Here is a 64836-nt window from a genome sequence, read left to right on the forward strand (position 1 = left end):
GTACCCCATTATTATGGGTATTTATAAGAGACCTGGATAAATATGTGCCCCCCTCACTACTGTATCCCATATAAGACGGACTGTGGGGGATATTATGGGTATTTACCAGTGATCCGGATAAATATGTGCCCCCCTCACTACTGTATCCCATATAGGACGGACTGTGGTGGATATTATGGGTATTTACCAGTGATCCGGATAAATATGTGCCCCCTCACTACTGTATCCCATATAGGACGGACTGTGGGGGATATTATGGGTATTTACCAGTGATCCGGATAAATATGTGCCCCCCTCACTACTGTATCCCATATAGGACGGACTGTGGTGGATATTATGGGTATTTACCAGTGATCCGGATAAATATGTGCCCCCTCACTACTGTATCCCATATAGGACGGACTATGGTGGATATTATGGGTATTTACCAGTGATCTGGATAAATATGTGCCCCCTCACTACTGTATCCCATATAGGACGGGCTGCGGTGGATATTATGGGTATTTATTAGTGATCCGGATAAATATGTGCCCCCCTCACTACTGTATCCCATATAGGATGGACTGTGGGGGATATTATGGGTATTTATTAGTGATCCGGATAAATATGTGCCCCCTCAATACTGTATCCCATATAGGACGGACTGTGGTGGATATTATGGGTATTTATTATTGCTCCGGATAAATATGTGCCCCCTCACTACTGTATCCCATATAGGACGGACTGCGGAGGATATTATGGGTATTTATTAGTGCTCCATATAAATATGTGCCCCCCTCACTACTGTATCCCATATAGGACGGGCTGCGGTGGATATTATGGGTATTAGTGATCCGGATAAATATGTGCCCCCTCACTACTGTATCCCATATAGGACGGACTGCGGAGGATATTATGGGTATTTATTAGTGCTCCATATAAATATGTGCCCCCCTCACTACTGTATCCCGTATAGGACGGGCTGCGGTGGATATTATGGGTATTTATTAGTGATCCGGATAAATATGTGCCCCCCTCACTACTGTATCCCATATAGGACGGACTGCGGAGGATATTATGGGTATTTACCAGTGATCCGCATAAATATGTGCCCCCCTCACTACTGTAACCCATATAGGTCAGACTGTGGGGGATATTATGGGTATTTACCAGTGATCCGGATAAATATGTGCCCCCCTCACTACTGTATCCCATATAGGACGGACTGCGGTGGATATTATGGGTATTTACCAGTGATCCGGATAAATATGTGCCCCCCTCACTATTGTAACCCATATAGGACGAACTGTGGTGGATATTATGGGTATTTATTAGTGATCAGGATAAATATGTGCCCCCCTCACTACTGTATCCCATATAGGACGGACTGTGGGGGATATTATGGGTATTTATAAGAGACCTGGATAAATATGTGCCCCCCTCACTACTGTAACCCATATAGGACGGACTGTGGTGGATATTATGGGTATTTATTAGTGATCCGGATAAATATGTGCCCCCTCACTACTGTATCCCATATAGGACGGACTGCGGAGGATATTATGGGTATTTACCAGTGATCCGGATAAATATGTGCCCCCCTCACTACTGTAACCCATATAGGTCAGACTGTGGGGGATATTATGGGTATTTATTAGTGATCCGAATAAATATGTGTCCCCCTCACTACTGTAACCAATATAGGTCAGACTGTGGGGGATATTATGGGTATTTATTAGTGATCCGGATAAATATGTGCCCCCCTCACTACTGTATCCCATATAGGACGGACTGTGGGGGATATTATGGGTATTTATTAGTGATCCGGATAAATATGTGCCCCCCTCACTACTGTAACCAATATAGGTCAGACTGTGGCGGATATTATGGGTATTTATTAGTGATCCGGATAAATATGTGCCCCCTCACTACTGTATCCCATATAGGACGGACTGTGGTGGATATTATGGGTATTTACCAGTGATCCGGATAAATATGTGCCCCCCTCACTACTGTAACCCATATAGGTCAGACTGTGGGGGATATTATGGGTATTTATTAGTGATCCGGATAAATATGTGCCCCCCTCACTACTGTATCCCATATAGGACGGACTGTGGTGGATATTATGGGTATTTACCAGTGATCCGGATAAATATGTGCCTACCTCACTACTGTATCCCATATAGGACGGACTGCGGTGGATATTATGGGTATTTACCAGTGATCCGGATAAATATGTGCCCCCCTCACTACTGTAACCCATATAGGACGGACTGTGGTGGATATTATGGGTATTTATTAGTGATCCGGATAAATATGTGCCCCCCTCACTACTGTATCCCATATAGGACGGACTGTGGGGGATATTATGGGTATTTATAAGAGACCTGGATAAATATGTGCCCCCTCACTACTGTATCCCATATAGGTCAGACTGTGGGGGATATTATGGGTATTTATTAGTGATCCGGATAAATATGTGCCCCCTCACTACTGTATCCCATATAGGACGGACTGTGGTGGATATTATGGGTATTTATTAGTGATCCGGATAAATATGTGCCCCCCCCCACTACTGTATCCCATATAGGACGGACTGTGGTGGATATTATGGATATTTATAAGAGACCTGGATAAATATGTGCCCCCCTCACTACTGTATCCCATATAGGTCAGACTGTGGGCGATATTATGGGTATTTATTAGTGATCTGGATAAACATGTGCCCCCCTCACTACTGTAACCCATATAGGTCAGACTGTGGGGGATATTATGCGTATTTATTAGTGATCCGGATAAATATGTGCCCCTTCACTACTGTAACCCATATAGGACGGACTGCGGAGGATATTATGGGTATTTATTAGTGATCCGAATAAATATGTGCCCCCTCACTACTGTATCCCATATAGGACGGGCTGTGATGGATATTATGGGTATTTATTAGTGATCCGAATAAATATGTGCCCCCTCACTACTGTATCCCATATAGGACGGGCTGTGAGGGATATTATGGGTATTTATTAGTGATCCGGATAAATATGTGCCCCCCTCACTACTGTATCCCATATAGGACGGACTGTGGTGGATATTATGGGTATTTACCAGTGATCCGGATAAATATGTGCCCTCCTCACTACTGTATCCCATATAGGACGGACTGTGGGGGATATTATGGGTATTTATATGAGACCTGGATAAATATGTGCCCCCTCACTACTGTAACCCATATAGGTCAGACTGTGGGGGATATTATGGGTATTTATTAGTGATCCGAATAAATATGTGCCCCCTCACTACTGTATCCCATATAGGACGGGCTGTGGGGGATATTATGGGTATTTATTAGTGATCCGGATAAATATGTGCCCCCCTCACTACTGTATCCCATATAGGACGGACTGTGGGGGATATTATGGGTATTTACCAGTGATCCGGATAAATATGTGCCCCCCTCACTACTGTATCCCATATAGGACGGACTGCGGAGGATATTATGGGTATTTATTAGTGATCCGGATAAATATGTGCCCCCTCACTACTGTATCCCATATAGGACGGACTACGGAGGATATTATGGGTATTTATATGAGACCTGGATAAATATGTGCCCCCTCACTACTGTATCCCATATAGGACGGACTGTGGGGGATATTATGGGTATTTACCAGTGATCCGGATAAATATGTGCCCCCCTCACTACTGTATCCCATATAGGACGGACTGCGGAGGATATTATGGGTATTTATTAGTGATCCGGATAAATATGTGCCCCCTCACTACTGTATCCCATATAGGACGGACTACGGAGGATATTATGGGTATTTATATGAGACCTGGATAAATATGTGCCCCCTCACTACTGTATCCCATATAGGACGGACTGTGGGGGATATTATGGGTATTTATTAGTGATCTGGATAAATATGTGCCCCCTCACTACTGTATCCCATATAGGACGGACTGTGGGGGATATTATGGGTATTTATATGAGACCTGGATAAATATGTGCCCCCTCACTACTGTATCCCATATAGGACGGACTGTGGGGGATATTATGGGTATTTACCAGTGATCCGGATAAATATGTGCCCCCCTCACTACTGTATCCCATATAGGACGGACTGTGGGGGATATTTGGGGCATTTACCAGTGATCCGGATAAATATGTGCCCCCTCACTACTGTAATCCATACAGGACGGACTGTGGGGGATATTATGGGTATTTATTAGTGATCTGGATAAATATGTGCCCCCCTCACTACGGTACCCCATATAGGACAGACTGTGGGGGATATTATGGGTATTTATTAGTGATCTGGATAAATATGTGCCCCCCTCACTACTGTAACCCATATAGGACGGACTGTGGGGGATATTATGGGTATTTATTAGTGATCTGGATAAATATGTGCCCCCCTCACTACTGTACCCCATATAGGACAGACTGTGGGGGATATTATGGGTATTTATTAGTGATCTGGATAAATATGTGCCCCCCTCACTACTGTACCCCATATAGGACAGACTGTGGGGGATATTATGGGTATTTATTAGTGATCTGGATAAATATGTGCCCCCCTCACTACTGTATCCCATATAGGACGGACTGGGGGGGATATTATGGGTATTTATAAGAGACCTGGATAAATATGTGCCCCCCTCACTACTGTATCCCATATAGGACGGACTGGGGGGGATATTATGGGTATTTATAAGAGACCTGGATAAATATGTGCCCCCTCACTACTGTATCCCATATAGGATGGACTGTGGTGGATATTATGGGTATTTATTAGTGATCTGGATAAATATGTGCCCCCCTCACTACTGTACCCCATATAGGTCAGACTGTGGGGGATATTATGGGTATTTATTAGTGATCTGGATAAATATGTGCCCCCCTCACTACTGTATCCCATATAGGACGGACTGTGGGGGATATTATGGGTATTTATTAGTGATCCGGATAAATATGTGCCCCCTCACTACTGTATCCCATATAGGACGGACTGTGGGGGATATTATGGGTATTTATTAGTGACCTGTATAAATATGTGCCCCCACACTACTATATCCCATATAGGATGGACTGTGGGGGATATTATGGGTATTTATTAGTGATCTGGATAAATATGTGCCCCCCTCACTACTGTATCCCATATAGGACGGACTGTGGTGGATATTATGGGTATTTATTAGTGATCCGGATAAATATGTGCCCCCTCACTACTGTATCCCATATAGGACGGACTGTGGGGGATATTATGGGTATTTATTAGTGATCCGGATAAATATGTGCCCCCCTCACTACTGTATCCCATATAGGATGGACTGTGGGGGATATTATGGGTATTTATATGAGACCTGGATAAATATGTGCCCCCTCACTACTGTACCCCATATAGGACGGACTGTGGGGGATATTATGGGTATTTATATGAGACCTGGATAAATATGTGCCCCCTCACTACTGTATCCCATATAGGACGGACTGTGGTGGATATTATGGGTATTTATTAGTGATCCGGATAAATATGTGCCCCCTCACTACTGTATCCCATATAGGACGGACTGTGGTGGATATTATGGGTATTTATTAGTGATCCGGATAAATATGTGCCCCCTCACTACTGTATCCCATATAGGACAGACTGTGGGGGATATTATGGGTATTTATATGAGACCTGGATAAATATGTGCCCCCCTCACTACTGTATCCCATATAGGACGGACTGTGGGGGATATTATGGGTATTTATATGAGACCTTGATAAATATGTGCCCCCTCACTACTGTATCCCATATAGGATGGACTGTGGTGGATATTATGGGTATTTATTAGTGATCCGGATAAATATGTGCCCCCTCACTACTGTATCCCATATAGGACGGATTGTGGGGGATATTATGGGTATTTATATGAGACCTGGATAAATATGTGCCCCCTCCCCACTGTTCCCCATACAGGTGACTGGGGTATATTCTGGGCATTTCCAGTGGACCCCACTGTAGCTCCCGGCGGGGGGCTGCTCCCCGCATTGTGCCGGTGTCTGTTCTCCGCACATTGTGGTGTTTGGGGTGGGGGAGGATATTACATCTGGTCGCCCTCCTCCTCCTCCTCCTCGCTGCAGGCTGCTGTGTGTGATCTCGCTATGTCGGATGACGATTCCAGGGCCAGCACCAGCTCCTCTTCCTCCAGCGCCTCCAGCCAGCACATAGACCGGGAGCCGGCCAGCCAGCACCACAGCGCCAGGAAGAAGGACAGCAAAGTCAGCATGAGCAAGAACTCCAAACTGCTGTCCACCAGCGCCAAGAGGTAAGGCTGCGGCCAGCCTCCATGCTCAGGATGGCAGCGGGTGATGGTGCCAGGCCGCGCTGGCGAACCTCCTGCTAACAAAGGCACAGCGCTCCTCGGCCACACGGCGCCGGGCACACAGGGACAATGGCCCCGGATCTGCTCCTCGTTACTATCCCCGGAGGGAAAAGTGCGGCCCCTTTAAGTCTCGCTTTCTCGTCAACAATCCTCGTTAACCCTTTCTCCCCCCTCACCCGGCAAGGAAAGGGTGGCGCGGCTCATTTGCATTCCAGGGTGCCACCCACGACGCCTCATTTACATGTTAGCTTTTTGGGGTGACTGTGTTTCTCTGAGCCGTTTTTTATAGGGGGTCTCAGCACAGGGGGGCCCCAAAAGCTCTGCAGCTTTGGTGGGGTCGTAAAAGAGCGAGTTATCGGGGAGGGGAGGACGAGGGCTGCGGCGGCCATGATGTGCCCCCCGGGGTGTGTGAGGGGGACATGGGCTGTACTGTGCCCCCCATGTGCAGGGGCTGACAGGTAGGGGGGATTTATTACCCAGGCAGACCATGCATCTGCCGACCACACTGGCAGCAATAATCGTCTGTGGGATGGTGGGGACCACCAGGGAATACTGAGGGGAGAGTGATAGAAGAGTGGGGAGATAATGGGGTGATACCGTGTAATAGTGGGAGATTATGATATAATGGGGTGATAATTGTGTAATAGTTGGGGGACAATGGTATATTGGGGTGATTATCGTATAATAGTGGGGGACAATGATATAATGGGGTGATAATGGTGTAATAGTGGGGGACAATTATATAATGGGGTGATAATCATGTAATAGTGGGGTAATAACAATATAATGGGGTGATAATCGTGATAGTGGGGACAATGATATAATGGTGTAATAGTGGGGGGACCAAAGACATAATGGGGTGATCATGTAATAGTGGGGTCATGATATAATGGGGTGATAACAGCAGACCGCACCGAGCTGTCAGATACCCGCATGGTTGCTTTACTTTACACTTAAGGCCCCGTCTCTTAGCGACGCTAAAGCGATCCCGACAACGATACGACCTGTCAGGGATCGTTGCTGCGTCGCTATGTGGTCGCTGGTGAGATGTCAAACAGTGAGATCTTCCCAACGATCGCTGCTGCGATCTCACTGTTTGACATCTCACCAGCGACCTGTAGCGACCTGTACAACGATGTCACATGGGAGCTATTATGACGATTCAGTGTCTGAGTCGTCAACGAGGTCGTTGTTAAGGTGTCAAACACAGCGATGTGCGCTACCCAGCGGGACCTCAACGATCAAAAAAAGGTCCAGGCCATTCCGACATGACCAGCGATCTCACAGCAGGGGCCTGATCGCTGGTACGTGTCACACATAGCGAGATCGCAACTGAGGTCGCTGTTGCGTCACAAAACTTGTGACTCAGCAGCGATCTCGCTAGCGATCTCGCTTAGTGAGACGGGGGCTTAAAGGTACCGTCACACTAAACGATATCGCTAGCGATCCGTGACGTTGCAGCGTCCTGGCTAGCGATATCGTTTAGTGTGACAGGCAGCAGCGATCAGGATCCTGCTGTGATGTCGCTGGTCGCTGAATAAAGTCCAGAACTTTATTTGGTCGTCCGATCGCCGTGTATCGTTGTGTTTGACAGCAAAAGCAACGATACCAGCGATGTTTTACACTGGTAACCAGGGTAAACATCGGGTTACTAAGCGCAGGGCCGCGCTTAGTAACCCGATGTTTACCCTGGTTACCAGCGTAAAAGTAAAAAAAACAAACAGTACATACTCACCTGCGCGTCCCCCAGCGTCTGCTTCCTGCTCTGACTGAGATCCGGCCCTAAAGTGAAAGTGAAAGCACAGCGGTGACGTCACCGCTGTGCTGTTAGGGCCGGAGCTCAGTCAGTGTCAGGAAGCAGAGGCTGGGGGACCCGCAGGTGAGCATGTACTGTTTGTTTTTTTTACTTTTACGCTGGTAACCAGGGTAAACATCGGGTTACTAAGCGCGTCCCTGCGCTTAGCAACCCGATGTTTACCCTGGTTACCCGGGGACCTCGGCATCGTTGGTCGCTGGAGAGCGGTCTGTGTGACAGCTCTCCAGCGATCAAACAGCGACGCTGCAGCGATCGGCATCGTTGTCGCTATCGCTGCAGCGTCGCTTAATGTGACGGTACCTTAAAGGTACCTTCACACGAAACGACGCTACAGCGATATAGAAACGATCCGACCAAAACGCGATCGCTGGAGCGTCGCTGTTTAGGTCGCTGTAGAGATGTCAAACACACCAACTTACTAACGATGCAGGAGCGATCCAGTGACGTAACAGCGACTCACATATCGTTCTCGCTGGTTGTTGCTCCATGTCAAACAGCAGTGGTTGTAACGATGTGATAGATAGCGAACCTAGCCAGATAGGTGTGTTTCCCCGCTTGATCGTTGCTGGCGTCGTTGCTTTTAATGTCAGACATGACGATACACGCCGACCTAACGACCAAATAAAGTTCTGGACCTCTAGCCCCGACCAACGATATCACAGCGGGATCCAGATCGCTGCTGCGTGTCAAACACAACGATATCGTTATTTAGGACGCTGCAACGTCACGGATCGCTGTCGTTATCGTTACAAAGTCGTTTCGTGTGAAGGTACCTTAAGACTTTGGAGCTCACCACACATACATGTAGAGCATTGTGAAGGATTATTCCCATCGTTAGATGTTTCTCCTTAGGATAGGGGGTAATTGCTGACCGCTGGGTTCTGAAGTGCCCCCTCTGAATGGAGCGGTGGTCAGACGTGCACACAACTGCTCCTATCATGGTCTATGGGACTGTCCGGAAAAGCTGAGCGCTGCTCCATCTCCTTAGTCCCATAGAGAATGGGTGGGGAACCCCGGTATATATAACTGTATACATGTGCAGCTCTGTGTGCTTGGGATACATAGGGCTGAGGACATGCTTCCATAGCATGAGTGTGGCTGTGTTCTGTATGAGACCACCTACCAGAATTGTCTGACAGCGGCATACCCCTTGGAGAACAAACGGATCGGCTATCTGAAACTGGACTTGCCGGATTCTTCTCTCTCCTGCCATCATCTGTCGGGGGCCCACATACACATTAGACTGTCGGCCTATCACTGAGATCTGCAGGTTCATCCAATGTGTATGGGGCCTTACCGATACACAGTATCACGTGTCCGTTCCGAGCGTGGAGTCTCCAGCCGGGATCCATTTCTCACCTGTTAGTGATCAGGCCCTAAGGACCAGGCTCAGGATGTAGTAGTTCACAAATCCATTGCTCCTTTTACGCTCTCGTTTAGACATTCTCATTTTCAAGCCAATTATAAAATTAAACTGGCTCCAGTAAGAGGCAAACTGGTCGGAGGGTCACTTGTCCGGCTCTGCTTTGCGCACTGAGAGATTTTGCATTATACAGTTGGAAGAATCTTTTCATTAAAATAATTGATGCTGATCCTCCTCTGATTATTGCTGTCCGGGGGGGCTGTGACCTTAGTCTGGAAGTGCGACCCCCCTGTAAGAGGAGCTGAAGACTTTACATGCTTGTATATAGAAAATGAGGATAATTCTAGAATAATGAGCGATATTCTCCTGGAAATGATGGCACGGGGTGAGCGCGCCATGTGCCCCTTCCTGCAGCCTTTATACTAAATAAATCTATTGCACAGAAGAAGGTTATAACCAGTGCAGATCTTTCATAAATGTGTTTTCTGCCATTATTCCAACGTGCGTCGCTCCACTTTTCCAGCAAAGTTAATTTGATAAATGTGCTTGTTGTTATTGGACTAAAAAATGACACGCACTGTCCTCTACAGACATTCCCATCTTTTAGATTGGGGGCACTTTCACTTAAAGGGGTTGTCCTGTCTTCTAATAAAAGTGTCCAATCTACGCCACTGCAGAAATCTGAATCCTGGTGCTGTGCATTGTGCTCTCTGTCAACATTCAACGGTATTGCTGGTGAGAGCGGGCGGTCACATGGCTGCAAGTAGGCAATTTGCATACGTGCGGTCACTTGACAGCTACATGTGCTCAGCCTCTTATTTCATGTCACTGTATGGCTAGTCGGAATGTGACCGTAAGTCTAACCATCCACACCAATGAATCCTGACAGCATGGACATTACACACTGTCAGGATTAAAGTCTGCAGTTAGAAAAGTGTGACTGCAGACTTTTATCAGAATACCAAACAACCTCTTTCACTTGCTCCTATATACCTTGAAAACATCCCTGAGCTTTCCCGCTTCTGCCGCCCTGTTGTCTTCTGCTGAGTAGCTCCATTGCAGAGTCATTCACATTAGTTTCTTTTGCAGAGCATTATGTGAAATCTCTGCTTGCAGGCCAACTGGGCGTGTGTCTTCAGAGCTGACTCTGGGGGCGGGCACTCGCATTCATCTGGGCATGGTCTAGGCTGCGCTAATTACTCTGTGAGCCACGCCCCCTTGAAAAGAACTTAAAATTAGCACTTTATAAAAAGGCCTCTATCTGCAAACATATGGAGGATTTATTTAAAAAAAAAAATTAAACATCAGGAATCTAATAAGAGCAAACACTGGTCAGCTTTGACTAGATACAGGTCCCTTTTATAGAGGACTTTTGGGCTGTTCAGATAGGTATTTTAGTAAACCTATATTCCTTCTCATTCCTCTGTTATTCTTCCTGGGAATGTCTGAAGAAATTGACAAATTGGTGTTAGCATTGAGTTATGGAGGGGACGTGTCTGCAGAGTCTGAAATATTCAGCAAATTATTGGGCAACATCAGACTGTAGGGGCACACAGCAATTAGTTAAAGGGACACTGTCAGCACAGACCACACATCACACCAATACAGGCCCTCTGTGCATCGTGGTGGGGCCAGTCATTCAGTACATCTTCCTTTTATCGCCGTCCTTCTCAGATTCTATAGAAGATTGACACATTTCCAGCAGGAATAACAGAGGAATGGCACATTTCTGATCTGGGAAAAAAAGATTATTTTATGGGGAATGCAAATGTTCACTTTATTATGCATTAAAAACCAGGACAAAAGTGGGCAGAAGTATGCCATTTTTTTTTTTTGTTTCTTGAAGAAGTTGTCCACTACTTGGACAACTCCTTGTCATTCCCCATGCTTGGCCCCAATAAAATAAAAAAGCCTCTACTCGCCTCCTGTGCCTTTGCCGTTCCTGTGGTGTCGGCACTCGCTCTCCCCGGGGCTCCCGTACAGTTGTTGTGACATGTGACCCTGGTGGCCAATCAGTGCTGGCGTCACGGTCTCCACCTTCGGACAAATTGAACATGAAGGGGAATTCTGGACTGCAGCTGATCCCTGGCTTCCTCTTCGTGTTCGCAAGAAGGCGGAGACAGTGACGCCAGCGCTGATTGTGCACCGGCACCATGTGTCAAAGGCCCCAGGACTGTGAGTGCTTCCACTGCGGTAACGGCCCTGGCACAGGAGGGGAGTATAGGCTTTTCTATTTTATCGGGGCCAAGCGTAGGGTATAAGAAGGGGTTGTCCTAGTAGTGGACAACCCCTTTAATATACACGATACAGTTCCACAGATGTGGACCTTTTATTTAGTGTTACTTTTCTTTTTACCAGGGGGTGTGGCTTACAGCTTCCTCTGGGGCGTGTCTTTAGCTTGCTCTGCATTATTACACTGAGCCACGCCCCCTTGGTAAAGACCAAATTGGCACTAAATAAAAAGATCAATATTTCTGGAACTTTATGGATGATTAAAAAAAAACCCAAGAGATTACTCAGAGGAGCAATGGGAATAAAATAAGAACAAAAACTGTCCACTCTTGTGCTGGTGATCGGTCCTCTGTGTCTGGCCACAACAGATTGATAAGCTATCCATAGGATGTCTGTGGGGGTCTAACACCCAGAACCCCACCGATTCCCACACCCACACCCGGTCAGATGATTTGCTATGGTGGCTGCGGGCTGTAAACACTTTTCAGTGTCTCGGGTACTACAGCTCCGCTCTTATTCTTTCAATGGCCACTACACATTATACGGATCTGCGCTCTGCATCTTTAGTCTAAGGGACGATTCATCATTTGCAATTTATTGAAGTCCATTTTCTTTTTTTTTCTTGCGGTGTTCGCTAATGTTTTTTGTGCCAAATACCTCAAACTGGCTCATAATTTATGAATTTAGAGCAATAAAAAAAATGCTCTTTATTTTCGTCATTAATTGTTTTTTTGTGACTTTTCAGCACCGAAAGTTGCAAATCCTCCAGAGATCTTACTCCAGCGAGGGACTGAAGTGAGATGTTAAAAAAAGTGACATTTGGTGAAAATCGCATTTCATAGATCCATAGATCTGTCTAAAACATCTAGATAAGCAAAGGTGTTGAGGGGAAAAAGAAAGACCTCTTAAAAAGTGGCACAAAACATATAGAGGGTAAGGCGTAAATACTAAAACCGCTAAAATGGAAGACATTACTCCAGAATTGTGGCCCTCGGGGCAGATAATAGCCGATTTGTCGGTGGGGTGTTGGACGCTCACTGATCTGATTTTGGTGACATAACCTGTGGATAGATCGTCAGAATGAACAACTCCTTTAAGTTCTTACCCAAAGCGTGTAAAAAGAGCTGTTAAGACGATTCGCTCACAATCTGTAAATGTTTGTCAAACTTTTAGGAAATGGAGCCATGTACTTGGTGATCGTTGTGCAGACACTTTGTTGGACTTCATGTCAGTCATCCAAATGAAGAACATTGGAATCAGTCTCTGCTCCTTAAAGGGGTTGTCCAGGACTAGGCCCTTGTATTTGCATAGAAGTTGATCTGCAGTGCCCCGGTGCAGCCACTACACACTGTACATACTGTTTTAGTTATACCATATACTTTAGATTGCACGTTGTCACTGCTCAGTACTGACCCATGGGGAGAAGGATAAATGGCTGCCCGTCACTTTCCTCTCATTAGATTGTCGGGAGGCCTTCTCCAGTTATCTGATGTGTGTGACAACACTGGCCCGATCCCAGGAGCTAGGTAGACGATGAGCCAAGGGACTGGTTCTGGGCACCTGACTGCCAGCATGTCCCAGTCTAGATCTCCTTTACGTCCCTGGTTTCTCCATATATAATAATGTTTATTTCTGTGGCTCAGGCATATTCCTCAGCTCTTCACATTATATCTACGGTACTTTTTCTGCGTCCTTACAACTTTCTGACATGAGGATCAATGATTGGTGTAGGTGCCACATGGTTTGTGCCATGTGTGGATGCGTTAGAAGGGATGTTTGGAAACCTCGATAAACCCTCATTACAGTTCACTGCAATATTACTTACACTTTCCCACAACTTGTGTTTAATTTGACGGCATAAACCGGCTCCTGAATCATTTCTAAAGTTTGACCATACAAGCTGCAAGACTAACACCATTATCTGGCAATTGGCCCAGAATTGTAGTGGAAATCTGCTTGATGAGCCTCCCATATTGAATAATCGTCCCTTTAACAAGTTACGTTATTGAACATTTCAGGCTGCAGCCTTTACTAGACAGGGGATATGATCCAGAGGAGGAAAACAGATAGTACTGCAGTTCGAGGGGCATATATGCCCTCCCTGAAATCAGGGCTGTGGAATCGGTAATCCAAACCTCCGACTTCAACTCCTTAATTTCCATGACACCGACTCCACCAAAATGGGCTCCGACTCCGCGACTCCAACTCCGCAGCCCTCCTGAAATGATGGGGACCATTCATTGTCTGATTCCAGTAGAAGGGATTTAAAAAATCCACTTGTGGATTTTGCTAGTGATTCTAATGCCTAATTTTGCAGATCTGTCCCTGTATAGCAATGAATGAAACCTGCCATTTCCACAGCAGACACTGTGTCTTTTAAAATTTATTTTGACCTTTTGTTGTGGAAATTCCAGGTATGCTCTGTGTGAACCCACCGTAAGGCTACGTTCTCACGATGAGTCTTTGATGAGTTTTTGATGTTGCGAATTTTCTAAACCCATTAAGTAAAATAGGTTACTTGCATTTTATTTTAAATGCACAAAGTAAAAACTCGCCCAAATATCTCATCAGGGGAATGTAGGCTTAGGTTACTAGTGTTTTGTTTTTTTTGTTTTTTTTTTACATGTATTTACATTTTTGATACTCCGTTTTTTTGTCTTTTTAGTATCTTTTGTATATTAGCAGAGTCCACCTCTGCCCCTTCATGGGATTGTTCAGTGCTAACTCCTTTTAAAAGCAGTTAATCTGCAATTCCCACTAACAATTATTAATTTTATTTCTATAGCGCCAACATGTTCTGTAGCACTTTACATTACAGAGGGGACTTGTACAGACAAAAAAGACATAACATAAAACATATAATCTAACAGATGCTTGTCATGTATGATCCAGCCATCAATATAATAAATAACACATATGAACCAGTCACCAGCCAGACTCTCTGCAAGTACCGACACAGAGGGCTAATCAGTGCATGAAGGCTGTGTAAATGGATGCTATGAAGGATCAGATACTGAAAATCTAGGAAGGGCAAAACTTGAATGGTTAGCTAACTGAGATGATGGACCGGTCTTAAGAAATATGTTTTTAGGCCAAGAATAAAACTGGGGGTTTGGGGAATTAATAGATTTTTCGGGGTAGTGCATTTTAAAGAACTTTTACAGCACAAGAGAAGTTTTGGAGGTAAGAGTGGGAGGTTCAGATTATTGTTAGTCTTAGATCATTAGCAGAACACGGCATGGGTAGGGTGGTACACAGAGATCAGGGAGGAGATGACGGGTGGTGCAGAACTTTGGAGAGCTTTGCAGGTGCCAGAGAGAAGTTTGTATTGTATTCTGTAGCGAGTGGGCAACCAGTGCAATGACTGGAAGAAGGTGGAAGCATCGGTGTAGCGGTTGAACAGGAATTTGATCCTAGCTGCTGCATTCAGGATGGATTGTAGAGGAGAAAGTTTGGTAATATGGAGACCGATCAGTAAAACGTTGCAGTAGTCCAAACAGGAATGAATAAGAGCAAAAGTAAGGATTTTTTTCAGAGTTAAAGGTAAGAAAACATTGAATTCTGGAGATGTTTTTGAGATGCAGGTGACATGAATGAGCCACTGATTGGCTATGGCGAATAAAGGAAAGATCTGAGGACAATACACAGTGTACAGAGTTGTTCTGTTGGACAGTCCCTGTAAGTAAGCCATACATATTAGATTTTCTGTTGGTCAAAGGATTTTCATATACATCAGTTTTTTTAGTATTTCCATGGTGATGCTGGAGGGACTAAGGCTGCTTTCACACATCAGTTTTTTGGCATCAGTCACAATCCGTCGAATGTTGAAAAAAAGGATGTGGCGGATCCATTTTTTCGCCGGATCCGACTAGCTGATCCAGCTAATTGGATCCTAAAAAAATCGGAGTATGCTCAGTTAAAAAAAACAGAATCCGTTGCCAGATTCTGTCATTTGACGGATCTGGCGCCATAGGCTTCCATTCTAGCAAACGACGGATCCGTTACTGTCCGTTTTTTCGACGGACACAAAAAACATTACTATGTCTGTTTTCTCTGGCCACCGGATAAACAATTTTTTTCAAAATTCGCCGGATTGAGACTAATGGCAAAAGACTGATGTGTGAAAGGGGTATAAGGGGGAGGAGGAGAAGGTATGGCCATCCATGTCCCATGATATGTAGCTCTGCATATGTATGTGTCATGCTGTGATGGTCTTTGGTAAGGAAGGAAGGGGGACCTCAAACTGGGACCCTAACTTTCCCTGTCCAGGGGCTACTCTTGAAGGCAGAGAGGCCTGAGTATCTGACCTTACTAAGCTACTGTTAAACCCTAATCTATCCCCTCCCCCATCCCATGAAGCCTGGGACAGAAATATAAGGTAAACAAGACACAAAATAACAATAACAAAATAGCGATAACAGAAACAAACATACAAACACTCACCAAAGGTAAAGAGGTATATAGGGAAGGATGGAAATGTACCAACCAAATGGGAATAGGACAATGAGGACAGCATTCACCCAAAAACAGCACGCAACAATCTCCAGTAACAACAACGGTCTCCAATTCAGCACAGTGTCTCCAAGGATGGAGGAAGCAAAGCTTTCACTGGCAATGAAGAGAGAGTCTGGCCAGGTTTTATAGGGAGAGGTCATCATGACCAGATCAGAACCAAAGTTCTGAAAATGGAGCTGCAAGTTTCTGACCAGTATAGAAAGGGTCGTTAACCTCTTTCGCAAAAAAGAAAACCAAATCCATTTAATATAGGACACAAACACACAGGCTAAATGGAAGATTTGCGATTCACAATACATAGTAATCATCTAACCCCAGATCTCCCAGGAGGACGTGACCCACTCGTGACCATATGAGATTGTTCTAATCGATGACTTGATAAGGGCCCATATGTGGCCAAAACATTATGTCCTGTGCCTTGGATACTTCATGCTGGACATTTAGGCAATGCTGGGGATTGTTGGAGTTTTTCCAAAAAATCCTGGATTTGGAAGGAACGATATACAGTAAATGGGTGTTTAGCGCAGTGGTTCTTGTGCAGAGATCCATAGCTGCCTCTTGTATATACAGGACAGACCATTAGATGATGGCCTCCGACCACACGATGTGGTTCTGTGTGCACTGGGGTCTTCAGACTGTGAGACCTTGTGTAATATGTAAATGATTAATGCTGTCCCCCACAGAGGCTATAGGAGGCGGCTGTCAGGGCACAAATTCTCACTGTTCTTTTTTATTTTTGGTGCAGGATTCAGAAGGAACTGGCAGATATCACTCTGGACCCTCCTCCCAACTGCAGGTTAGTGGCTGTGACCATTACTCTTCCCCCTCTAAATAACATTGTCCTGTGTGACATTGCTGACTTGCAGAGCAGCTCCTGGTCAGACGAGAGAGCGCTGCTGCTCCAGAAGGTGATGAATTGTTCCTCTTCCTTCTACCGTGAGCGGACTGGGAAATCATTTAGACCTGCAGCTGCTCGGGTGTATTATATTATTGTCACAACCTATAATAATAGTATTAGTGTGTGCATTTATATATAGCCGTATGCAGGGTGTGTGTGTATAATACATATATATCATTATTATATTTTCACTGTTCCATTCCTCCCGTCTTTGTCCTACTGTTTTTCCAGCATGTCAGAAGGACACTTGGAAGATCAGAATGGCTGTAGGTCTCACTCGGGGAAACTCAATAATATTGAATTTTAGAGTTATGGGAACATTGCTGAAGAATATTGAAATGGTGAAAGTAACTTTATTTTATGACTTGAGGGGTTTTAAGACATTATAAGAAAAGTCCACAATGCGGTGTATACAAGAGCTGTGTCTTCTAACAAGTCGCACAGATGTGCAGAACGCAGAAGCAAGTTTTACAGGGAATCTGTCATAATTGATTTGGGGATGTAGAAAATTCTATGTCTGTGTAGGTCATTAAAAGATAATCAGGTTGATTTATTCATGACCCATTCTGAAGTTCTGTATATATGTATCTGCAAGTGCATTGGGGTGTGGTGATGCACTTCCAGCTCCTCAGCCTCCTGCTGTATTCCATGCCTAGCGCCACTCTCCCCTGGTGATTGACCGGTCATTGCCTTCCATACACCGCAGGGAATACAGCGTGAGGCTGAGGAGCTGGAAGTGCATCGCCACACCCCAGTACAGACACATAGCCAGAAGTTCACAGTGCTATTTCTTGATGCTAGAGCATTACCTTGGGATAATAAAGGGATAAACTTGCTACACTACACAGTCATATAAATAGTTTTGGGGCTTAAAAGTTTTGACAGGTTCACTTCAATCTAAACTCTCCTAATTATGTATGTAATTGTTTTGGTATTACTGTAGTAGCAAAACGAATGAGATATTGACAAATCGGCAGAACTTCACATGCAGCATGGATGTTAAATAGATTGCATATTTTCTTTAATTTTATAGAGTGAAAATGTTTTTGTTTTTTCTGTCTAAATTGCAGTACACATACCCAGTGAAATATAAACCCATACAATAAAGTCCAGTCGTTAAGTTGCCCAAGTGCATAAGAGTTATCAGAGGCTTATTTGCTTTTTTAACCACTTAGGGCTTGTTCACACTTTGCTTTTTTTGCTGCGGATTTTTCAGCTGCGGATTTGGAAAAACCGCAGTGCAAAACCGCTGCGGTTTTCACTGCGGATTTTCCTGCGGTTTCTTCTGCGGATTCCTCTGCGGTTTTTCAACAGCACTTTCCTATTGGTGCATGTTGAAAACCGCAGCGGAATCCGCAGAAAGAAGTAACATGCTCCTTCTTTTTTTCCGCAGCAATTCCGCACGTTTTTTTCCAGGATTTTCTGCAATGTGGGCACAGCGGTTTTTGTTTTCCATAGGGTAACATTGTACCCTGCATGGAAAACTGCTGCGGATCCACAGCATCAAAAACGCTGCGGATCCGCAGCAAAAACCGCAAAGTGTGAACATAGCCTTAGACGTCCAGGCGGGCCGCGTTCTGCCTTGCTGTGACATTTGAAAACATCACTGCAGAGTAGAGCAGCTACCCTCAATCATACAGCCAAGCTGCTCATAGAGAATGCAGAGATGGTTTTTTACCGTCTCTGTCTTCTTCATCGCTGTTTAAACATCACTCTACAAGCGCTGGTTGCACAGTAATAGAAAGTGCTACCGGTTCTTCCTCCTTCTGACCCAGTGGTCATGTAATCGCTGGGTGTAGGGCTGGAGCAGGAGCTGCTGGGTCCTATAAGACACATTCAGCTCTGCTATGCAGCCAGGAGGTTGTATTTCCACTGTTACTGGGGCTCATATACCAGCTACAGTTACAGGGGAAATCCGATTTAAAAAAGTATTTATGGTAAAAGTTGTAATGCTCTCCCATTGGTCTTGGTCGAATACAAATCACTGTTAATAGCCCTGCCCCCTATATATAAAAATAACTGTTACAAAAATGATTTCAGTGGTCATTATTTAAAAAAAATGTGAAAAACAGACAAGTATTTCCTTTATTTTCCCACAAATAAAGCCTGATATCAGCAAAAAAAAGTATGAAAAATAGCATACGAATTAAGCCCCAAAAATCATGAAAAAAAGATGCAGAAATTATTTGAATATTGAAAAGAATAAAGTGCAGCTCTTTATATCGTAATTACAGGAAAAAAATGAAAATGTGCCTGGTCTTGAACTGATTAAATTGGGAACATAAAAAAATAAAAGCTGTCAGCCAATCCCTCTATAAATTGTGAATGGTTACCTTCTAGGATCGACCATCAGCCTGGGGGGCTGACTCTTAGCAACCCCACTAATTGGCTAAATTAAGGGACTGCATATCGTACTGCTGATTTGCAGGATTGTCTGATAATATTACAATTTCTTTGAAAGTTTATTTTTTGACTTTTTTATCATAAAAAAACAAACAAACTAGTAAATGACATATATATTTGGTTCTTCTCATAGCATAGTGTGTCCTAAAGGTTAGAACATTCGTAACGGTGATTAGTGAACTTCACAATAAAAAAAATAAGAGTTCCATCCTTTTTAAACCCTATTTGCTAGATAGGTCGCATAGCGTGCCCCTTCCTCCCAGCATTGTGATCTTCTGACCATCCATTGTTGGTTTCATGCTTCTGATGATGGAAGCGCACAGAAGTGTTTTATTAGTGAGCTCAGCAGTTCATGACCTGTTTGACAATTGTGCGTCCTACCTACATAATGTAAGGCTTTCTGTGTGGTTAACTGCTTGTGTTCCACTGATTATGTAGGAAGAAGAACGAGCCTGTAACTAGGACTCTCATGTCTGTTAGAACATTACATATAATTTTATTTGGCAATCAAAACGAATCTTATAAATGGCAGGCCAGTAGATCATTTTATCGGCCCTCCAAACATCACATTGTGGAATTTAATTGTACTCCCTTAATTCCACAACGCTTTACAGACATCATCACTGTCCTCATTGGGGCCCACAATCTAGATCCCCTATCAGTATGTCTTTGGAATGTGGGAGGAAACCCACGCAAACACGGGGAGAACATACACACTCCTTGCAGATGTTGTCCTTGGTGGGATTTGATTCCAGGATCCCAGCGCTGCAAAACTGCTGTGCTAACCACTGAGCCATCTTCTTGCCCTGGGCTCATACCAACACCAGTTTCCAGAACGAAGGGCACTACTATATGGATTTAAACCCACACTGTCATTCCTCATTCTCCATTAGGTGACATCTCTGACATTTTGTTTCTGGTTACCGGCAATGAAATCTGAATTTTTGCCAAAGGTTACTGGGTGCAAATCTATGTCATAGTCTGGCATATTTCTTTGATTTTTTTTTTCAGGGCAACCAAAAAGTAGAAAGTTAAAACTTAATATTGGTTTGCCTTTTCTAGAATTTCCCATAAATCTTTTTTATGGCTGTGTAAGATGAAATATTTGGGATTAGATGTTCATGTAAACTTTTATGGTCCGAGGGTAACATTGTCAGTTTGAACCAACACCACGGCCCACAATGAAACATCAGAACATACGGTAAATATCTAATCTGTGCCGATTCAATTTTTAGGACCATCAGGAGTATAGAGGTCCTCTTCTCTTCCGTTCACAATCCAGAAAGGAACAGACCAAGGATTCAACTTTTTCCATTGTAGTTTCTACGAGACACTGACACAGCCGAGTGTTTCCCTTCTCCCATATACTACAATGTTTAAGGCAGCCCTGATAAATGGCCACTTCTTTACTTCATCTGCTCCTTACCTAGATGATGGCTTGGCCACAGAAATTGCCACGCTGTGCACCACTGATGGTGACCCATCCCTACGGTGCTACCTTATACACAGGCTCTGGCAGACATGTATGTGACCATATAATTGAGGGCCACTCAGGAAGTCTTCTAGAGCCGCATGTGGCCCCCAGGTTTTGCATCTCTGACGTAACATATCCAATGTTCTAAAAAGCTATGAAATCCAGAGTGAGTTACTGCAGGACACAGAAGTGGTAATCGTTTCCTCCTGGATTACTTTACGTGGACATGGGTATTGTTATATTTTTGACCAGCATCCAAGAACTATTTTAATTCATTACATTTCTTGATCTAGAACTAGTTTTAATTGGATTGTTGCCATGGATACAAAGCGTTTTGCTCCTTGATTGCTTGTGGCTAGCATAACCCGATGCCTAACCTCCAAGATTCGGGCTGCTTCTTCCCTCTGGCTTGTTGACCTGTTAACAATGGAAAGTTAAAGAGAGCCTGACCCTTGTACCGTACCCATTATTGGCTGCTGTCCTGTGATACCCGTGCTGCAGGGTCCCGGAGGCTCCTCCAGGCGTCGCTGAGTGTTGTTCCAGAGGTAAATAGGAAAGGTTAAGGGCTCGTTGGCTCAGGTGTTGGGTGATTTACTCCTTTATTGATGGCACATTTTGGTTATTATTCAGTTCTATCAGACTGATTTACAGGAACCAGTGAGGCAGGGAACTAAAGCAGAAGTTTAAATAAATGTATGAAGACTTTACATTTACTAGATCTTGTAATTATGGACCATCTCACTGTGCCGTATAGGACTTTTCTTATTGGATGACAATGTTTAGTTCTTTAGTACTAGTCACAATCACCATAATATTTTGTCGGATACTTTATGCAGACACTTCAGGACTTTACTGGAGACTTTTCAGGTTTAGCAAGTCTAAGTCTGTGCATTGGATCTCAGCTGCACCTTGTCAATTAGATGTACTCTGTAACAACCAGTCTGCCAACTCTGTGTTTGTTTGTTTTTGGCCTAGAGTGCACTGAATTGCAGGTGGAGCTATCGGCAGTACCCATACCACCAATCTCTTCCTAGAATTTCCAATGAGCAGACAGTTCAAAGTATAGCACATGTCATAGTGTGCCTATCTAATCTGAAAGTGACCTATATTCTTAATGGGGCTTTCCAGGCGTTTAAGAAAATTAACTGAGTTTTATTAAAATTAATGGGTTCTCCGGTATCTTCCCACACTCCAAAGACCTACAGATCGGGAATCTAGATTGTGAGCCCCATCGGGGACAGTGATGATGTCTGTAAAGTTCTGTGGAATTATGGCGCTATATAAGCAAGTACAATAATAATAAATAAAATAAAAACAGGGGTTTTCCCTTTTCAGGAAAGTTTTTCCTATAAGCTTCATCTATATATATAAGAGGCATCGTGATTACTCGCTAATCCCGCCCCCTGCACAGTAGCTCCGCCCCACCACATCACCACACATAATCCTACCCCCCACCCCATTATCACACACAATCCTGCCCCCACCACATGACCATATATAATCCTGCCCCCCCACCACATTACCACACACAATCCGCACCACATCACCACACACAATCCTGCCCCCCACAAATCCCGCCCCGTCACCACATCACCACACGTAATACCGCCCCCCCACCACATCACCACACATAATCCCGCCCCTTCAACACACCACACATAATCCCGCCCCCAACACATCACCACACATAATCCCGCCCCCACCACATCACCACACATAATCCCGCCCCTTCAACACACCACACATAATCCCGCCCCCAACACATCACCACACATAATCCCGCCCCCAACACATCACCACACATAATCCCGCCCCTAACACATCACCACACAATCCCACCCCCACCACATTACCACACATAATCCCACCCCCAACACATCACCACACAATCCCACCCCCCCACCACATCACCACACAATCCCACCCCCACCACATTACCACATATAATCCCGCCCACCACATCACCACACATAATCCCGCCACCCCACCATATTACTACACATAATCCCACCCCCCACCACATCACCACACATAATCCCGCCACCCCACCATATTACTACACATAATCCCACCCCCACCACATTACCACACATAATCCCGCCCCCCACCACATTACCACACATAATCCCGCCCCCCACCACATTACCACACATAATCCCGCCCCCCCACGACATTACTACAGATAATCCCGCCCCCACCACATCACCACACATAATCCCGCCCCACACCACATCACCACACATAATCCCGCGCCCCCACCACATCACCACACTAAATCCCGCCCCCCACCACATTACTACAGATAATCCCGCCCCCACCGCATTACTACTGATAATCCCGCCCCTACCACATTACCACACATAATCCCGCCCCCCACCACATTACCAGAGATAATCCTGCCCCCACCACATTACCACACATAATCCCACCCCCCACCACATTACCACGCATAAACCCGCCCCCCACCACATTACCACAAATAATCCCGCCGCCATCACATTACCACACATAATCCCGCACCCCCACCACCACTACCACAGATAATCCCGCGCCCCCACCACATTGCCACATATAATCCCGCCCCCCACCACATTACCACACATAATCCCGCCCCCACCACATCACCACACATAATCCCGCGCCCCCACCACATCACCACACATAATTCCGCGCCCCCACCACATCACCACACTAAATCCCACCCCCCACCACATTACCACACATAATCCAGCCCCCCACCATATTACCACACATAATCCCGCCCCCCCACCATATCACCACACATAATCCAGGCCCCCCACCACACACACATAATCCCGCCCCTCCACCACATCACCACACATAATCCCGCCCCCCCACATCACCACACATAATCCCGCCCCCCCACCCCATCACCACACATAATCCCGCCCCCCACATCACCACACATAATCCCGCGCCCCCACCACATCACCACACATAATCCCGCGCCCCCACCACATCACCACACTAAATCCCGCCCCCCACCACATTACTACAGATAATCCCGCCCCCCACCACATTACCACACATAATCCCGCCCCCACTACATTACCACACATAACCCCGCCCTCCACCACATTACTACTGATAATCCCGCCCCCCACATCACCACACATAATTCTGCCCCCACCCCATTACCACACATAATCCCGCCCCCCCACCATATCACCACACATAATCCCGCCCCCAACACATCACCACACTATTGTTATTAACTTCATTTTAAGTTAATTTACCACCTGCGTAAGCGCTATTGAATGTTGTCATTATTTACTTTTGTTTAATCACCAGCAGCGTTAAGTAGATAGCGATGAGCATGCCGAGCGTTAGCTGGCTGGAAACATCTAGTTAATAATAATAATAAAAACAAACCAATTCTGAAGTCTCACTTCCCCAGGTCCAGCACTGAGTCCCCATCGCTGCTCCTGGTGTTGTTATCTGCAGTCCTGACATCACATCAACAGCGCTGCAGATGCCTGAGCTCAGCAGCTCCTCTAATGTAGCCGGCACTAGAGGCTGAGAGCTGCTGAGCTCACTGATTGTCTGATTGGAAGCCACACTGTCCCTTTCTAAATCTGTTTCCATTGAACCTCATTCCCAGTTCAAAAATAAAGAATTTTTTAAAAAATAAAACATATTTGATATTGTCATGTCTATATTGGCTGTAGTGGTAGCCAATCGGTGAGCTCAGCAGCTATGATGAGCGGTTTGTGCCTTCTACATCAGCAGAGCTGCTGTGCTCAGTTGTCTGCAGGGGTGGAGACTTGACACTGGACCTGGGCAGGGTAAATAAACAATGTTTTTTTGTCATTTTTTTTCTCAACTACTAATAGAGCTTATTGGAAAAACCTGTTTAAAGCCTAGCCGTAGGAAATGTGATAAATGGACTCTTCTCACTTGGCAACCCCTGCTTCTCCGGTGGCCTCCTCTGGTCTTTGTTTACTTTTCTGCAGCGTGTCATGCCACACATCCATGTGACTGCTGCAGACGATCGCTGTCCCCATAGGTCTTGTGCTGTATGTTCTAGTATCAGCATTGCATCTACTAGCTGATGCCCTCTCAGTCTGCGCCGTCCACGGGGTTTAACTATGCAATGGATTTATAACTGACCTGCAGGCCAGATGTACAGTGACCTCCTGTTGCAGGAAGGATTAAAGGAGTTTGCAACATTAATATTCCTTGGCATTGAAAAAGATGTATTCTGTGTTGTGCTTTGCCTGTGGTGCGTGTGTGTTTCTCATCATTACCCTGGACTTTTATGTTCCATAAGTGGATTTTCTTAAAGAGGGTCTCCCACTGATCACTCATTGGTGGTTTTCAATATTCATTGGGTATCAGTGTTTTTATCCTGGGAAGATGAGAATAGATATGGTCTGAATGGAACAAGAACTTTGAGAAGATATCTTGCATCTTGTATCATGTAATGATTTTATCTTATTTTTCCATGCATTGCTTATAACCATGTAGAGCTCAGCCGGGGCTCGTTATGGCTGGCCGTAGACATTAGATTGCGTTTGGCCGCTAGCTATTTCTGCTAAACCACGTATACAAACTCTTGGTTGATCTGTAAGGCAGCGACAGCTTATCTCCAGGGAGTACAAAAGGATCAGGAGTTTAAATAAAAAAATTCCCATACTTTCTCATCAGATGGGCGCTGGCCTCATGGAAGTTGACATGTTTGCCCAAAATTCATCAAGGTTGGAGAATAATAATAATAATAATCTTTATTTATATAGCGCCAACATATTCCACAGCGCTTTACAGTTTAACAGTTTCAAACACAACAGTCATAAGTAACAATGTTAACAATACAATAATTAAAGCAACATAAGACGACCCTGCTCGTGAGAGCTTACAATCTATAATGAAGTGGGGGAGATACAAAGCACAGGTGTGTATTTAGAATGATGTATTTACAATGATGGTCCAGCCATCTTCAGGGAGTGGGGGATAGATGAGATAGTGAATGGGCTACACACAAACATAAAGTGACTTTGATTAGGGAACGTGGTAGGCCTCTCTGAACAAATGTGTTTTGAGGGAGCACCTAAAACTATGCAAATTGTGAATGGTCCTAATATCTTGGGGTAGAGCATTCCAGACGGGAGAAGTCTTGGAGTCGGGAGTGGGAGGTACGGATTAGTGCGGAGGTTAGTCTAAAGTCATTTGCAGAGCGCAGAGGTCGGTTAGGCCGATAGACAGAAATGAGGGAGGAGATGTAAGGGGGTGCCGCACTGTGGAGAGCTTTGTGGGTGAGAACAAGTACTTTGAATTGGATTCTATAATGAATGGGCAGCCAGTGTAACGACTGGCGAAGAGCGGACGTGTCCAAGTAACGATTAGCTAGATAGACAACCCTGGCTGCTGCATTAATGATAGACTGGAGAGGGGAAAGTCGAGTAATGGGGAGGCCAATTAATAGAGCGTTGCAGTAGTCCAGGCGGGAGTGGATCAGGGCGACAGTGAGGGTTTATGTTGTTTCCATAGTGAGAAAAGGGCGGATTCTAGAGATGTTCTTTAGGTGTAAGTGGCACGAGCGGGCAAGAGATTGTATATGGGATGTGAAGGAGGGATCGGAGTCAAACGTAACGCCCAGACAGCGCGCCTGCTGCCGGGGTGTTATGGTGCCACCCACAGAGACGAAAACGTCAGGTTTAGGGAGGTTAGTAGACAGTGGGAGCAGAAGAAGTTCAGTTTTGGAGAGATTGAGTTTCAGATAGAGAGCGGACATGATGTCGGAGACAGCGGACAGTCACTGGTATTCTGTAGTACAGCGGGGGTAAGGTCAGGGGATGACGTGTATAGTTGTGTGTCGTGGGCATAAAGATGGTACTGAAAGCCAAATCTGCTGATGGTCTGTCCAATTGGGGCCATGTAGAGAGAGAAGAGATGGGGGCCAAGGACTGAGCCCTGAGGTACCCCGACAGTGAGAGGAAGAGGAGATGAAGTGGAGTCAGAGAACAGAACACTGAAGGAGTGGTCAGAAAGATAGGAGGAGAACCAGATGTTGTCCAAGGTGGGATTAGAACCCAGAACTCCAGCGCTGCAAGGCTGCTGTGCTAACCACTAAGCCACCCTGCTGCCCATTATGCCCAAATATAACTTATGTTCGATCTTCATTTATATGGTACTATCAGTCAGACGCCATTTCTCTTATCTTTTTTTTTTTTTTTGAGGGGTGGTGGATACTTTTTATAAAAAGAAAACCACTGTATAGCTCAGCTCTTGAATATGGATTTGGCCCTAAGAAACCCCATCTACAGTACCACCTTGACCACTATAACGGTTTCTCTTCAGAGAAATGGTTTACTAGATTTTATAATGAGGCCCGAATTGATTTTATATTTCAGTCAGGTTCCCTTTGGCTCATGCATAAGTCCATTCATCCACAGAACTCCTTCACTATCCCCAGCACAAATTATAGAAAAACCGCAGCGATCAATAAGTCTCCACCACCACCGTACAGTGGGCACAACAGATGCACCATGAGGCGTTGAACTGGCATCCACCAGGCCGGCCACTGGGAGGGGGCAAAGGTCACCCCAGGCCAGCCACCGGGAGGGGGCAAAGGTCACCCCAGGCCAGCCACCAGGAGGGTGAAGGTTACCCCAGGCCAGCCACCGGATGTTGAAGGTCACCCCAGACCAGGCACCAGGTGATGAAGGTCGCTACAGACCAGGCCAGGCATCGGGTGGTGAAGGTTGCCCCAGGCCAGCCACCGAGAGGGGCGAAGGTCAGCTCAGGCCAGCCACCAGGAGGGTGAAGGTCACCCCAGGCCAGCCACCAGATGTTGAAGGTCGCCCCAGATCAGGCACTAGGTGATGAAAGTCACCACAGGCAAGGCCAGGCATCAGGTGGTGAAAGTCGCCCCCAGGCCAGCCACCGGGTGGTGAAGGTCACCCCTGGGAACATTGCTTCATTGAAATAATGATGTTACACCTCTCCTGCTATCCTTTGCTGCGGAATATGTTGGCGCTATATAAATAAAATTATTATCACCTATATTGCACAGACTTCTCCCATGCACTTAGTGGTCCAGTACTTTGGGCCTTGTCTACACCAGTGAAAGTGGAGCCATATTTGTGGGCTCGGACATGGAATTAGGGGCATTATTATACGAATAGGGACTATTGGTAAAGTACTGTAAAGTGGTAAAGTACTGCATAATTTCTGCACTGCAAGTTTTGGGCCAGCCTTCTTATTACCAGTGTGCCCAAATTCATACAGCTCTGAGTTTTTTCCCCCTATTTTTAGCATTAATCATGTTGTCTGTTTTTATTGTTTGCTTACAAAAAAGCTGATGGAGGTTTTTCCAAGCCGGTTGCATTGGAAACTAGAAAACACACTGATACAACTCAGATGACATCTGATATGCTGACTGTTTTTATTTCTTTCGCTGACCCATTCACTTATGCAAATCGGAACAAACTAGGGCCTGGAACAAATGAGTAGCCACGTAGAATACGTCAGTAAAAAACACTGAGCGCACACGTACCAGAAACATTGACGTGTGAAGGAGACTTTCTTTTTATTCTCTATATTTTAGAAAAGATTTTGGTTGTTTAATTTTATCTGCCAACTTAGAGCATTTTGCGTTCAGTCCACATTGTACATTGAAAGAGACCCCCTGGAAGTTGAGGGTCTACATTTTGTGAAGACGTACATACTTGCACCCAAGATAACCATCCTGACAGATTTACCTGTTGTGCTTTTCTTTATGCTTCAGCCATTACTCTTTTTGACCATATGTGCCAGTATTCTCAATTTGTACAGTGTCTCGGTTAGCCCGTGCAGCTCCATTGTTTGTCTCACGACCACAAGTACTTAAACTTTATGTTTGTGGATCTGAATTTGTCAAACAATACGTCAGCAGTCCCTGTTCTGTTCATAGGCATTCTTATCTCTAATTGCCCCAATATCATTGTACTTTTATTTCAACTTTGAGAACAGAACAGCAGATTTACTAATCCTGTCTAATATATATAGCAGAATATACTAGACAGTCGTAAAGTGCTCCAAATTTATCACCGAGGTTATGATTAAGAACACTTTTGTTCGAAACGCGTAATCCCTCTTTCACTATTTTAACAGCAGGTTTTTAAAGGCATTGTAATAAAATGAAGTTTTTAATGTCCACTCATCCTGATTTTGGATGTCTGTTACTGAAACTTTTTTGTTTGATTACATTAGATGGTAGGCAGGTTCAACGGAGGTTCAACTAATCGTTTTGTGGGCCTTAATGTCACATCATTTGTTGGTTGACTTAAATTATGCCTCTTTTTTTTTTTTCGTTTCTTGCAAAAACAATTTTGTGCAAATTGTCACATTTTTAGTTACCGTACATTCTCTCTTAAGCTGCACTCCATTTTCAAATGTGTCAGATACATCTAAAACATTTTATTTTTTGACCAAAATGCATGATAAATGTGTAAAAAAATTTAAATTGTGTCTACGTTTTGGTGCAAGTTACACGACAAAGTGACACATCTCCATTAGTATCCACGATTTGTCTAGAAATCAGCGTGACTCACTCATGATGTGACCCTGGAGATACCCACCTGCTTATCCTCGTTCATCTTGGATATCATAAACCTAAAATTCCTGGTAGCCATACTAAGTGACTGTACGACAAGTGTGCATGTTAACACAAAAACAAATAGTAGTTGACTGGATGTGTACTTAACCGACAGCCATCTCCCCTCCATCCCCATAAACACTCGGCTTTGCTGAGCTTGCCTGTTTATTACAGAGTTTGTTTTTTAAAGCCTTTTTTATTGTTTGCCTATGAACCTGACCTGCATGGCTGTATTCTTGATTTTCAGCTTGCAATGTAATAACAACTCCTTTTTTTGTATTGGCTATAAAATGTTCAGCCTGGTAATGCAATTAATGCAAAAATAATAGAATATCAAAGTTCTTGTACTTGGTTTACTTGCGTTACTATCTTAGGTTTTAGTAAAATTCACTTTTTCAGTACATTATACTGTTTTATTATTTAAAAGCTATACACATATTTGACTCAGAATAAATAAATATTTTACTAACTAAATGTAGAGTTTCAGTCTAGAATCTTCTTTCTTTCATGTAATTTCAAAGCTTCCTGCTATGCATTTTATAGCCTGATCCAAGTTTCCAATCTCTCTTGTTCCCAGCAATATAACCTCTATGTGAGGTCTGTGTATGTCTAGGTTGTTGGTGCCTTCATTACGTCCTGTATCAGTACGTCCTGTATCAGTACAGATTCTATCCTGCACTTATTTCTTCTTCATATGCTTTCTTCCTTATCCTTCCTGAGACAGTAGATACTTTCTCCCCTCTCCATACTCTGGATATCTGTGTATAACTACCTCCCATTCCCTGCTGCTATCTTTAACACTGTGAGAGCAGATGACAGATCTAAGCAGGAGCTCTGACTGATTTCAACACAAAATGTGTACCTTTGCAAGGCGCTAAGCTAGATATAAGAATTGCAGACAGTATGCAGCCGCTAAATGGTAGAACAATTTTAATGAAGATCTTTTAGAAAGTTGCTTAACTTTTGCTTTTCGAAAGTAAATGAGCCATTAAAAATTCAGTGTGTAAGTGTTATTTTAATTTTTAATAGTACAGATAAAAATAAACAACTTTTGTATTTTGTCTTATCAGAAAAATGTGCTTCTTTCACCTCCTGGATTGATGTTTCATTTTAAATTCAAGGGTAAAATTTGTTAAATCTTTATTCGGTGAAGTCAGATAGGAGATGAGAGTTGTTGTTTTTAAAATTCTATTGAGGAAGGATTAGCTAGAAGAAGACACATGGATTCACAATTCTCCATAGAACTTTATGCGCACCAACTGCCATCTTCTATCTCCGTAATCGGAAAATCTGTATTCACTAACAACAGATGTTACGCTTGAAGTCAGGATCTTGAAAATGAAGACGAAAGAAATGGATTTCTCAAAGACAAATTGCCACGTTGTTTTTTTATTTTCATGTGTACTATTGATTTCTGAAAACAAATAAATAAATGTTACTCTTTAAGGTTATGTTCTGGAGGTCAGAATCCAGCATTTGTGTTATAGCTTCTGTGGTCGACTATTTGCTGAAAAGAAATAGTTGTAATTATTGAAATTATAATATACATGCGTTTACCCATTTCTAGTCTATGTGTACAGTTGTGTGAAAAAGTGTTTGCCCTCTTCTTGATTTCCTATTTTTTTTCATGTTTGTCGCACTTAAATGTTTCAGATCACCAAACAAATTTAAGTATTAGACAAATATAACACAATTAAACACAAAATGCAGTTTTTAAATGAAGGTCTTTATTATTAAAGGGAAAAAGAAATCCAAACCTACAGGGCTCAGTGTGAAAAAGTGATTGCCCCGCCACCCCTTAAACATAAACCACAGTTAAGTTATCACATGTTTGGGAAGTGGAGTTCAAAGTCCCTAGCCATACCCAGGCCTGATTACTGCCACATCTGTTTTCAATCAAGAAATCACTTAAATAGGACCTGCCAAAGTAAAGTATACCAAAAGATCCTCAAAAGCCAATCATCATGCTGCAATCCAAAAAAATTCTGGAACAAATAAGAAGCAAAGTAATTGAGATCTGTCAGTCTTGTAAAAGGTTATAAAGACATTTCTAAATTTTTGAGGACTCCAGCGAACCACAGTCAGAGCTATTATCTACATATGGCTAAACATTGAACATTGGTGAACCTTTCCAGGAGTGGCCGGCCAACCAAAATTACCCCAAGAGCGTAACAACGACTTATCCAAGAGGTCACAAAAGACCCCACAACAGCATCCAAAGAACTACAGGCCTCACTTGCCTCAGTTAAGGTCAATGTTCATGACTCCACCACAAGAAAGAGACTGGACAAAAATGGCCTGCATTGCAGAGTTAAATGACGAAAGCCACTGCTGAGCAATAATAACATAAGGGCTTGTCGCAGTTTTGCCAGAAAACATCTTGCTGATCCAACAAGACTTTTCTGTGGACTGACGAGACAAAAGTTGAACTTTTTAGAAGGTATATATCCCATTACATCTGGTGTAGAAGTAACACAACATTTCAGAAAAGCAACATCATGCCAACAATAAAATGTGGTGGTTGTGTGATGGTCTATGGGCTGTTTTAGGTCTCAGGATCTAGAAGACTTACTGTGATAAATGGAACCATGAATTCTGCTGTCTACCAAAAATTCCTGAAGGAGAATGTCCGGCTATCTGCTTGTGACATCAAGCTGAAGTGAACTTGGGTTATGCAGCAGGACAATGATCCAAAACTCACCAGCAAGTCCATCTCTGAATGGTTTAAGAATAACAAAATTAAGCCTTTGGAGTGGCCTAGTCAAAGTCCTGACCTTAATCTGATTGAGATGCTGCGGCATGACCTTAAAAAGGCGGTTGGTGCTCGGAAACCCTCCAACGCAGCTGAATTACAACAATTCTGCAAAGATGAGTGAGACAAAATTCCTCCAGAGAGTTGTAAAAGACTCATTGCCAGTTATCGCAAACGCTTGATTGCTGCTAAGGGTGGCCCAACCAGTTATTAGGTTCAGGGTGCAATCACTTTTGGATTTAGATTTAGTTTTCTCTTAATAATAAAGAATTTCATTTAAAAACTGCATTTTGTGAATTTTTGTGTTATCTTTGTCTAATATTTACATTTGTTTGATGATCTGAAACATTAAAGTGTGACAAACATGCAAAAGAATAGGAAATCCGGAAGAGGGCAAAGACTTTTTCACACAACTGTATAGTAGTGCTGCTCATGTGGTTTTTTAGCTGTAAAGAAGCACATCCTATCCCTGTGACCATGAGTCCTGAGCTATTATGTGTTTAGGTTATAAATGAATTTGTTTATTATCTATTAATTTGTTTCACTTTGACCTGAGTCTTTTATTTTCTTGTGTGGTGCCTGTCGATTTCCCCTGCTCAGCCCTGCACTCTTGCATGCGGCTCAGCTTGTTCCCTGAGGTTTGGTGTGGAATTCCGGTGTTACTTGAATGTATCCCTGTGTTAATGCCTTGTGTTACTGGCCTTTGCCCCAGGGACTCCTGCTGTAGTGTCATTACTAGATTTACTGTCATTGTTATTGCCAAGTTGAGTGCCAGACTGAAGGCACAAAAGGCAATTGTGTGAAGATCAACAGCAAATTAACAGCCATGTAGATCCTCAAAATGTGATTTGTAATGAAACCTAATGGGACACTAGTAAGAGCAGTCTCCATGTTCTCTCGCCTCAACGCCATTCTAAAAATAATTACCAAGCCATTTCCGTTATTTGGGAAGGCGGTCATTTTACCAGCTCTTAATCAACATTCCTATTGTGATCACATTTACATTTGATTATGGCAATAGATATTGATGGGCTGTGCAAATTGTGCAGAGCGCTGCCGTCCACAGCATGTACCCGCTCCTAGGTAATCATTTCACCCTTCACTTCCCAGGATCGGTCGTTTTTTGCTGTTTTCTGATTTAGATTGAAATCATTTTAGATTTTTAGTAGGTAGAGGACCATTGTGATTCCAGCTGTGCACAATATGGATTTCTGCGATAGCACCAATATCTGAAGTTATTCTTTAAAGTGACCCACTTATGTTGAAAAAGGTATCTGATCTGCAGGCAGGATGTTATGGTGTAGGAGGAGCTGATCAGATTTATATGCATTTTGTTGGAAATGATTCAGTAATACTTGCATTTTATTCATTGAAATCCCTGGTTCTTTTATGCATGAGTCATGTAGGCAGCACGGTGGCTCAGTGGTTAGTATTGTTGCCTTGCAGCGCTGGAGCTCTGGGATAAAATCACACTAAGGACAACAGCTGTAAAGAGTTTGTATGTTCTCCCCGTGATTGTGTGGGTTTCCTCCTAGGTCTCCAGTTTGCACCCATACTCCAAAAACATAGATCGCGAATTTAGTTTGTGAACCCTAATGGAAACAGTGATGGTAATGTATGTAAAGTGCTGCTGAATATATTAGCGCCATTTAAGCAATGCCAAATAAATAAATTAGTCCAATTCAGTGATTGACAGTCTTCCCTGTATAATGTGTGCATGTAGGACCGCACACTGGACTCGCACACCTCCTCAGCGCCATTCTGCTCACTGCGTTATCTCCTCTGCTCCTCCCCATGTCGGACCATGTCCATGAGTTACCTCTTGCAGCACTCCCAGCACTGCTGCATCTTCCTGCTGTTTCCATCTGGCTCTGCAGGAATTTAACCCTGTTGTTTCCTGCAGCGTTTTGCCTCCCTGGCCTATCAGATATATTAGGCAGCTTGTGCATCCACACCTTGCCTGAACTTAAGTTCTGGTTTGCAGTCCACCTCCAGTTCCCTGTCATTTAGAAAATGTTATTGACCTCTAAAGAGAACCTGCACAATTTCAGCCGTATATGTTTAAGAGTTAAACACTGCGGTATTTCAGAAAAAAAAACATAGTTTAATAGCCGCAGCGGTGACTAGTCGTAGAGGTGGATCCCCGGCGACTTCTCCATGTCTGTGGCCCTGAAGTGACAGATCTCTCCCTATACACGCACACAAGGAGAGCTGTGTCAGTCGCCAGGAACCCACCTAGTCACCGGTGCCGCTTGGTCTCGCAGCTATTAAACTGTTTTTCTCTGAAACGCTGCAGCCTTTCATAGTTAAATGTATATGGCTGAAATCATGCAGCCAGCATCTCCTATGGATTGGGCAGCATATGTCAGCTGTCAGGTTCTCTTTTAAAAAAAAAAATAGCGATACTCCCTACAAAGTAATACTGCCACCCCTGCAAAAATATAAAAAAAACAGCTTATACTTTCCTAATCCAAGTGACCAAGTCCTTTTGTCCTCAGCGTTGGTACAAAGCGCTGGTAGAGGCCGCACAATGCAGTATTGTCATCGTGGCCACAGGATCCAAACATTGGTCTCATGTCGACACCAATACAGTTCGAAATGGTGCGGGAGATCCGGTGCTCCTGGCCGCCACATGTGTAGTGCCCTGATCTTTGGCTTTATCGATGACACTTCTTAGGGTCGAACACTTCATAACAAGGAAACACTTTTTTTTTCCTTTTGAAAATGTTTACTATATTTACAATAAGAATATAAAGCAGTTCTGTTAGCAGATTTTACAGTACAATCTGCATACATTGCTAAATAGATCTTACAGCACACGGTAGGTGGGAAGGTGCACTGTACTGTTCGGCCATGCCTAGGGTGCACTGAGCGTCTGTGCTTTGTTTGAACAGTCATTTGGTACTGCCAGACTTCCATTTCTGGGAGAGAAGGATCAAGCAGTGTGAATTGTAACACTCAAAGTAAATGGTTTTGTTTAAAGGGAACCTGTCACCCCCCTCAGGCGTTTGTAACTAAAAGAGCCACCTTGTGCAGCACTAATGCTGCATTCTAACAAGGTGACTTTTAGTTATGATGCCTGCACACGCTGAAATAAACGCTTATAAAATGGGCCCCCTCTTACCCTGAAACCGCCCCGGTGCCTGCGCTGTAAGTACAAAGGGCAGCGCAACTGCGCACGCCTGAAAAAAAAACTTAATGCGCAGGCGCCGGGGACGATAATGAAGCAAGAGGAGGCAGCGCCCAGCGAGCACAGGCCCGGAGTGACGGCTGTGCTGCGTCTGATTAGGGGGGAAAGACCCGCCCCCAGGACGATTTCAGGGTAAGAGGGGGCCCATTTTATAAGTGATTATTTCAGCGTGTGCAGGGAGCATAACTAAAAGAGCCACCTTGTCAGAATGCAGCATTTGTGCTGCACAAGGTGGCTCTTTTAGTTACAAACGCCTGAGGGGGGGTGACAGGTTCCCTTTAAGGGAGTTTGGAGATAAAGCTGTTTGTCAAACAAGTGGAATTGAACATCTTAGTTACATAGTTACATAGTTATTGAGGTTGAAGGAAGACTTTAAGTCCATCTAGTTCAACCCATAGCCTACCTAACATGCCCTAACATGTTGATCCAGAGGAAGGCAAAAAAAACCCATGTGGCAAAGAGTAACTCCACCATGGGGAAAAAAATTCCTTCCCGACTCCACATACGGCAATCAGACTAGTTCCCTGGATCAACGCCTTATCAAGGAATCTAGTGTATATACCCTGTAATATTATACTTTTCCAGAAAGGTATCCAGTCCCCTCTTAAATTTAATTAATGAATCACTCATTACAACATCATACGGCAGAGAGTTCCATAGTCTCACTGCTCTTACAGTAAAGAATCCGCGTCTGTTATTATGCTTAAACCTTCTTTCCTCCAGACGTAGAGGATGCCCCCTTGTCCCTGTCTCAGGTCTATGATTAAAAAGATCATCAGAAAGGTCTTTGTACTGTCCCCTCATATATTTATACATTAAAATAAGATCACCCCTTAGTCTTCGTTTTTCCAAACTAAATAGCCCCAAGTGTAATAACCTATCTTGGTATTGCAGACCCCCCAGTCCTCTAATAACCTTGGTCGCTGATTTCCTGGTGGATTGGATACTTCCGTATTGTACTTTTAGGCCATGTCACTGCCAAGTTTCTGTACACAACAGACCTGGGGGCTATTGTTAGGCCCCTAACTGTCATAAGAAGCCATCGTCACCACAAGGGTTCTGCTGATGAGGCGACAGTCTACAGGAATTCTATAGTTTTTTCCCCCATATTGATACGGCACCATGCAGTAAGGATTAACTTTGTAATATACCTTTATTGCATTTAAAGCCTTTTTTTTCTGATGCAGATTTCTGAATCCTCCGCAAAGACAATATTAAGGGCAGATTCATTCATCGCAAACAAATCACATTTTTGCAGGTTTTTTTTTTCTAAATTAACAGAAAATCTACATGATTTAGTCCTTAATTTGATTGCTATGTGAGAACTTCTCCTTAGAGGGTTATTCCAAAAATCAGAATGAGATCAAATAATAATGTACAAATGGTTACTCATTTGTGCTAATGTAACTCCTCAGCCTCCAAAAGATGCCCCCACAGGTTATTGGACCCTCCTGTCGCTATTGGACCTGTCCTGCTGTTATTCCTGTTATCATGTTGCGTAGTTTGAAAAGTCACAACATTTTTGCTATTTTCACACCACTTTCCAGCAGCTCTGCCAAAGTGGGGGGTACATATCAAATGCCCTCCCAACAAATGAATCAAACATGGTGGTGTTCCTTACGCCAAAACCGTTACTTCAGGTTCTGACTGGAGTAACATTTCTAGCGAGATGCATACGATTGATACAATGCACCAAATTCACTAAGTGGGGTGCGCCTTTTACTGTGTTCAGTGCATGTTATTTCTGCATGCCCATCGTTTAGACTGGCATACATAATGCCAGTGTTAATGAATTGGAGCCAGAGTGTATTCTGTGCTTAGAATGCGCTCTATTCTTCTGTGCATTCTACGTTCCCGGTCAGTATCTTCTGCTATCTAAATTAGCCTATTTTGTGTATTTTTACATCATTGATCTGTTAGCTGGTTTCCTGCAGAGACCAACAGTCCTACTCTCCGTTCAGCTCTGCTTGCGCAGTGGAGCATTGCAGAAGTAACTCAAGCAGGGCTGAGCTTTGTTTGTTCCCTGCTGTTGACAGATCAGTGATGTGAAACTTCAAATCCTGCTCTGCTGATGCATATGGCAGAAGATAACCCTCTGCTCATACTTCTCTGCTATCAATTGATAACCCATGCAGAGTTTCACTAGCGGATCTTTGGCACATGCCTGATTGCATTTGTGATTCAGTGACGTGGTGCTTACAGACTGCAAGGAAGCGCGAATACACTGCAGAAATGAGCTCCTCTCTGTACGTGTTGGCCCTGAACTGAAGAAACATTAAAACACATGTGTGATTTATCTGCCAGAGAGACAATGAATGAATAAAAAAATATGGAGATGGCACTGCACATGTTCAGCCACAAAAAAGAGCTAGTGGAGGATGTGAATAGTAAGTGAGTTAGTAAGGTGAGAACGGGAATGAGAAGGAGTGAGGAATGATACTTTTTTGGGTGTATTTGCAAATATGTATGATTTTAGCTTTGGAGCTCACCGATCCAACAATGTAATATAGGAATACCCTTTAAGTACAGATAATGAATCTTTCCTTTGCTTGTACTCATAAGTAGCACTTTCTATGGGCCATTGGTTTCCTGTTGGATTTTTCTTACATGTTCTCTGTTCACTCTTCTATATCTCTACTAAAACTGAATCTCCAGTGCGGCATTGCCCAAGTTACCGTATGTCGTTACTGCAAGTCTTGGGTTTCAGGTTTGTGGCAGACTTGAGATTTCCTTGGCATACTTAGAAGAAGTGGCTCAGTGGTTAGCACTGTTGTTTTGCAGTGCTGGGGTCCTGGGTACAAATACCACCAAGGACAATATCTACAAGCATGCATGTCCTCTCCTTGTTATCGTGGGTAAAAGACCTAGATAGGGAATTTACATTGTGAGCCCCAAAAGGGACAGCGAAGATGATGTCTGTAAAGCGCTGTGGATCAATGGAATAAGTGAGTAAAAAAAAAGACATTGCCGTAAATTCTATATTCATTATTAAATGGCAGCATGGATCTTTCTGTGCCTTCCTGTGTTTCCATATGTCTCTAAACGTGAAGATTTATTATCTACTTATGTGTTTAGACTGAGAGTGATTTCGGTGACCACAGCCTCTGTACAATGTGGCAGAGTAAGCCCCCGTCACACATAGCGAGATCGCTAGCGAGATCGCTGCTGAGTCACAAGTTTTGTGACGCAATAGCGACCTCAGTAGCGATCTCGCTATGTGTGACACGTACCAGCGACCAGGCCCCTGCTGCGAGATCGCTGGTCGTGTCGGAATGGCCTGGACCTTTTTTTGGTCGTTGAGGTCCCGCTGACATCGCTGAATCGGTGTGTGTGACACCGATCCAGCGATGTCTTCACTGGTAACCAGGGTAAACATCGGGTTACTAAGCGCGGCCCTGCGCTTAGTAACCCGATGTTTACCCTGGTTACCAGTGTAAATGTAAAAAAAACCAAACAGTACATACTCACCATCTGATGTCCGTCAGGTCCCTTGCCGTCTGCTTCCCACACTGACTGAGCGCCGCAAAGTGAAAGTGAAAGTACAGCACAGCGGTGACGTCACCGCTGAGCTCTGCTCTCACTGTACGGCGGCTCAGTCAGAGCAGGAAGCAGACGGCAAGGGACCTGACGGACATCAGATGGTGAGTATGTACTGTTTGTTTTTTTTGGTAACCAGGGTAAACATCGGGTTACTAAGCACGGCCCTGCACTTAGTAACCCGATGTTTACCCTGGTTACCCGGGTGCTGCAGGGGGACTTCGGCATCGTTGAAGACAGTTTCAACGATGCCGAAGTCGTTCCCCTGATCGTTGGTCGCTGGAGAGAGCTGTCTGTGTGACAGCTCCCCAGCGACCACACAACGACTTACCAACGATCACGGCCAGGTCGTATCGCTGGTCGTGATCGTTGGTAAATCGCTATGTGTGCCGGGGCCTTTAGCCAGGGCTTACTTAAGTGATTTCACTGGACAACCTCTTTATCAGGATCGGCGGGTAATTGATCCTGCTAGACCTTCATCGATCGGCGTTGGGAATTTTTATCCCCATTGAAAAATGGAGCAGCAGGTTGGTCGCCCGACTGTCATGCCATTCTTTCTCTATAGGGCTGTTGGGGAAAAAGCCAAGAGCAATGCTCAACAGCCCCATAGAGAATGAATGAAGCAGGAGTTGTACATGCTCAATGCATCTTCATCTAAGGGCACAGTTAGATGACTATCGCATCACAGTGCTCGAACTGGCCGTCAGCTTTCCTGGCTGCATATAAATATATACTGGCACACTTGAGTCAGGAGAGCTGCCGGCCAGTCCGAGCATTGCAATATGATATACGGCCATCTGACTGCGCTCTAATAGAGATAAAAATGCCCTGACAATCAGCCGGAACCCCACCGAGCAAGAAGTTATCACCTATCTTGTGGATAGCTGATGACTTGCTTTCAGTGAACTAGCACTTTTTTTAATAAGTTATCACTCCTTATATATTGTTGAATACTTCATGATTTCAGCATGTCCAATCATAGGGGATGTGTGGATTATATAATTATATAATACAATATGCTTTCTTTTTATTATTCCTCTGTGAACTGAAAAGGGCGCTGCATTACAATCTAGGAATGGAACAAAGGCCATGCTGTAAGAGAAGATCTCCTCTGTCTATAACCTTCTAGATGAGAATGGACCACACAGAAATATCAACTAATTCACAATTATGTAGATTGTACTTAGAAACTTTAATTAATCAAAATGAATCTACCAGATTATATAGATCCTAATATTTACATATATTATTTTTTTCCCATCAGTGCTGGTCCAAAAGGAGACAATATCTATGAATGGAGATCTACTATCCTGGGTCCTCCCGGCTCCGTCTATGAAGGGGGTGTATTTTTCCTTGACATCACATTTACTCCTGAATACCCCTTTAAACCCCCAAAGGTATGTGACTTATGGCCAAACATATAGTGTCTGCGAAACTTCTAGTACTACACTGTGTGCAGAATTAGTAGGCAAGTTGTATTTTGATCACATGATACTTTTTATACCTGTTGTCCTACTCCAAGCTGTTCAGGCTTGAGAGCAGGGCCGGACTGGCCATAGGGCAGTTCTGGCAAATGCCAGAAGGGCCGATGGCAGTAGTGGGCCGCTCGAATGTGCCGCTGTCGGCACACTCCCCACGCTGTCGCGGCACACTCCCGGCCCCGCATTCAACTATACCGGCGTCATAGACGCCGGTACAGTTGAATGCAATGATGGAGGAGAGAGCGTCCGCTGACGCCCCCTCTCCCATCATTCCCCGCACTGCCTGCCGCTGACACTGCGGGTGCGCGATGACGTCATATCATCGCGCACCTGCTGTGTGACCGGGCGGGCAGACTGTGACTGCTGAGACCAGAGCCAGAGCAGCGCGGGGCAGGAGGAAAGGTGAGTAGTGTGTTTTGTTTTTTTTTATCAATGAGTGATGACTGGATTGTGGAGCTATTGGGGGGGGCTGCCTGCCTGCATTACTTTCTATGGGGGCTGCCTGCCTGCATTACTTTCTATGGGGGCTGCCTGCCTGCATTACTTTCTATGGGGGCTGCCTGCCTGCATTACTTTCTATGGGGGCTGCCTGCCTGCATTACTTTCTATGGGGACTGCCTGCCTGCATTACTTTCTATGGGGGCTGCCTGCCTGCATTACTTTCTATGGGGGCTGCCTGCCTGCATTACTTTCTATGGGGGCTGCCTGCCTGCATTACTTTCTATGGGGGCTGCCTGCCTGCATTACTTTCTATGGTGTCTTCCTGCATTACATTCTATGGGGGCTGGCTGTATTCCATTCCATGGGCCTGTGCTGCATTATATTCTATGGGGCGGGCTGCATTCCATTACATGGGCCTGTGCTGCATTATATTCTATGGGGCTGGCTGCATTCCATTCCATGGGCCTGTGCTGCATTATATTCTATGGGGCTGGCTGCATTCCATTCTATGGGCCTGTGCTGCATTATATTCTATGTAGCTGTGCTGCATTACATTCTATGGGGCTGTGCTGCATTACATTCTATGGGGCTGTGCTGCATTACATTCTATGGGGGCTGCCTGCATTACATTCTATGGGGGCTGTGCTGCATTATATTGTATGGTGGCTGCCTGCATTACATTCTATGGGGGCTGGCTGCATTCCATTCCATGGGCCTGTGCTGCATTATATTCTATGGGGCTAGCTGCATTCCATTCTATGGGCCTGTGCTGCATTATATTCTATGGGGCTGGCTGCATTACATTGTATGGTGGCTGTGCTGCATTATATTCTATGGGGCTGTGCTGCATTATATTCTATGGGGCTGTGCTGCATTATATTCTATGGGGCTGTGCTGTATTACATTCTATGGGGCTGTGCTGCATTTAATTCTATGGGGCTGGCTGCATTACATTCTATGGGGGCTGTGCTGCATTACATTCTATGGGGCTGGCTGCATTACATTCTATGGGGGCTGTGCTGCATTACATTCTATGGGGACTGTGCTGCATTAAATTCTATGGGGCTGTTCTGTATTACATTCTATGGGGCTGGCTGCATTACATTCTATGGGGGCTGTGCTGTATTACATTCTATGGAGGCTGTGCTGTATTACATTCTATGGGGGCTGTGCTGTATTACATTCTATGGGGGCTGTGCTGTATTACATTCTATGGGGGCTGTGCTGTATTATAGTCTATGGGGGCTGTGCTGTATTATAGTCTATGGGGGCTGTACTGTATTACATTCTATGGGGACTGAGCTGTAATGTTGGATACAGCTGTAATTATATGTTATATAGTCGTGTTACACTCCCCTCACTTCTTGTAGCCTACAAGTGTACAAAGATATTATACAGTCACCATGCGACAAGTGGGCCTGTGTGACTTCAAATGCCAGGGCTGAATTTTAGTCCCAGTCCGGCCCTGCTTGAGAGCCAACTACCAATTAAGTAAATCAGGTAATGTGCATCTCTGTAATGAGGAGGGGTGTTGTCTAATGACATCAAAATCCTATAAAAGGTGTGCTTAATTATTAGGCAACTTCCTTTCCTTTGGAAAAATGGGTCAGAAGAGAGATTTGACGGGCTCTGAAAAGTCCAAAATTGTGAGATGTCTTGCAGAGAGATGCAGCAGTCTTGAAATTGCCAAACTTTTGAAGCGTGATCACCGAACAATCAAGCGTTTCGTGGCAAATAGCTAAAAGGGTCGCAAGAAGCGTGTTGGGCAAAAAAGGCGCAAAATAACTGCCCATGAATTAAGGAAAATCAAGCATGAAGCTGCCAAGATGCCATTTGCCACCAGTTTTGCCATATTTCAGAGCTGCAACGTTACTGGAGTAACAAAAAGAACAAGGTGTGCAATACTCAGGGACATGGCCAAGGTAAGGAAGGCTGAAAAACGACCATCTTTGAACAAGAAACATAAGATAAAATGTTAAGACTGGGCCAAGAAATATCTTAAGACTGACTTTTCAAAGGTTTTATGGACTGATGAAATGAGAGTGACTCTTGATGGGCCAGATGGATGGGCCAGAGGCTGGATCAGTAAAGGGCAGAGAGCTCCACTCTGACCCAGACACCAGCAAGGTAGAGGTGGGATACTGGTATGGACTGGTATCATCAAAGATGAACTTGTGGGACCTTTTCGGGTTGAGGATGGAGTGAAGCTCAACTCCCAGACCTACTGCCAGCTTCTGGAAGACAACTTCTTCAAGCAGTGGTACAGGAAGAAGTCAGTATCGTTCAAGAAAAACATGATTTTCATGCAGGACAAAGCTCCATCACATTCCTCCAACTACTCCACAGCGTGGCTGGCCAGTAAAGGTCTCAAAGAAAAAAAAATAATGACATGGCCCCCTTGTTCACCTGATCTGAACCCCATAGAGAACCTATGGTCCCTCATAAAATGTGAGATCTACAGGGAGGGAAAACAGTCCACCTCTCGGAACAGTGTGTGGGAGGCTGTGGTGGCTGCTGCACGCAATGTTGGTCGTAAACAGATCAAGCAACTGACAGAATCTATTGATGGAAGGCTGCTGAGTGTCATCATAAGGAAAGGTGGCTATATTGGTCACTAATTTTGGGGGGTTTTTGCATGTCAGAAATATTTATTTCTAAATGTTTGTGCAGTTATATTGGTTTACCTGGTGAAAATAAACAAGTGAGATGGGAATATATTTGGTTTTTTTTAAGTTGCCTAATAATTCTGCACAGTAATAGTTTCCTGCACAAACAGATATCCTCCTAAGATAGCCAAATCTAAAAAAAAAAAACACTCCAACTTCCAAAAATTTTAAGCTTTAATATTTACGAGTCTTTTGGGTTGATTGTGAACATAGTTGTTGATCAATATTAAAATAATCCTCTAAAATACAACTTGCCTAATAGTTCTGCACACAGTGTATACTGGCATCCTAGTGTGAGTAAGTTATTTTTGTTTGTCTAATGTTTGACCTTAGACATCAGAGATGTCGAAAACATAGACGAGGTACAAACCTTTCCATCATGCTTCTCTCTGTTTCTGTTCTACTCCTGTTTTTTTCGGATTGTAAATATTGATGCAAAATACTGATCAAAGCATTCCCTTGTGAAGCGCCCTTAGGCAGGGGTTCACATTATTATGTTCTGTTATTATGTTATGTTCACACTGGGCAGATATGCTGCAGGATTTTCTGGGTTGAACATCTGCAGCATATGCAAATAGTACCAAATCTCCTCAGTTTGGAAAAACCGACTTGTAATCAGCACCATGTCGATTTATTTAGAGTATTTTTACCCCATTGTGTTCAACAGGCAACATGGTGGCGCAGTGGTTAGCACTGCAGCCTTGCAGTGCTGGAGTCCTGGTTTCAAATCCCACCAAGGACAACATCTGCAAAGAGTTTGTATGTTCTCTCCGTGTTTGCGTGGGTTTCCTCCGGGTTCTCCGGTTTCCTCCCACATTCCAAAGACATACTGATAGGGAATTTAGATTGTGAGCCCCAATGGGGACAGTGATGATAATGTGCAAAACTGTAAAGCGCTGCGGAATATGTTAGCGCTATTTAAAAATAAAGATTATTATTTATTAACAGGCAAGGTAAAATCTGCAAGGGTCTCAAAATTTAGTGGATTTTGGTGTAAATGACCCTTGAATCCACAGCAAAGTCTGCAACTCCTTTAAAACAAACCACACACTTTGCAAAGTTTAAAATTAAGATATCAAGCACAAAAAAATGCTCTTTTCCTGGTGCTTCCATGGCTTCCGGCCTGGTCCTCCTCCGGGGCCTGAACACCCTGTCCTCCTCTGATGCCTCCATCCTAGGCACCGGGCAGCAGAGCCCCAGGGGAATTGTTGGTCAGGGGTCACATTTAGTAAGGCTCTGACCACTGCTTTTCCAGACGTCAATATGTCCAACAATGTGAAGTTGGGGAAGTTGGGGAACTTGGGTTTGCCTTCAGGTGTTTCGGACTTTAACCATCCAGATCCAAAGTTACAGCACTGGTGAATGTATTTCCATATCAGTTGTAAGCAATGATATGTTATGTATGACCGATCCTAAGACATAAGATGTAAGAGTGTGGATTCTGGGTGCTCTGGACGGAGGGGGACATATTCCTCAATATTTGAAACTTCACAGGACCCTATGCCGGGTGTGCCCCTGTATACCCTGTCTCTGGAATGCTCTTCTATTCTTTGTTGTGGTATCTCAATGTGACCACTCTAGCCAATTACTGCCTGCAGTGGTCACATAGGGCGAGACCTCACTGCAAGGGCAGGGGATCTCCTGGAGGCTGGGGGAACGAAAATCAGGCAGTGTAAATATAGCAATCCCATGAGTTTTTATTGTGGTGGTTTTGTTTTTTAATTTTCACCCAATCCAAAGCTTCAAATGAGCAAAAAGATCTACACATGGATCCGCAGCACTTCCAACTGCAAATCGTGGCAGAAATCCAAGTGTCAGCCTGGGCTTTATGGCACAGATTTTCTTACACCATAAAACTTTGTGTGAATATTGCCTTCATTGTAAAATCATTGTCAAAAGCTATTGAATTTCATTAGTAATCCCTAATCAGCCAATCTGTCTTCTTTTACACAGCCACTGAGTTAGGCCTCGCTCACATCAGCGTATAAATCAGATGAGTGCAATCTGAAAAAAAAAATTGGATAGCGCTTGTACCAAAGTTATTCAATGAGTCAGTGCTGATCTGCAATTTTTTCCTCAGGTGGAATCGGGATGAGAAAAAAAAATTGCATCCTGCAAATAACTTTGTATATCGCACGAGACTCACCAATGCAAGTCAGTGGATGCCAGAAAAAAACGGACACCATATGAACCATTCGTATGCTGTCCATTTTTTTTTTCTTGCACACATCTCAAAAGAACCAGCAAACTTCATCAGCCAAGTACAAAAATTCACAGCTAGAACTCTCAGAATATAATAGATACAAACAGACAGTTGACAGATGATAGAATAGATACATAGATTTTCACAAGCCCCATACACATTCCTGTGGGGCACTAAAGGGTGTTTAGCTTTATTTAATCTATTAAATAAATAATTTGAAAAAAAAATTAGGTCCCCCCACAATTTTGATAATTAGCCAAGGTAAAGCAGACAGCTGGGGGGCTTATGTTCTGAGGATGGGAAGGTCCCCCTCGCTATTGGGCCCTCCCAACCTAACAATACCAACTCGCAGCCCCCCAGAATTGGCACATCCAGTAGATGTGCCAATTCTGGCATTTCACCCTGGCTTTCCCCGATTCCACTGGAGCGGTGAAAATTGGGATAATAGTTTATGGGGTTGATGTCAGTTGTGTAATGTTCACTGTCATCAACCCCATAAACCATTACCCGATTGCCATCGCACTGGGGCGAAGTGCCAGAATTGGCACATCTAGTGCATGCGCCATTTCTGGAGTGGCTGCGGGTTGGAAAGTGCCCAATACCCAGGGACCTTCCCAGCCTGATAATGTATGCCTGCAGCTGTCTGCTTTACCTGGGATGGTTATCAAAAAATGGGGGGGACCCCACATCATTTTTTTTAATTATTATTATTTACTTATTTAATAGGTTAAATAAAGCTAAAGACCCTTTAGTGCCACATGAGACACTACAGGGTGCTAGTTTATTTTATGTTGGAGGCTTGTGACATTAAATATTTACAGGATATCTATCCTATTTATTCTACATATCTATTCTATAGACCTGTCTATATCTGTATGTAAGATTGCTTTATTAGTTTGTAAACTAGCTTTAAATTGCGTAGGCAATTACAGTTTGTAAAAGATGATATTAAAAAAATGCATTGGATATGCATATCATATGCATGTCATACGGATGCTAGGTGAGAAAAATCGCATTGTAATCGCATGACACTCGTCATAGTTTTCTGGATCGACATCGATCAATTTTGATATTGTTTTACGCAGATATGAGCGAGGCCTTAAAATGAGCCTTGCCATGGGACTAATAAGTGACTACATTCCTCATATATAGTAACCCTACCCAGTGCTCACCATTTGTCTGCTGCTGCCTCCTCGGCTCGGATCAGCGCTTTCTTCACCGATGTACCAAGATGAGAGCTGCAGTGATAGGAGAAGTGCGGTGGGCAGGCTATACCAGACCTCCCTGCCTTTCCTATGCTGTGGAGACATGGATCACACTTGTCATTGCACTTTTCCTTACCCCCATATTGGCCATCATGGAAACATAAGGTAAGCGGAGAGCAGTGGAAGCAGCGGGAGGCAGACATAGGGCACTGGATAGGATGACTATACATGTGAAATAAGGAGTCTCTTATCAGTACAAAGTTAAAGGGTCCCTTCAAGTGGTACAATTTTGGCTAGTTGTAGCCACCCCTAGTGAGTGCTCGCTGCATAGGTATTGGTACAGCATCCATTATTCATAGGGTGTCATAAATATGTTTTTCATTAAATTTGATGGCTTTTACTGAATGGCAAGGGTGAGGGTAGGTGGGATTCCAGGTTTAGGAGGCTACCCAAAACTCCCAAGTTTCATGTAAAATGTTGACTTTTCTAACTTGTAAAGCTTCGCTTTAATGAGATTCATGGGGAAAAATATATCACTAAAGATGTAGAATAAAGCAAAGGCCATGCTCCATGCCATGTTACAGGACTGGGCTGTCGGTGATCTGCCAGTCTGTGTAGTGGCAGCATGCTGTAAGAGCTAATATCACACACAGAACACATCAGTAGTACAAAGACACGAATATAAAGAGTTGTCTGAGTAAGGGGTTAACGCCGTATTCCTTCTGCGCTGGAGGAATGATTGGGTGATATTGACGCATTCTGCGATGCCATGGCAGGAGATGTGGGGCTGTTGTCTTTTGTTAAATTACCTGAATAGTAGCAAATTGCATCCTAAGTGCAGGTTCATTATGCACATAATACACTGTAATATGAAACAATCCCGTCCGTCCCACCACAGAAAGCGATCTCCTTGTATAAATATACTGACTAGTGAAGCATTTCACAGCACACTTACAAGTTATTGGATTTTTGCTGCAAGCAAAAAACTACCGTAGCTTCCATCTCTGACACTGCATATTCCTGTTTACTCAGATTTATTTCTATTTTCTTCTTTTAATGAGGAAAAAAATGTTGCAACTGAATTAAGAAGAAATTTTTGTTAGTACTTTGTAGAGCACCTTTGGCTGTTTTGACCTGCTGCTCATGTGATTAATGGCCAAATACCAGCTTCTGAGGAATCTTTGGCCATAACTCCAGTTCCAGTTCACTAATATTCTTGGGTGGTCAGGAGAGTGGTCTAAAAAGTTAAGAGAAGAGATTATTGCCTTGCACAAAAAGGAAAAGGAAACAAAAAGATAGCAAATGCATTGAATACTCCCAGATATACAGTTAGTAGCAGAGTTCAAAGGTCAAAAATAAAGGAACATTGGCTACACTACATGGACGCAAGAGAAAGAGGAAAATATCACCAACTCCCATCAGATTCTTGATGAGATAGGTGGTCAAAAACCCTTGAGTGACTTCAAAAGGCTTGCAGAAAGATTTAGTACCCACAGACTCGGGAGTATTCAGATAGCACAGTAAGGTACGTTCTGAACACCAAAAGGTCTCCAAGCCTAAACTCCAAGACATGCTCTGTTGACTCAAGATCCCTAGACAAGTCGGCTAAAATATGCTCAAAACCTTATAAATAAGCCACAGAAGTTTGGGGTTTCTGCACTGTGGAGCGATTAAACTAAACTCTAATGTTTAAGGCCTATGGCTCTATTGGATGTCTGGAAACATATTCTGTAAAGTACATCCTACATACAGTGAAGCATGACGGTGCCTTGGTGATGCTCTAAGGCTGCTTTTCTTCCTCTGACACTGGAAACCTGCAGTGTGTAGAGGAAAAGACTGATTCAACAAAATAATAGGAAGTCCTAGAACAAATCATGATGCCTTCTGTGAGGAATCGAATGCTTAGATGACATTGGACCATTCAATAGGAAGTGATCCCAAGCATACCTAAAAGTCCACCAAGGCTTGGTTTCAGAAAACAGGTGCTTTACTTGAAATCCATACAAAATCATTGGTGGGATATTTAGAAGGTGATTGCAGACTATTCAGGAACTGTAGGCCATTGCCCTATAGGAATGCACTAAGATTCCCTAAAATGGTGCAAGAAGCTAGTGCCTGGTCATGCATCACATTTGTCACAGGTCATAATAGCCAAAGGTGCACTAATAAGTACTAAAGACGCTTGTCACTGAATGGAATCTGTCAGCAGGATTTCAGCCCCCCAACTATTTATTTGTGCATGTTGCATTTTTAAAGACAAGTCCAGCAATACCTTAGCATGGTCTGCCTGATGCTCCGTTACTGAGAAATCAGGGTTTAAATTGATATGAAAATTAAGATGTTGCACATTGTCTGAGCCAAAGCATTGATCTTTAAAGAACAGCTCTTATTCATCTAGTCCAGAGCCACTCCTGGTCGACTTCGCCTAGTGCTGCTAGATTGACAGGTCAGTCCCATAGCAAAAGAACAGTCAATCACCTGGAGTGGTGCCGAATGGTGCTAAGCTAATCTCGCCTTTGCTTATGGTCCCCAGTCAAATCTTTTAAAGTATATTTTCTCTGAAACAGACAGATCATTTAAGGGAAAAAATATACCCCGGTTGCATTGAGCAATCAGATTCTATTCATCCCCGTGGTTTAGGCAGCATGAATCAGGTGATGGGGTACCTTTAACCCCTTCCCGACATGTGCGTATTATTACCGGCGCTGAGCCTGTAACTTTCCGGGCACATGACACCTGATCTATACAGCTGACGTGCCCACAACAGCTGAGGGTGGAATCGCGATCCACCCACGGCTGTTGACTAGTTAAATGCCACTGTCAATCTCTGACAGCGGCATTTAAAGGGAACCTGTCACCCCCCCCCCCCCCCCAGGCGTTTTTAACTAAAAGAGCCACCTTGTGCAGCAGTAATGCTGCATTCTGACAAGGTGGCTCTTTTAGTTCTGGGTGCTGTAACTGCCGAAATAATCAGTTTTGTAATTTGTCCTAAATACCTTGTCTTCAGTCAAGGAGGCAGGCCTTTCTCCCCCTGCTTCAGACGCCACACAGCCGTCACTCAAATCTTCTTGGCGCCGGGTGCCGCCTCCTCAGCGCTGTTTTGAAATGAGCCGGTGCCTGCGCTCTTTTCTCCTGCCTTGAGCAGGCGCAGTGAGCGCTGCCCGTCCTCTGTCCTCATATGCAGTCTAGCTGATTGCGCCTGTGCGGCCGCCCTGCCTGTGAATCCCAGCCCCGCAGTGTCTTCTGATTTATTCACATAGTGGGGCTGGGATTCACAGGCAGGGCGGCCGCACAGGCGCAATCAGCTAGACTGCATATGAGGACAGAGGACGGGCAGCGCTCACTGCGCCTGCACCAGGCAGGGGAAAAGAGCGCAGGCGCCGGCTGATTTCAAAACAGCGGCGAGGAGGCGGCGCCCGGCGCCAAGAATACTTGAGTGACGGCTGTGTGGCGTCTGCAGCAGGGGGGAAACGCCGGCCTCCTTGACAAGAAAAGGTATTTTGGACAAATTACAAAACTGATTATTTCGGCAGTTACAGCACACAGAACTAAAAGAGCCACCTTGTCAGAATGCAGCATTACTGCTGCACAAGGTGGCTCTTTTAGTTAAAAACGCCTGGGGGGGGGTGACAGGTTCCCTTTAACTCCCGCTTAAAGGAAGGGAGTCTCTGGCTCAGCCCATAAGTGACCCCGTCACCTGATCATCGCCTGTGTGTAGCAGAGGCGATCAAAGTACTGCCACTGACTACTGAAGCATGCAAAAAGTAAATAGAGTTTTTAAAAGCATTAAAAAATAAATAAAAGTTCAAATCGGCCCCCTTTCGCCTCATTAAAAATAAAACAATTAAAAAAATGAAATATACATATATTTGTTATCGCCGCGTTCATAATTGCCTGATCTATAAATATAAAAAAAAAATAACACGTTCGCTAAATGGCGTGATGAGAAAAAAATTCAAAGCACCAGAATTACTTTTTTTTGGTTGCCGCTACATTGCACTATAATGCAATAACGGGCGATCAAAACTTCGTATCTACACCAAAATCATATCAATAAAAAAATCAGCTCGGCGCGCAAAAAATAAGCCCTCACCCAATCCCAGATCACGAAAAATGGAGACGCTAAAGGTCTCAGAAAATGGCGCCCTTTCAAATTATTTAACAAATTTGGATTTTTTGTTCACCACTTAAATAAAAAAGAACCTAGACATGTTTGGTGTCTGTGAACTCGTAATGACCTGGAGAATCATAGTGGCTGGTCAGTTTTAGCATTTAGTGAACAAGGTAAAAAAAATAAAGAGAAAACAACTGTGGGATTGCACTTTTTTTGCAATTTCATCGTACTTGGAATTTGTTTCTGTTTTCCAGTACACGATATGGTAAAACCAATGATGTTCAAAAGCACAACTTGTCCTGAAAAAAAACAATCCCTCACATGGTCATATTGACCACAAAATAAAAAAGTTCTGGCTCTGGGAAGAAGGGGAGAAAAAAATGAAACCTCAAAAACGGAAAATGGCCTGGAGGTTAAGATGGGGTTGTCAAGTAGAGGACAACCTGTTTAAAGCTCCATGGTCACCCACTGAGAAAAAGAAAAAGTCAGCAGGAAATGAATACTTGCCTATTCTGCATTTCCTGTATGGCCCAGAAATAAACTATTTATTCCCTGTAAACTTTAAGCGTATTTTCTAGTGGTCTCGCTCACATTACTACATTTTCTGTTTGGTGCCCATTCAATCAGTGTGATCCTTCCATTTTGTCATACTGTAGATATACAATTGCAATATCCTTTCTGCATATTTGCAAACAAAGGGGGATCAAGAAAAGGCAAACGTTTCACTTCATTTTTCTGCTGAACAATCTATTTATTCAGTTAAAGGGATGTTTTTACTTTTAGTTCTGATTCTTGTTTAATGAAAATTATACAATTTCCTGTTCAGCTTTCTGTATCAATTCCTGTTGGTCATCAACATCTCTGCTTACCCTTATTCCGTTGAAACCTTTAAGGTTTCATAATCATATGATTTAGATTTGTTTTTATCGAATGACTGCAAACAGAGAAACCTCCACACAGTTCATTCAGGAAATACGTGACAAAATTGTGTAACTTTTCAGTCTACAAAAGTTTTCATTCTGCAAAACAATGCCTGAAATCGGTGGCCAAATCTGCAGCAAAATCATATTTCAGATGTTGATGATGGTTCCAAAACATACTAAGGCCATGTTCACACGTTTCGTTTTTGCTGGGGGTTGTGTTTTTTTGTGTTTTTATACAAATTAAAAGCTGCTCTTTACAGCAGAAGCTATGAGATTTCAGAACTCTCATGCGCACACATATTGTTTTATTTTTTTCCTGGCTGAATTGGAAAACTGCTGCTTTTTAAAAAACAAACTGCAGTACGTCACTTTTCAGCCTTTTTGCAGCGCTTTTTCACTTATAGGAATCAATGAGTAAGTGTAAAAACCAGCAAAAAAGTTGCCATCAGTTTTTGCAGGGTTTTTAGTGGAAAAAAAAAAACAGGTACTGAAAGATGTGAAACACATTTATTTTGTGAGTTTCTCAAGTTTAAACCACAAAGTCTTGGTCTCCTTGCCTGAGATGGCAGCTAGGATTAGTACAGTTTAATTAGTGGTATGTATAAAGTAAACAATACCTAACCAATTCAATGGCCCTGACCAATGTGTGAATGTAAACAATACCTGACCAACTCAATGGCTGACCAGTGTGTGAATATATACCTGACCAACTCAATGGCTGACCAAATGTGTGAAAGTAAACAATGCCTGACCAACTCAATGGCCCTGACCAAAAATGAATGTAAACAATACCCGACTAACTCAATGGCTGACCAGTGTGTGAAAGTTAACAAAACCTGACCAACTCAATGGCCAACCAATGTACGAATGTAAACAATACCTGACCAACTCAATGGCCCTGACCAGTGTGTGAAAATAAACAATGCCTGACCAACTCAAAGGCCTGACTGACCTATGAAATGCTCTGCCAATGTGTTAAGTAAACTATACCAGACTAATGCAACTAACACCCCCCGCTGTTTTTACATTTGCAATTCTGTATTTTTTCCTGAACTTTTGTTGGTTCAGATAGTCAATATTTTTTCAGACATAACATCTTTAGAGGGAACATTTTTTATCAAATTGCCTTTTAAAAAAAAAAAAAAAAATGTTTTATGGTGTCACATATGTTTTGCATTGGTGCCCTGACACCTTGCATTGTTCATGCTTATATGGTGGGAGCAAGGCTAAACATTGGAATCCTAAAAAACGCAGCAAGAAAAGCCACAAATAAGTCAGTGGAAACATTAAAAATAAGTTATGGGTCTCAGAATGTGGTGACAAAAATATTTTTTTCTTGCATTACTGCAATTGTACTGGACCAAAACAATGCCATGACAATTGCAGTTTTAATTGCTAATGTGAACCTACTCTCCAAAGATCCCTAAACTATGAAACTATTTATTAAAGAAACCCATGTTTTTTTTCTATTTAAACAATTGTTCGTTTGAATTTTGAAATTTAATTCTTACCTCTAAATGGCAAAAAGTGAAGATAACACCTGCAATTATTACGCTTTACCACAAGAGGTCACTAGACTAAAGCAAAAAGTATCTTTTATCCCCCTAGAAGGCTGACTAATCCCATCTGTACTGGGTTGTGATTTGCAGTTTATCTTGGGAACATGCATTTATCCTAAATCATTCTTGTATTCCTACTAAAAGTCTATTTCAATTTTATATATATACGGTATTTTTTTTTTTCTAGGTGACATTTCGGACAAGAATCTACCACTGTAACATTAACAGCCAAGGTGTCATCTGCCTTGATATCTTGAAAGACAACTGGAGCCCAGCACTAACCATTTCTAAAGTTCTCCTCTCCATCTGCTCTCTGCTCACAGACTGCAATCCTGGTAAGTATCGTCTGAGCTGAGATACACTAGAGAAAACAATTCTCGTAAAAACAAGATTATGTTTTATGGCTCCGTCTGATGGCATGGCCTGGCCACACATCTACTGACCTGAGCGTGACAGCTTCATATATTTCTATGTCATGCTCGGGCCAGGAAACGTGTGGCCAGGCATCAGACTGATCACTGAGATCTTAGAGGGCCCTTACTTATACTCAGCGTTGCTTTTGTTTAGACACTATAAGAAAGATTCCTAAAAGTTTTCACTCCAGAATTCTGGCGTAAAAGCTTTGAAAACGTAACGGTTGGGGTGTTTCCCCAGCTGTTGTGGCATTCCCTACGCCGGAAATCTGACTCCAGTTCCTGAGTGGAGTAAGAGTTCTGGTGAGGCCACGAAGATGTACGCCACTCATCAGATTTTCATGAATCGGGTGGGTGCCACCTCATCAAGACCAGCATGAACAATGCCAGTCTTGTTGAATCGGCCCCTATAAGTTCCTCATACAGTTTTATTGTTGCCTAGGATCCCTCCAGTATTACAGGGGCATGTGACAGTACGATAATGGAAAATGACGTACCACCATTCAGTGTAAGATCAGAACTCTCTGAATATTGCACATATTTTGGGATTATAACCTGGAACTGCAGGACGTCTGGTTGTTCTGCCCTAATGTAATTACATGTTTCCTAAAAGCAACACTCCGATGCAGACTGGCCTTGTATAGCAAGCCTATGTAGTGCGCATCTTCTGCTGCTGCACCTTCATCAGAGCTTCTGAACGGCTGAACAGGCACAGATCATTTAAGAGAATGGGACAAGCTAGGTTTATTACAAATTTGGCTTTTTTTTTTTTAAATGACACTGGTTGATCACTTTGGGACCCAGCATCTGGCAAATAAGAAATTTCCTAGCAATCATGTGATCACCAAGATGGATACAGGTAGTTGTAGTGGAGCTGCTCTGTTGTAGGTGGTGATTAATGAAGAAAGAGCTCCTAATGTATCCAATATCCCATCGGGGCTGCACAATACTCCATCCAGTTATTCCTTAGGCCACATTCACACACCTTTCTCACTGACACATGTCCAATTTTGTCTCAATTTACCATCCCTGAGTTTGTGTTTTACATTTTTTCGCTGTGTAATGAGTACAAGAAGCTGAAAAGCCCCCTTTTTTTTCATAAGAGGAAAACTGATACCGCGCTGATGTCAAAAAATGGATACAAGGATCAAAAGCTGATAAAAATGTGGATGTGCAAATGTGACCTAGGAGTGAGACTTCAAATCAAATGCCATAAGAAAGCACACTGCACGCAGTCTGTAAGGGGTTAATATCTAGGGCATGCAGTCACATTTTGCAGTGATTTTTAGGTGGGAGCATCCTGCACCTGTAATGTAAATGCGCTCCTCTTTTGCAGCTGATCCTCTCGTTGGAAGTATCGCCACTCAGTACATGACCAACAGAGCCGAGCATGACCGGATGGCCAGACAGTGGACCAAGAGATACGCTACATAGACGCCCCGTCACGTCCGTGATGGCGAGAGCTGCTTGTTCATTGGGCAATTGAGGGTGGGAGTCTGCAAAGAATAGGTTATTTCTATAACAGATTTTATTCAGTCTTTTATTTCCAGAGAATGTTGTTATTGTAACTTAAGGTATGTTTCTGCAGTAATCGACTGTAGTGCGTCACAGCACAAGTGCGAGATGCTACCTTGTGAGGATTACCAAGAACGGAAAGTTGTTGCCCCTCTATGTTTGTTCTGCATTCATGTAAGCGATCGAAGCAATTTAATTTTGTACAGTTACCCTGCTTATACGGTAAATGTCTGCGTTCCGTTCTACTGAGGGACTGAATGAGTAATTTGTGTGTGAGAGATGAGCTGCAGCGTGTGTGTAACATAACCACGTCTCCACCGCCAGGGAATTGGAGCGTCAGGATTCTGGAAACATTTTACACTTTCTATCATTTTCTTCCTTTTTGTATATCGGTAAACTCGGCCGAGAGACTTTAACGGAATCTGTAGTGAAATACCTTAAGCTGTTTAAATGTAAAAGTGAATAAGAATTACTCCGTGGGTTGGTTATATGTTGTAGGCTGAAGACGTCTGCATTTGTTACTGTGCTAATAAAAGTGGAAAAATAACGAGAACCGTGTGTATGTTCATTCACAAAGATCCGATAAATCTGTCTTGGGAGTAACACAAAAATCAGATGTATAGTTTTTGTTGCTTTCTTTTACCATTTTGGTCTTTCTGGAGCAGAATCCACAGGTCGCAGATCCGCACAGGTAGCCTGAACCTGTGACTGGCTCCGATATTGCCATTATTTACCTGCAATTAGGCTACACAGCCATGTGTCACGCAACCCGGAAATCAAAGTGTTGCATTACGATTTACGACATTGCATCTAATTATCTCCTATGGTTTTGCGTAGTGTCCTATTACACGTGTTTCCAAATGTGTTGGATTTTCGGTCGCTGGCTGCAAGCTTCACACAACTCACTTGTCATAGGCATCAATGCAATTTGCATGCGACTTGATTTGGCAACTTTTTAATCGCAAAATCATCGCTTTAGTTCAGATGTTTTTGGTCACCAAGAGCTCTTGTCACGTGACACAGGTTGGTGTGTTGCCCCACCCGGCTCCATGTCTCATGCCGGGATCTGCCACATTAACAGGACTCTGGGTATGGTATTTCCTATGTTTGTTGAAGACATTTTTTTGGAGGAAAAGCTTTTTTTTGTTTCAGGAAACTCTCCTTATTTGTGGAGTTTTTGGAAAACCTTTTCTGTTCCTGAAGCTGTTTAGAGGAATTTTGGAAGAGGGTTTTTTTTCTCCTGAAGCGTTCTTTACAGCTGTTTGAAGACCATACCTAGTTAAGAGAGGTTTCCTTCAGGAACCACTTCAAAGAAGTGAAAAGCACTTTTTTTTCCACCATGTACTTTTCAAAACATTTAAAAAAAAAAATTCCCCAAAACTCCTCAAAGATATGTGCACACGCCATCTTTTAGACACCAATGTATTCACCGAGTTTTCCAAACTGGGATGCTTCAGGAAAACGCTAGATGTGTTGTTCCGGAGGAATCTTCATTGTCGCTTTTTCTGTCTTTTTTGTGGTTCTATATGCTATTTAAAAAAAAAAAAGAAAAGAAAGTTGCCAAAAGAATGAACATGCTCCTTTTTTTTTTTAAACTGCTTCACAGTTTACAAAACCTGAAGCAGTTAGGCCGGCGTCACACTCGGCGTAAGACAATACGGTCCGTATTTTACGGCCGTAATACGGCCGAAATACGGTGAAGTGTTCCCAAAATAGTGATCCGTAGGCAGGGTGTGTCAGCGTATTTTGCGCATGTAATTTTGCGTATGCAATCCGTATGCCTATCGTAATGTGTATTTTTCACGCAACCTGCCAAAATGGACATTTAACGGTTTTTGAGGCTGTAATTGATTTAAATCAGCCTCAGAAACCCTATTTAAGGCCTCGACAACAGGTGCCACCCTCCCACATGGCCATTTTGTGCTTGTGCATTTGTTGGTGTATTCTCTCAACCTTTGCAGCATGTCTGACCTCCTACACTTCACCCCAACGCAGCGGGTTTTGTATAACTGGCTCTTGTCACGTTGCTTTGGCCATCCATATCCAGTTATTGCTGATCCGCAAAGGAGGAGAACAAGAATGTGGGTGCATCCGCTTCTAATGAAACGCCAAACTAAAGGCCATTTCAAGAGGCTATATACAGCTCTGCGGCAACATCCCGATAAATTCTATCTATACTGTCGGATGACTATCACAGCATTTGATAGATTGTTGGAGATTTTACGTCCTGGTATAACATATCAGGACACAAGGTTGCGCAAAGCCATATCCGCAGAGGAGCGTCTTCTACTAACCTTATGGTATGTATTACATATTCACCCTCCTCACATCCTGTTTTTTTTTGGAAATCAGTTGCTTTTTATCCTTTATTTCCAGGTATATGTGGCCAGTAGGTCACAAACATATATCTAAGCTATACCAAAAGTTAAGAGTCAAGTTGCATTTTTTATGTTTGGCTTTTGAAGACCTTATCCTGCTCTACAAGAAATAACACAAAATTTGGCCTAGTAATGTTTTGGTTGTACTGGTTTAACATAACTATTTTTTTTTTTGTTTCTTTTTTCAGCTTCCTGACAACAGGCTTGTCATATGCGGGACTTCACCTGGAGTTTTTAATAGGACGCTCAACAATATCTGGCATTGTCCGTTTAACCTGTCGCCAAATCTGGGAGAAAATGAAAGACATTGTTATGCCTGAGCCAAAGCAGGCTGATTGGATACAAATAGCCCGTGGTTACCAGCAAAATTGTGACTTCCCTAACTGCATTGGAGCCGTGGATGGTAAACATATCAGGGTACGTAAGCCGCCGAACTCGGGCTCCCAATTCTATAATTATAAGCAGTTTTTCTCTGTAGTTCTGTTAGCTGTAGTTGACAGTAACTACAGGTTTATAATTGTAGACATTGGGGCCTATGGGCGAACTGGAGACTCTAGGGTCTTCAATTCGTCCATTATGGGTCGGCGGCTATGTGACAACCTGTTAGATCTCCCACCGCCTCAACAACTCCCAGGCTCCAGTGCAGAAGCAGTGCCTTTTGTTTTTGTTGGAGATGAGGCCTTCCAACTAACCAGACATGTAATGAGGCCTTATCCACGGCGCAACCTCGACCACCGGAGGAAAATCTTTAATTTACGGCTTTCGCGGGCGCGGAGACTGGTGGAGTGTGCCTTTGGGATTCTGGTTGCAAAATGGCGTGTCCTCCAGTCTTCCATTCAACTCAGTGAAACTTCAGTGAACGAAGTGATCAAAGCGTGTGTAATTTTGCATAATTACACTCGCATACATGAATGCTCATCAGATGCTATTGGTGAACACATGTTGAGCAATGTGATTCGGCCTACACCACATGGCCCTCCTACGCGCCGTCCCCTTTCTGGCATAAAAGTAAGGGATGTTTTCACCAATTATTTTGTCTCTCCTCCTGGTGCCACTCCCTGGCAAGATTATGCTGTGTCTCAGTTGTGATGTGATTTTTTTGCCCTTATCTTTCTTTAATACAATTTAGTATGCCATTTTAAAAGGTAACGTGTGTGTCTGATTTCCTTAAGCACCATTTTTGTAGCTGACCATATGTGTGGGGTGTTGAAATGATTAGTCCACAAATTTTTTTTTGTTTTCTTGGTTTTTTTGGCACAAACTGTGTCAAAATTTTTAGGGCAACTTGCCACCATATTTGTGTTTGAACATGGTTTTTGGGCTTAAACAACAAAACCCACAAATAACAAAAAAACAAAACAACAACAGCCATGGGTTGGCTTAACATATATGGACCTTAAACAAAAGCAAAGCCAAATTACAGATCCCTGTAAGTAGGCGGGGGAGAGAGCGGCAGCTCGGGGTCCTGTTCAGGGGGCCTTGGTTGTGCCAATTGTCCTTGAGCCTGTGAGGAGGCAGATGGTTGCGGAGCGGAACTCTGCCCTTGTCCATATTGGGCATTTGTTTGTTGGCCATAAATAAATTCGCGCTGCAACTCCTGCTGACGCAGATATTGTTGGTAGTCATACCCCATCCCAAAATGGCCATGTTGTCCAAACCCATGTTGGGACCAGCCTACATCACTGGGTCTCGAAAAGTGGCCATATTGGGAATGGGGGTTGTAGGCTGCCATTTGTTGCAGTGCAGGCCTTTGCATATTTTGAGGTGGGATGGGCTGAGGTGGAGGCCTACGTGGAGTAGGTGGTGCAAATCCTGATTGATCCTGCCCCTGTTGAGGAAATTGAAGGCGCAAGAGGTTTGTTGTTGAAAGCTGCCTCATCTCAATGAATCCAAATACCTCATAGGGGTTATTTGGAGGGGTGCTTAAATCAATCAGGATTTGCATGCACCCTCTCACACGTAGCCTAACCTCACGGGGAAGGGGACGAAGGTAGCGGGCAAAGGCCTCCTCACCATCATCTGTAGCTGCCCTCGACAAATAATTAAGGACACCTGCGTCCACATCCCTCCTTGTCGGTTGCACTTCTCTCCTTCGGCGCCCTCTGGGTAAAGGCACAGATGCCTGTGGGGATGCGACCGGTGGGCCAGTAGGACTGCTGCTCAGGCCTTGCTCCTCCTGGCTTGCAGGGTCATGTGCTGCTGAGGGTGGTGGGTCTTGATGTTGGCCACTTGGTGCTGTGTCTTGGGATGCTGGAGCAGATTGTCTTGGATTGATGGAGTGATCACATGAAGAAGATGGGCCTGCCACCTCTTCATCCACACCAACCGGATCAATTACTGCTTCCGATTCCGACCCGGTCTCCCTCTCTGTGAGGTTGGAGTGTGTTCTGTAAAACAAAAATAAAGACAAAAATAAAACAGGAAAGCGGTCAATATTTTTATCACATTATTTTCTCAAACATCTGGGACCTCATGTCCGGAAAGATATTTCCGATAAACTACAGAGCAGCAACAGCTATAATTCCAAAAACCCATGCTATATGCAATTCACACAATGTGATCCAAGATTTATCCCGTGAGTCTCCCAACCTGATGAAAATACTACCACAACACATCATACTGTCGCATACCATTGAAAAGCTACACAAACAGAGTGAAGACCCACCTCTAACAACAATCACATAAAAAGCAGTAACCACATAGGAAAAGCCAAAAATAATAACCAGCTGGACCCACACCTACTGTATTGTCACCCATCCCTTGTTGGAGCTTGTGAGGCTTTGCGGACAGGGTCCTCTCTCATCCTGGCCCATATTTGGACAATTATTGTTAGCCATTTAGATTTTGCATATCTTTAACAATCCTTACATACAAAGTGGCATGGAATAACCCTACCAAAAACCACAAACACTATCCCAAAAAATGACTAATAAAGTGTGGTGTGGTTATAACTTACGGCCTTAAATCCATACTGCCATCCAAAAACGACAGACGGTCATAATATATGTATTTTCTTTTTTTTGGTGGTGCTGCTGACCCACTTCTTGCACGCACCTGACGTTCCCGCCGGTACTGGTCCCGGATGCTGCGCCATCTTCTCATAACATCATCCACTGCAATGACATGGTCCAACATTTTGTAATTACCAAGCCCTCATTATGCACATTGCTTAAAACAGTTGTAATTGATATCTAAATAATCTTAGTATGATTTTTTTAGATAGCAACATTAATTCCATGGTGCTGGACATCTGAAAGGGGTTACATACAGGGTTCTAGATATCCTTTACAGTTAACAGGTTTACAGTGACAGAGTGGTACTGAGGGGAGAGGACCCTGTCCTTGCGGAGTTACATTTCTGGAGTTTGGTAAGACGAAACATCAAAAGCATTAGTAAAATATTATCCTAAAGTAATACCTCAATTTTGAATAAAAACAAGAACATGGCCCACAACCCTCAGTACTAGTTTTTTGCTTACTAAAATAGGACACAACGACACATCAATATTAGCTATGTCCGGTAACACTATATCATGTTACTAATCTTTTGTTTGTTAGCTAAAGTTGCCATAATAGCAGAATCGAAATAGTTAAAGTATAATCTTGCTTGAAAAAAGGTCTGGGAAGCATTTTGGAAGAAGACATAATGGGAAGACATTATTGTACTTACAAAGTTGGGTCTGCTCCGCAGGTGGCCTTTGCCCATAGTCTGTGAATAAAATCCCACATATCGCACGCCATGCTGCCTCTTTCCTGGCCCTGTTTGAATAATTTGCATCCCGCTGGTCCCAGATTTCTGGCCTTTCTTGGACCAGGATGAGGAGCATATCCACGTTTATGATGGTGGACATGCTGCTTGCAACTCCGTGGAGGCGAGAACCAGACTTCCGGGATGTGTGTGGGGCGTTTTCAGCTAATTAGCATGTCTGAGATTGAAGATTGAGTGTTTGTCACAATTCCTTGCACCTGGCGCTGTCTGGAGATGTCTGGCGTATTTCTCGCAAGTCACACTGCTGGTCCGTGTGTAATCCGTATTTTTCTCCCCCCCATAGACTTTCATTGGCGATTTATTTGCGCAAAACGGTGACAAACGCAGCATGCTGCGATTTTGTACGGCCGTAGAGGACCGTATAATACGGATCAGTAAAATACAGCTGATAGGAGCTGGGGCATAGGGAATCATTGGGCCGTGTGTTATGCGTATTTTACGGATATATTTTCTGCGCTCATACGTCCGGAAAACTCGCCAGTGTGACGCCGGCCTTAAAAGAAGTGACGGAAGATGGAACATGTGCACAGCAAGTCGTTTTAACATTGCTGTTCATTCTTTGTAGTGCTTTTTCAGGTGGGTTACAGTCAAAATCCACCTGAAAAAGCTTTGCAATGTAAAAATTACATTGCTACACACATGTTCAGTCTTTTGTTACTACTGTTAAGAGCTTCAGGGTTCAGAATTAGTGATGAGCGAATATACTCGTTACTCGAGATTTCCCAAGCACGCTCGGGTGTCCTCAGAGTATTTTTTAGTGCTCGGAGATTTAGCTTATCGCCGCAGCTGAATGTTTTACATCTGTTAGCCAGCATAAGTACATGTGGGGGTTGCCTGGTTGCTAGGGAATCCCCACATGTAATCAAGCTGGCTAAGAGATGTAAATCATTCAGCTGCGGTGATGAAAACTAAATCTCCGAGCAGTAAAAAATCCTCGGAGGACACCCGAGCGTGCTCTAGAAACCTGACAGGGCACACCTGTGAAGTGAAAACCATTTCCAGTGACTACCTCTTGAAGCTCATCAAGAGAATGCCAAGAGTGTGCAAAGCAGTCATCAAAGCAAAAGGTGGCTACTTTGAAGAACCTAGAATATAAGACATATTTTCAGTTGTTTCACACTTTTTTGTTAAAGGGAACCTGTCACCCCCAAAATCGATGGTGAGGTAAGCCCACCGTTATCAGGGGCTTATCTACAGCATTCTGTAATGCTGTAGATAAGCCCCCGATGTATCTTGAAAGAGGAGAAAAAGACGTTGGATTATACTCACCCAGGGGCGGTCCCGCTGCGGTCCGGGTCCGATGGGTGTCTCAGGTCCGGTACAGGGCCTCCCATCTTCATTCCATGACGTCCTCTTCTGGTCTTCATGCCGCGGCTCCTGCGCAGGCGTACTTTGTGTGCCCTGTTGAGGGCAGAGCAAAGTACTGCAGTGCGCAGGTGCCGGAAAGGTCAGAGAGGCCCGGCGCCTGCACACTGCAGTACTTTACTCTGCCCTCAACAGGGCAGACAAAGTACGCCTGCGCAGGAGCCGCGGCGTGAAGACCAGAAGAGAACGTCATGGAATGAAGATGGGAGGCGCCGGAGCGGACCTGAGACGCCCATCGGAGCGGGACCGCCCCTGGGTGAGTATAATCTAACCTTTTTCCTCCTCTTTCAGGTAACATTGGTGGGCTTATCTACAGCATTACAGAATGCTGTAGATAAGCCCCTGATGACGGTGAGCTTACCTCACCATCGATTTTGGGGGTGACAGGTTCCCTTTAAGAATTTAATTCCACATGTGTTAATTCATAGTTTTGATGCCTTCAGTGTGAATGTACAATTTTCATAGTCATGAAAATACAGAAAAAGCTTCAAATGAGAAGGTGGGTCCAAACTTGTGGTCTGTACTAATTATATATATATATATATATATTAGTCAGAGCACAAGGTAAGCTTAAATAGAAGTAAGAGTATCCCAAATGAGTAAAGTATGCATACTGCTAATTAGTAGGGACAAGCATTAAAATACCTCTGAGATTTAATAGACCTAAAGCCCTGACTTAAAAAGATTCTAGTTAAGACGTGCACATTTGCCATGGATCAATCATGCATATAGTGCAAATATATATTATCTTGCAGTGCCAGACGCGTGTTTTGCCGTTGCTTCTTCCAGGGGCAGCATGAAGTGAGGACATAGTAGAAGTTTATGTAGTACTTGACACAGGTATAATACTGATTTTCATGACTGACTAGGTAGTAATATGTCAGAGCAGCCTCATTGGTTAGGGCAGACTATAGATAGAACCTATGAAGACAATACAACAGAGGCTCAAATACTAAATGGCCACTGGGTTGGCCATTCTTAAAGGTAAGACAGGTGGTGTAGATAAAAAAATGCCATCGCCATGTGTCGGGGACGCAGCATGCCTTAAACTTCTTCGAAAGATGGCCTCGTCAAGAAAATGATAGAACACATCGTGCGTTCCACCGGACTGGAAGTGTCACAAGCGGATGCAGTAATGGAACGTAACGTATTCCAAAGTCATATAGAGGCCACTATAAGTTTTTATATTAAATTTTATATCAGTCACATCATATCCACCAGATAGGGAGAATATACAGTAATCATATAACTCTTGTTTGTATATTGAATACATTTTAACCAAACACATTGTAGTAACAAATTTCAGAAATCAAAAATCATTCTAAAGAATTATAACATACAGAAAACACAAAAAACAAATTATAATATATATATTATATATTAGTACTCTATGTAAATTAAATCTAGTTATAAATAATAAAGCAATCTTATATAAAGAGAAAGATATTAGATATATAATAGATAGCTACTATATAGATGTATAGAATAGATATCCTGCAGATATATATTTTTACAAGCCCCCTATATACACTGCTCAAAAAAAAATATAAGGGAAACACTTAATCAACACAGTGTAACTCAAAGTCAATCACACTTTTGTGAAATCAACATGTCCAATTGTGAAGCAACACCGATTTTGAATCAATTTCTCCTGCTGTTGTGCTAATGGAAC

The 64836-nt window shown here is 43.6% G+C and overlaps 1 protein-coding gene across 1 annotated transcript; it reads left to right on the forward strand.

The window, feature by feature from the left end:
- The first annotated feature begins 5953 nt into the window (after window positions 1–5953).
- Window positions 5954–56200, forward strand: UBE2E1 (ubiquitin conjugating enzyme E2 E1). Its single transcript, XM_077268901.1, has 5 exons — window positions 5954–6300; window positions 17029–17079; window positions 40398–40530; window positions 53913–54060; window positions 55475–56200. The coding sequence occupies exons 1-5, from the start codon at window positions 6137–6139 to the stop codon at window positions 55570–55572; spliced, it is 594 nt and encodes a 197-aa protein (XP_077125016.1). The 5' UTR covers window positions 5954–6136; the 3' UTR covers window positions 55573–56200.
- The last annotated feature ends 8636 nt before the right edge of the window (window positions 56201–64836 follow it).

This window comes from Ranitomeya variabilis, chromosome 6, assembly GCF_051348905.1.
Source record: "Ranitomeya variabilis isolate aRanVar5 chromosome 6, aRanVar5.hap1, whole genome shotgun sequence".
Taxonomy (NCBI): Eukaryota; Metazoa; Chordata; class Amphibia; order Anura; family Dendrobatidae; genus Ranitomeya; species Ranitomeya variabilis.

Excerpts from the sequence above, each read along its gene's own strand:
- UBE2E1 (XM_077268901.1), top strand. The coding sequence starts at position 6,137 with ATGTCGGATGACGATTCCAGGGCCAGCACCAGCTCCTCTTCCTCCAGC. Across the intron at positions 40,531-53,912 it reads ACCCCTTTAAACCCCCAAAG|GTGACATTTCGGACAAGAAT; the intron begins GTATGTGACTTA and ends TTTTTTTTCTAG. Across the intron at positions 54,061-55,474 it reads GCTCACAGACTGCAATCCTG|CTGATCCTCTCGTTGGAAGT; the intron begins GTAAGTATCGTC and ends CCTCTTTTGCAG.